This window comes from Ptychodera flava, chromosome 1, assembly GCF_041260155.1.
Source record: "Ptychodera flava strain L36383 chromosome 1, AS_Pfla_20210202, whole genome shotgun sequence".
NCBI classification, from domain to species: Eukaryota; Metazoa; Hemichordata; class Enteropneusta; family Ptychoderidae; genus Ptychodera; species Ptychodera flava.
Window position 1 is genome coordinate 50,664,013 of NC_091928.1, and position 72,089 is coordinate 50,736,101.

The 72,089-nt window shown below is 38.4% G+C and overlaps 1 long non-coding RNA gene across 1 annotated transcript; it reads right to left on the reverse strand.

The window, feature by feature from the left end:
* Positions 1 to 18,647: 18,647 nt before the first annotated feature.
* On the reverse strand, positions 18,648 to 26,968 carry LOC139140500 (uncharacterized). Its single transcript, XR_011554005.1, has 3 exons — positions 26,610 to 26,968; positions 25,183 to 25,256; positions 18,648 to 19,433 (listed from the first exon to the last, which is right to left on the reverse strand). It is a non-coding gene; the product is annotated as an uncharacterized lncRNA (long non-coding RNA).
* Between the last annotated feature and the right edge of the window lie 45,121 nt (positions 26,969 to 72,089).

Below are 72,089 nucleotides of genomic sequence, written 5' to 3' on the forward strand. Positions count from 1 at the left end.
GTTCTTCTTGAGGAAGTTGAATTTTTCAAAGTTGAAAGAAAGATGTTACGTGCAGAGAAAACGAACAAAAGGGTGAACTCAGCAGTTAACGTGTAAACAAAATTTATTACGAAAATAAAACTAATTGCTAAGTCAGAGTAGAGTATAAGCTTTAAAAGTGTACAGACTACTTATCTCAGCTGGGACGGCAAAGCTCCAGTCTCAGAGTTGTAACGGTCTGTCGGATGAATAAACAGTCCTGTGGCTTGCAGGCTTGAAGTTGCACAAAGTCCACAGTGTAAATCCAGCGTTGGCAGTGAAGGTCTTGAAAAGTCTTGAGAATGACTTGCTGCTGGAGTTTCGAAACACTTATAGTAACACACAAGAGACACGATCCCCAAAAGTCTGACTGGAAGCTGTGCACGTCCCTTTTATACACATGTGCTTACATAAGGGCATATAAGAACAATCTAGAACTTTTATTGACATGCTAATTACTGTTCTAAAATTATCTCTCTTACACAACTAATTAAATTTCTAGAACATTCCGAACATGACTAATTGAATTCAAGGTTGTGAGGTCATTAAGGGCAGTGACCTTGAGAATGTTCTAGACTAATTGAACTCAGGTCATGATGAGTGTGGGGGGAAATGACCTACATAACACATCCCCTCTTCCAAAAAGAAAATTTTTCAAAGAAAAATGTGTTTTTTTTGCAAATGTAATCTTGAAAAAGATTTAAGTACTAATTTTTTTTTTACTCTAAAGTAAAATTTCTTGAAAGTGAACAACAATGAAGTCTAAATACGAGAGAGACAGTCTGCAATTAAATTGTCTCTGCCTTTGATATGTCTAATATCAAGATTAAACTCCTGTAACATTAAACTCCATCTTAATAATCTCTGATTTTTGCCTTTAAATTTCTGCAGAAAACAAGAGGGTTGTGATCAATATAAACCACTATTGGCTGATTTGAAGAAGTAACATAAACTTCAAAATGCTGTAAAGCTAATATCAAAGATAAACACTCTTTTTTCAATTGTAGAGAATTTCTCTGGGATTCGTTAAATTTGCGTGAAAAATAGCAAACAGGATGATCTACACCATGACTATCCTCTTGCAATAAAACAGCACCAGCAGCCGTATCACTAGCATCTACAGCTAATTTGAATGGCAAAGTGAAATCTGGTGCAAAACACTGGAGCACTTTGCAGTATGGCTTTAAGTGTATCAATGCCTGTTGGCATTGCTCTGACCAAACAAACTTTACTTTCTTTTTAAGTAAGTTAGTCAAAGGCTCAGTAATTGTGGAGAAATTTGGACAGAATTTTCTGTAGTAACCAGCCATACCAAGAAAGCGCATCAGTTGTCGTTTGCAGTTTGGTATGGGAAAACTTGAAATGGCACTGATTTTGGCATCAACAGGTTTTACCTCACCCTGTCCTACAGTATGTCCGAGGTAAGTCACCCTCGCCCAACCAAACTCAGATTTGGCAAGGTTGACAGTCAACATTGCTTTGCTCAGTCTCTCAAAGAACTTCCGCATGAGCTTGATGTGTTCCTCCCGGGTATCACTATACAGGACGACGTCGTCAACATAAGCTGCACATCTGTCTAGCCTGGATATGATGTCGTTGATCATCCGTTGGAACGTTGCCGGAGAGTTCTTCATTCCGAATGGCATCACCTTGTACTTGAACAATCCGTCTGGTGTAACAAAGGCGGATATTTCACGAGCACGATCCGTCAGAGGGACTTGCCAAAATCCCTTCAGTAGGTCAAATTTCGTCACATACTTGGCTTTCCCCACTCGGTCGATGCAGTCATCAATCCTCGGGATTGGGAAAGGTCTGGCTTTGTTAAAGTGTTGACTTTCCTAAATTCAATGCACATACGATAACTGTGATCTGATTAGGGAACAAGTATGCACGGCGAACTCCAGTTACTTTTACTGGGTTCAATAAAGTCATTGTCCAGCAGGTATTTGACTTCTTCCTGGAGATATTTCGCTTTTGTTGGATTCAGTCTGTATGGATGTTGTTTTACAGGCTTACTGTCCCCAACATTAACGTCGTGATAGATGACGTTTGTCCTCGTTGGAACATCTTGAAACAGGTGTTTACATTCATGGAGCAGCTCTTTCACCTGTTGTTGTTGTTCTGGTGGAGGTGTGCCAACTTTGTAGACTCCAGCTTCTCCAGGATTTCTGAGTTCTGAAGCTTGACCGAGCCCAGCTTTGAGTTTAGAGTATTTTCACTCAAGTCAGTTTCAGTATCACTATCTTCATAATGGTTGAAATGACTGCACTGACAGGCTTTGTTTTAGTAGGATTATCCCTATCCAAATATGGTTTAAGCATATTTATGTGACATAGCTGTTTTTTGTTTTCGCCTGTCAGGTGTTTATTATGATGTAATTTAAATCGCTCAATTTTTCATCAATTAGGTATGGCGCAAAGTAACGAGCATGGAGTGGTTTGCCAGGAACCGGAAGTAGAACAAGAACTTTTGACCTGGTTCAAACTTCCGTTTTGAGGTGCTTTTATCATATCTGATTTTCATTGACTGCTGAGATGACTCAAGATTTTCTCTGGCTATTTTACATGCTTTAGAGAGTTTTGTACGAAAATCTGACACATATTGCAAAATATTCAGACAATCATCATTGTCTGATAGGAATTTCTCTTTAACGAGTTTAAGTGGGCCACTGACTGTATGTCCAAATACAAGCTCAAATGGGCTAAAACCAAGAGACTCTTGAATTGACTCTCTGACAGCAAAGAGCAGAAAATGAATTCCTTCATCCCACTGCTTCTGTGTGTCAAAACAGTAGGTCCTAACCATGTTTTTCAAAGTTTGATGAAATCGCTCAAGAGCACCCTGACTTTTTGGATGATAGGCGGATGACCTATACCGTTTAATGCCTAGCTGATCCATTACTTGTTGAAAAATACCAGACATAAAGTTGGAGCCTTGATCGGACTGGACACATTTAGGGAGGCCGAATAAAGTGAAAAATTTGACTAAAGCTCTCACTATAGTCTTTGCCTTTATATTTCTCAGTGGTATGGCTTCTGGGAATCGAGTAGATGTACACATTATTGTCAACATGTACTCATTTCCTAATCTTGTTTTTGGTAGGGGCCCAACACAGTCTATTAGTATCCTACTAAATGGTTCTTGAAATGCAGGAATTGGCTGTAAAGGGGCCTTTGGAATGGTCTGATTTGGCTTTCCTACCATTTGACATGTGTGACAAGTTTTACAGAAATGTGCTACATCCTGCCTGAGATTAGGCCAATAAAAGTGACTGAGAATTTTATGATAAGTTTTCCTGACTCCTAAGTGACCAGCCCAGGGGTTTCATGGGCCAGGCGCAATATTTCAGCACGGTAGGGCTTTGGAACCACAATTTGATGTTTTATAGCCCAATCGTCATCAACCAAAACATCTGGAGGTCTCCATTTACGCATGAAAATACCAGATTTTATATAATTGGAAACAGAGCTATCTGAAGTTTTACCTTCATCATCTACCCTGTCAAACAAAGACAAAATATCTGGGTCTTGTGTTGTTCTGCAATGAGATTTGATCTAGAAATGTCCGACTTTTGTCAGCAGAAGTTTTACTGGAAGTTTCAAATCCATGAGGGATAACGGAATGATCCGTGTCAAACACCTGACAGAGAAAGGTGTCATTTAAGTCAACATCTGTGACATTATTTTTGAGAGTATTTTGATTCTCAGAAGTTTTCTTTGACATGGCTCGAGTAATAGCACATGAAGGGAAAAGGACGGGAATTTCTTCCTCTATTGGCTCTGGATTCTGATCTAAACTAGGATTATCAGTCACAAGTGGATTAGTAATGACCTTGTCCCCAGCAAGGTCGTTTCCAAGAAGAAGGTGAATCCCTTCAAAAGGCAAAAAAGGCCTAATACCTAAAGTCACAGGTCCAGAAACAAAGTCCAAAGACAAATATACATTATGGAGAGGAACAGGAATGTAGTCATTACAATCTACCCCTTTAATAAGAACTTTAGAACCTGAAAATGACTTTTCAGAAAACGGCAGGGTATCTGCAAACAAAAGAGACTTGGAAGCCCCGGTATTTTTTAAAATTTTGACAGGGGTAGCAGAAAGAAATCACTAGAAAGTGATATAAACCATCATGAATAAATGGTTCGAAAATACCCATAATGCTATCTTGAGAAGAATTGACCTTGACCTCATTAATTTGGGATAAGAGGGGTTTAACCTCAGAAAATGTGTTGCACACATTATTAGACTCTAATGGAGTTGATGAAGAAATAAAGCCGGTGGGCTTAGATCCACTTTGACCACTTTGACCTTCACGTTTTCTTTTCAATTTGAAACAATCTGACATTAAATGGCCGTCTTTCTCACAATAATTACAAGAAAGTGTACCAAACTGTTTGTCAAAGGAGATTGAGACTTGGGATCTGATGATGTGGGAGTGTTACTTGAACTTTGTGAACTGTTGTCGTTTGATTTCCTACTCTCCTTTGAAAAATTCTGGATGAAAAGGACGAGTTAAATTTACCTGCATTGTTTCTGTATGAAAAGGACTGGGATGGTTTGCTGAGAAAGGAAGATTTGTGGGTCAACGAATAATCATCGGCCAAACGTGCAGCAATCTCCAATGTATCTGCCTTTTGTTCATTGATAAACGTCTTGATGTCACTCCGGATGCACCTTTTAAATTCCTCAATCAAAACAAGTTGTCGTAATTTTTCATAATTCTGACTGAACTTTTCAGAAGAACACCAACGATCAAACAGTTGTTCTTTTGTCCGAGCGAATTCAACATAAGTTTGATCCTTCACCTTCTCACAATCCCTAAATTTCTGATGGTAAGCTTTAGGCACCAATTCATGGCCCTTGAGAATTAATTCCTTCACAGAATCATAATCTGAAGCCTGCTCTACTGACAACTGAATGTAAATTTCTCTGGCTTTACCCACCAAAGCACTCTGCAAAAGCATAGACCAGGACTCCTTAGGCCAATTCAGACTCTGAGCAATTTTCTCAAAATGAAGGAAATATTTATCAACATCCTTTTCTTGGAAAGGGGGAACTAACCTGAAATGCTTAGTGATGTCAAACTTGTCTGAAGGGAAGAATTTTCCTGACTGTCCAAGCTCTAAACGTTTTATTTCTACCTGTAGTCGCTGTTCTTCTAATCGCAATTCTTTTTCTCTCTGTCTTTCTTCCATTTCTAATCTTTCCTGCCTTTCTTTTTCTTTCTGTCTTTCTTCCATTTCTAACTGCATTTGTATTTTTTCTTTTTCTAATGCCTGTCTCTCTTTTTCCATTTGTAATTCTTTTTCTTTCATTTGTAATTCTCTCTCTTTCTGTCTTTCTTCCATTTGTAATTCTAGTTTCTTAATCTCCAAATTTGTCTGCAATTCTAATTCTAATTTTCTGAGTTCAGAGGAAGACTCAGGCTCATAATCATGCAAGACGGATCCCTCAAATTTGCCTACACTGACTAAATATTTGACAATATTGAACTGAATTTCCTTCTTGCGCATAGATCTCTTGACTTCTACTTTAAGGAAATCGGCCAGTGCAATGAGGTTGTCTTTTCTGAGGGAATTAAATGTGTCCTGATCAAGGTCATCCATAAATTCGTCTGGCTTGAATTCCGTCATGATTGAATTTCGCTGAGTTCACAGTATACAGTAGTTTTGAAAAGGCTGTCAAAATGTTGTCAAACGGCTCAAAATATTCGTATCCCGGACGAGCCCCCAATTTTGTTACGTGCAGAGAAAACGAACAAAAGGGTGAACTCAGCAGTTAACGTTTAAACAAAATTTATTACGAAAATAAAACTAATTGCTAAGTCAGGGATAGAGTACAAGCTTTAAAAGTGTACATACTACTTATCTCAGCTGGGACAGCAAAGCTCCAGTCTCAGAGTTGTAACGGTCTGTCGGATGAATGAACAGTCCTGTGGCTTGCAGGCTTGAAGTTGCACAAAGTCCACAGTGTAAATCCAGCGTTGGCAGTGAAGGTCTTGAAAAGTCTTGAGAATGACTTACTGCTGGAGTTTCGAAACACTTATAGTAACACACAAGAGACACGATCCCAAAAGTCTGACTGGAAGCTGTGCACGTCCCTTTTATACACATGTGCTTACATAAGGGCATATAAGAACAATCTAGAACTTTTATTGACATGCTAATTACTGTTCTAAAATTATCTCTCTTACACAACTAATTAAATTTCTAGAACATTCCAAACATGACTAATTGAATTCAAGGTTGTGAGGTCATTAAGGGCAGTGACCTTGAGAATGTTCTAGACTAATTGAACTCAGGTCATGATGAGTGTGGGGGAAATGACCTACATAACAATGATGCTGGTGCGTTTTTACAGATCTTGTATTGAAAGTGTCTTGAGTTCTTCATTTGTATGCTGGTTTGGAAATCATACTGAACATTGCAAGAACAAACTTGGCAGAATAGTTATCATTTGTAGTAAAATTATCGGAGCACAACAAACCAGACGTAAAATCTTAGTACATTGTACTAAAAACAAGTTTTAAACAAAGCCAGTTCTATTGTCAGAAACCATCACCTCCCACTTAACCAGGACTTTTATATTATACCATTTCGTCGATGTTATAGGGTCCCAAGAACTAGAACAAACAGATCAAAACATTCGTTAATTCCCACTGCAATTTCAGTACTGAACAAAAAGAGAAACGACTAGCCACCTTTGTTTTTAATGTGCTGTATCGACCAATGTTTTTCGTTTCGGCTTTTAAAGTGATTCTGCTTTTTGGGTTTTCAGCCCATTTGTTTTTAATATATTTCTCTATAATTTTTCAATATCTCAGTTTTGTGTATGTGATGTTTCTAGTGATATCTTTAATATTGTTATATACGGTTGTTTTTCGTTGCCTTTTTTTTCTTCTACATCTTTTTAAGTTTTTAACCTGACCGCTGTCGTACAAACAATTACCCACATTTCTTGAATAATAAACAGCTATTGTATTGTATTGTATTGTATTGTATTGTATTGTATTGTATTGTATTGTATTGTATCGTATCGTATCGTATTGTATTGTATTGTATTGTATTGTATTGCATTGCATTGCATTGCATTGCATTGCATTGCATTGCATTGTATTGTATTGAATTGTATTGTATTATATTGTATTTTATTGTATTGTATTGTATTGTATTGTGTGTTTTGTGTTGTATTGTATGAATGTATTGAATTGTATTGTATTGTATTGTATTGTATTGCATTGCATTGTATTGCATTGCATTGTATTGTACTGTATTGTATTGAATTGTATTGTGTTGTATTGTATTGTATTGTATTGTATTGTATTGTATTGTATTGTGTTGTATTGCTCTTTGGATTTACAACTTTTGAACTTTTGAATATTTAATATATATGAGTGTTGTTTATTTGACTACGTCTGACCTCCAGGTGGACAATGTTTCAACTTTTGCATGGTTGATTTTTAATGATTTACTCATGTTACCGTTTATGTGTTAATTGCACCTGACAGTGTTGGCAACACCTCGATTTAGACAATATGTCTTGTTCGTCTAATGCCAATGCTTCAAAGCAATTCACTGTATAGATGTTTCAAATTAGTACATTAAACTTTAGTAATTACTAGTGATTACCCGCCCATTTGTTGTTCCCATGATTCAGTGGTAGCCATCTTTTTCTGTGTTTTGATTGAACCAAGACAGTAAGACAAGTTCCGTCGATATATATATGACCTAAATACGCCCACGAGGTAGTTTACATTGTTTGTATTGCATGAGTTTTTAAGAGACGTTTATTGAATAACAAACCAGTTCAAAGCATTTATTGATGTGATACGGAATCGTTTTCCAGAGTGTGCAGTGTACGCGGACAATTTCACTATCACTGCAAGCAGACTGTAGAAATCTCATTGGATGCTATCGGATAGAGATTGAAAGAGAATGCGCTAATTTGCAATGATTGAGCCTCTAAAGTTGAGACGTTATGAATAGTAATATACTGTACGTTCAGTATCACGTGTTAAGATTAGTAGTACGTTTGTGATTTATTTACAAGATCTTTCGGTGTTTGTTTATGTAAAGCAGAGAAATAAAAAGATATGCCACATTAATCATGTCTGTTTACTCCTAAGTGTTGATTATTAGTTGGTGCCTCTACAATCAGATTGAGTCATTTTGTGTACAGTGTGCGCAGTGTTTTCTTGTCGTGATCTTGCTGACCGATGATATCATTTCAAAGGCGTAGCGGAGTTCATCGTAAAAGCTGTACTCGTTGGTGTTAGCTAGAACTAATTTTGTTTCAGATTAAAATCAACCATGATGCTTTCCACAGGATACATCGTTTCATGCAATCACTCTCGGTATATGTGCAATAACAAAATAAACACTGTCATTGAACCTTGAGCACTGGACCCCCCGTAGACTCCATTTGGCTCAACTGTTCATACCTGTTACCAGTCTACATGTTCTTTGAAATAGATATAAGTTGATCAGAGGCCCTGCAGACACTTGAGCTGTTGGAGAATGGCAAATAGCGTAGCTTTCCCGATGGCAAAATGCTTGATATACAACAATATATACACATATACTATTCTGTTCATATGTCAAATACGTTTAGTATACATGTACGTATACTAAAATGCAAAACTACAGTGTACACTAAGTGTGCAAAGATCTGCATTACGGTATACTCATGATATGCATAGAATTACGCTATGCATATCAACGTATTTGAATGTTCCATATACAAAGATATACGTTGCGTATGCAATTAATTTTGTGTTTTATATACGTCAATAAACGTAAATATGCTTGGCGCATATCAAACATTTAGTCCAGTGTTAAGAAAGCAAACATGTGATTATTGTAATTATAAAGACAATCCAGCGTAATTTATGAAATAATGGTTAGGCCTTGTTACAACCGAAAACATAGTACCTAACCGATAATGTATCGAACCCAATAACGTATTAAAATTTTACTGATAACATACGAAAACCAACCAATAACGTAGTAACGAACCGATAATTTAATACCTTTTTAACCGATAATGTAGTAAAAATTTACCAGTAACATAGTAATTTTTCCTTACCGATAAAGTATCAACAAATTTACCAATAACATATCAAATCAACCGATAACGTATTGGATCAAGTGATTCATGGAATAAACTTCATTGGAACATCTATCTTCGATCAATCGATCGTTCCATTGATCAATCGATAGATACACTGATTGATCAATTGATGGATTGATCTATCAATCGATTGACCTTGCTATCGACTGTATGATTGAATGAATTGATTTGATTGATTGACTGACCTATTAATAGAATGATTGATAATCTACGATCGCATGAGCAAACCCCTTAGCACAAACCCTGTTGCTAGACATTCATAACACTGTTTAGGTCAAGAAATCACCCAATTTGCTACAATCCTGTTTCTATTGGGCAACAAATATTAATCTGATATATATCTAATTACACTTAGAAACATTAGGCAGTGTCAAGTAGCTAATTTGCATATTTTATGAAGTGTTATAATAAGACATATACCTCCGATATAACTGCACCAAATTTGATGAATTCTGCTGCAGATATTGATCTGACTGATATCTGACTGTGGTGTAAAGCACTTACTAGTGTCAAAGTTAATTTATGAATCATTTGCATATTTAATGAACTTTGTAATTAGGAATATAACTCTGAAATTACGGCACCTAAATCATGAAATCTGGTACAGATATTGATATGATAAATATCTAATTGTACTGATAAGAGTTTGGCAGTGTCAAGTTAACAAATAGCTCATTTGCATATTTTATGAAGTTTAGTAATTAGTCATACAACTCCGAATAGCTGGACCAAATGTGATGAAATCTGTTGCAGATACTGATTCGACAGATAGCTAACTCTAGTGTAAAGTATTTAGTTGTGTGGAGTCATGTAAGGGTTCATTTGCATATTTAATGAACTTTGTAATTAGTGATATTACTTCAAAATAACAGCATTACATTATATGAAACTTGCTACAGATATCGATCTGATAAATAATTAATTGCTCTGAGAAGCATTTGGCGTATCAAGTTAATAATTAGCTCATTTACATATTAAATACAGGTTTGTTATTAGTGATTTAACCCTGAAAGTAGTGTGCGAAAATTGATGGAACCTGCTACATATAGTGATATAACAGATATCTGATTGTCATTATTACACGCCTCACGCGGGTGTCGATTTTATTAGTATGAATTTGGTTTATTGACAGGAATATTCAGAAAAACATAATACAATAAATCTTCGTCAGAGATAGTTACTCTGGCAGTGGACCGTATACACGTCTAGTCATACAGAAGTCTTTCTTCCACTCCGAGTCATGTGCTCAATTGAACTGCTGTCAGAATATACAATATCTGTCTTTCTTCTTGTGTTTTTGTTAGTGATTATCCTGAGGTCTGTAAATGTTGCGTAAGATCTCCTTGCTCGTTGATTTGTCACTTAAATATGAGATAGGTCGAAGGTACATTGTTTTACACAACTTCGTAACAGTCAAAAAGTATAAAGTAATTCATGTCATACTGTATTATATCATGCGTGCGTTAGTGTCTGATAAATGTCAATACATGTCGAGTCATCAGCCAATTTCAATTCTTGATAACTAAGTTTGTAATTTTGTCAAACTCAAAGTCATTCCTTACATCCAGGGGTCAAATTAATAGGTCAAATTGTTCTGTTGAGTAAATGCTAAAATTTTCTAGTCTGTTTACTGACTATTAATGAACCTGCTGTGAAACAGGTAGGCACAATCAGTTCATATCTGGTTATACTTTATGCCGGCCGTCTGCCGGATCTACCACGTAATTAACACTTTCAGATGAACCTCAACGAAACCACCGTACCCTCATGTCCAATTTAAAGTGAAGTTCTATGTATTCATCTAGCTGTCAAAAATTATGTAAATTTATCAGGCGTTTCCTCTGGAGTTAACATTATCAAGGAATGCCCAAATAAACGCTTCGCACTACTATGTTACTAAATAGGAACTGAGTTCCTTTGGTCATGAATATATCCATTGCACTGCCAGCAAACGAGATGCAAGGCTAGCCAGGCAACATTGTGAAGGCACTGGCTTTGGCCGGGGTGGAACCTGCAAGGGAGAATCACCCGGTTCCTGCTGATTTTAAAACGGGGATGCATTACCCGAATCCATTCTGTTACAAGGTGAATGTCTGATTTGGAAAGCAGTGTAAAAACTGCCTGATGACAATTAATAACGTACTTAAATTTACCAAATGATAAAGTAATGATACGCTCAGACAGTTATAAAGTACCTAAGTCAATATTTATGCGAAACTGGTCGGCTGTGCTTAAGTAAACACTGTATTTACAATATTACTGTCGCCGGCTGGCCAGCGTGTATGACGGTGTTAACTGCAGCACGGCCGGCTAGCGTGTATCGGAGAGCAAGCAACTGCGAAGTAATTCGCTTTATAACACACCACATGCTCATTCCATGTCGAGATTCGCCAGAATACGTCACGTGACGAGAAAATAGATACGTCTAGTCCCCATTGGATCGACAAAAGTGACGTCAGAGGGTATTTTTTGAAAAGCTATATCCCTAGGGAAATAGTTCTGACCAAATTTGGAAAAGTGCCAGGTCACGTGACCATAGCGTCGTCTGCAGCTTTGCAACAATGGCGGATGACTAGAACGTGATGTGCGTCCGGGATAGGTGACGACACATTCTCTGAAACAGATTTTCCAACGTTTTCCAACATTCCAACAGCGTAGGAACTTGAACAGCTCTTCGACGGAAAAGATTAAAGTGCAACTAAGGATGTCGCTAGGTATGCTTAGAATATTTTTTGAAAGATAGTGGTACCACGTACAACTGAAACCGCTGTGGAAACATCGCCCGGTAAACTTGTCACAATGGATTGTTGCCGTGCAAAATATCAAAACACATTAAAAACTATATAACAATACAACATGAGCATGTGGTGTGTTATAAAACACCTATAGCCTGGTCTTTATTCGGGCTATAGCGCTCGTCTATTACCCCTCGTGGCCGTGTGTTACCAGAAACACATCGCTATACCCCTCGGCCTACGGCCTCGGGGAATAGCGAAGTGTTTCTGGTAACGCACGGCCCCTCGGGGTAATAGACGGGTGCTATAGCCCTCATGACCAGGCGATAGGTGTTTAATATCACACAGAAGCAGACGATGTGCGAAAGATGTAATACGGAGAGTTGTATGGATTTGTTGATGATTTTTTCGCGGCCATTTGATTGCAACAGAATTGTATGCATTCATGAGAATCGTTCATTCTTGTGTCGTTTTTCCCTTTTGTGGCACGCGTGGAATATACCACATCTGTGGGGTGGGCCGGGGGAATTTGGGGGAGGGTCACTTTTTAGAATACAGTTTAAGGGGAGGGTCACTTTTTATAAACCTATCGGGGGGGGGGTCACTTTTGACGGAAGCTGATTTTATTGCCAGAACTTTGATTGTCCATGTGACATTTCCTGAATAGGAAATCACAAACAAAAGACGTACTAATTATCCACAAATTTCACAAGCAAAGAAGATGCAGTGGTATTCTACATTTAACACCTTGAACAGTTAAAACTGATAAAAGACAGAGAAAAAAACATATGCAACAATTGAAAAAGTGTATTTCAATTATCAAATGCACATAACAGCAAAGATATTGTCAGTTTTAGATTGGAAAAAATTGTGCATAGTTCTCTCATAGACTACCATGTACTGTAAATCAACTTTTTAGTGAAATTCCAAAATCAAATTTCTTGCACAACCATGGACTTATAACCACTCTAGTTTAATCAAAAACATTAATATAAATAATCAACGCACATCCATGCACAGGTCTACCTATTTTTGTATTGGAAAAATATTATTCATAGTTTCATCATGACCGTCATGCACAGTGAATCAACATTTTGGTGAAATTCCAAAATCAAATTTCTTGCACAACCATGGACTTATAACCACTCTAGTTCAATCAAAAACAGTATTATAAATAACCAAGTGAGCATTCATGCACAGATCAACCTATTTTTGTATTGGAAAAATATTATTCACAGTTTCATCATAGACTGCCATGCATAGTGAATCAACATTTCAGAGAAATTCAAAATCAAATTTCTTACACAACCATAGACTTGTAACCACTCTAGTCGAATGAAGCACATTAATATCAATAATCTAGAGTAAACAAAGGCAAAGATTTACCTATTTTTGTATTGGAAAAAAAAATATTCAGTTTCATCATTGACACCATGGACCGTGAACCAACTTTTTAGATGAAATTAAGAAATCAATTTCTTGTAAACAAATGCACATTTTACTTCCCAATTAAAGCAAAGTACAATTAAATACATTATCAAACATATATACTATACCGATATAGCATGTTTTGTGGGGGGAAATTTTCAATAATTTGCCTGATAGACTCCATGTATTATGATTTTGCATTTTTGGATGACATACTAAATCAGCCACATCTTGCCTTCTAATAGTTGCACAAAATATCCCTTATGAAAATTTTAGCCTTCCCGACAAGATTTTCGGGAGCTCTCAAAAAAGGACCCGCAATGGTCCAGGAGCTTTCCAGGACCATATTTCCGGGAAAGCGTGACATTGCTAACAAAATTAGGTTTGCTGGATCCCTCCCGGAAAGATTAATGTCGCTCTGCAGGACAGGTTAGTTGTCGCTCTGCTGGACGGTTATAGCTGCTGCTCTGCCGGCTGGTTAGGTGTCGCTCTACCGGGCAGGTTAGTTGCCGCTCTGCTGGGTAGATTAGCTGCTGCTCTGCCCGGCAGGCTAACTATGCTCTGCAAGGCAGGCTAGCTGCTGCTCTACCATACAAAAATCAACCTACCTTCTGCACTCTGACTAACATTTACTCCAACAACCTGAATCTTATCACTGCTGCTGAAAATCAGCCATCACCCAGCCATCACCTTACAACTTTACACCACTCTCCTGCCAAAAAAAAAGAATGCAAGGGCTAAAAATTTGGTAGGAATAAAATTAATCAACCATATTTTTAAAGCCAATCAACATGACCGATATAATACTTAACGTTCAAAAAAATTCAAGTCAAGTGTCCGTAAAGTCCTAACTTCATATTGTCACAACGACGGGCTATTTTGAAAGACTTGTACTTGTCTGTTACAGCTTTGGTTATTGCTTGCCTTGTCATCTTGAAGTTGTCCTATATGTAAGCTGGAAAAAAATATAAAAAAAAGTTCAAGTCAGATATAAAGTTTATAAAGCTTATGACAAAATTATGTAATGTTAAGAGCTACATACATGTTATGCAAGTTAGAATCCTCGTTGTGGTTGAAAATTTTGACTCGTTCAACAGCCATCAAACATTGAAGACTGTGAAATTTGCATGTATTCATAGAATAAAGAAAATTTTCCCTCAACTTGTAAATGACAAAATGTGATTTATAGCAGTAGTCTAGTATCAATCTGTTCATCTTGCAATTTGCTTCAAACTAGAAAGTAGTTGAATCATTGGCATAAAACAAAATTTAATTTGCAGATGATTTATCCCCTGCAGTAATTCCGTTAAAATTATAGAGTTCACTATGTAAAACTCGCTTGGTTTGAGTAAACTTCATTGCATATCTACATGAACTTTCTAAAGCCAAATTGAAACATAGTTAGGAAAAAGGTAGGTCTTTGTACTGAGCTTATATCTAAGTTGCTTATCAAAAGGTTGCAGCATTAAATGCAATAGAATATTGTATGCATATTTTTTGATGTAAGAACTTCAATGAAATATTGTAATGAAATATTGTAAATTAATCATTGATTCCCCTTACAATATGCCAGCAAAATATCTACAGGTTACATATAAACAAATGTCAAAATACGTTAATAAAAATTTTAAAATAAACTTCAATTTTAAGGACACAGACGTTCAGAATGATCTTATAAGCAGACAGATGTATATCGATGCATGATTGATGTCATAGAGAAATAAGTTTTGGAATACACGTAGCAGATACCAGACTCGGTCAAGAGTTTGAGAACTTAATTCGTATCCAACGATTCCTACTTGTATTGTTCTTTCTTTGTTTTATATCGTACATTGAGGGAAATTTGTGTACATGAGCAAAAGTTTTACCTTTGCCAATGCACGAGAGAAGTTCTCCATTTTTGTGTACACTCTACCACGGTCCCTCGATCGTTGTACACTCTACGTTCAACCTCACGAGTTATACCAATTTATTATAATTCATACAATTGAAGAGTATTACTCGAAAATTGCGCCGAACAAAAACAGTATAAAACTTCGTCTTCACGTCGCAGAGAAGGCAGATCGAAAATTTACTTACCGAATTTTAAACGATCGTCTAGATCCACGGAGATTTTATGGTGATCATTGTTCAAAACGACTAGCCGATCGATCTCCACAAGTTGATCATGACGACGATGACTTTTTACGCGTCGTAAACATTGCCTATAGTTTTACATACATAGTTAGCGTGTATGAAATCGTCAACAGTCCGGGTTATGTCCATATAGAGGATAGTAGGTTAAAGCCAATGGCGTACCGTATATGTAATGAGGTTAAGGCAAGAACCAATCACATACAGTATATGTAATGAGGTTAAAGGTTAAGTGGGTTCACTTTGAAATGTTATGCTGAGATCGCGATATGACCTGACAGATCCACCGTGACCGATCGAGTGAGAATGTTGGCTACCCGGAGGTGTCGAGTCAATTTGCAACGTTCTACCGTGTTAAAAATTGTAAGGATTTCTTCAGGAATAGTTTTCTGAGTTTCTTTATGCTAGACCATGTTCGACAAAGAGTTATTGGACGTTTTTCGTACTCTTTACCAGCTTCTGGTTAACTTCTCGGCGATTGATTCTGCACGCGTTTTTCTGAGCGAAGGGTCAATCGAACCGGGAAATGCATGGTGATAGAAAAAATCGTGCTCCATCGTGCTCCGATCATTGACAAGAACAGTTGACCCATCGTTGCAAAGCTTGAAACATTCTCCATGCTACAGATGGAAAGGTTAAATTAAATTTGACCAAAATAGGCGATATTTGGCGACAAATAACTTGCTGTAAATTTACAAGGGTCAAATCCTGATTTCTAGGAGCGGTACCTAGCCAGGAAAACCATCCAAAGAAGTAATATTCGATATAATAACCACCAGTGTCAGTCGCCATCTCGACCGTACTGAACATTGTGCATAACGTCGACATCTAAAAACTACCTTGTGCTAAAAATAAAGGGTGAAATCTGGCCGAAAGTTCCGAACTCATTACAATCTGCGAGCCAAGGATTGCAGGGTTAATTATTCATGACGTTGGCGGCGGCAGGTTCGCTGATTGGTCAATCGTAATATCCTCTCTATGGACATAACCCGGACTGGTCAAGATGATGTCAAGCAGCAAATTTAAGCGAAATTTTGTCAGCGACGATTTACTCAGTAATTCAAAGGTCGTAACTGTCCAAAATGTGCCGCTGAGATTTGACCTGTGATTGTTTTACCAATCTGACCAAACATAACTAAGTCTTCACATGATCTATGATGACATCATGCGTGATACTATTACTTCCGGTACAAAGTCCCACGATCGCTGCATTGTAACTAGCATGAAGTACAGCGGACTTCAAAAGCGTTTTAAAAGTACACTGACGGAAAATGCATTGAAAAAACCTACAGCGTTCGATCGACTATCCAAGCAACAGTACATTGAGAGCTCTGTGGCCATGACTAAGTCGCGACACGATGTCAGAATATAGCAGGAATATAGTGGCATTCCCATATGCCGCCGTGCTAACTGTGTACCGTACAAAACCTAAGGTACGGTACTACTAGAACTATAGTGACCCAAGTTTTAATGCATATTGTATTCTTTGCGACTGATTGAGATACGAAAACCAACGCATCAGTTCAACTGTGTAAACTTGTGTTCGCGTGTGTTTCTCTGGAGAGTTGAGGTTACACGTTTTACGTGCACGTACACGCATCCATGGGCTGAGAAGGAAAATGGATTTACAAATTTTTTTCCCTTGTCTTAAAAACTTCAAAAGTCGGCGATTTAGCAACTGCACTGATCAAATTAAAACGATGTGTTTTTGGAAATAATGTCGATGAGATAATTTGTAAGGTCAAATATTGTCACAGACGTTATGTAAATCCTATATTAAAAGCAAGCAATGAAATGTTATTGTTATCATTACTATTTCTTTCCGTGGACTACGGCCAATTTCCGAGAGACTTTCGTTGCTGCCATGAATTTAATTTTCAATTTTCTTACGGATTAATATTTCATTGGCTCAAAAAGTAACCTTATAGGCAGGGAAAACATTTTCATAAGAATCTCTTGTGGCTGCCTATATAGTGTACTCATGAAACAGCATTGTTAATCATCAGAATTCCCGTTTTAGCAGTTTGTAGCTCGATCGCCTCAATCACATCATAGCATTACTGTCTATTTTCACACAGTAAATGAACTGTTAGCACTGCAAACCCACGCTCACGTTCATATGTACTCGCTGTGGCTTCTGTATACCATCTGCAAACTTCATTTATTTTCATTTTATTTTTTTATATTTGTTATAGACAATACCACAGCAAATATTAAGCTTACTGATCGCCTCTGTGCAACTATGAATACATGTTTGTACAAGTCGATCTGTCCTCTGTTACCTCCATGGTCTGATAGTCAAAATACATCAAGTGCGGAGATGCTGCTCCACTCCTATCATTTTGTGTCGCTCTACGGGCAAGATTTGTTGTTAGATATATCTGATCAGCCACAATTATTAGGCCACTAATGTCCCTGCAGAGATGCTGCACCAGTGCACCATCTGCCGGACAGATTTGTAATAAAGTGATCTGCCCAGCTAGCGAGGCAGATTCTGCGGGCCAGAAATATGCCCTGGAACTCTGCAGCTTTAGTCCCAGAACATTCCTGTCGCTCTCCTGCAGCTCTCCTGTCGCTCTCCTGCCAGGACCTCATTTTTGTAAGTGATGGTGATGCTCCCTCAAGTGTATGAGATACCATATCTCTTCAAAAATTCTTGCGTGATAAATTGCCACTGTCCCTCCAAAAACACCAGACCTCCCCTCTGTAATTTTTCGCTAACATAACAATTGAACCAATTGTTATGTAAATTACCTGATACTGTTTCAGTTATTCCTGTGGAGAATACTGCAGTGGTTGGGGGAGGGTCAAGTTTTAGAATATCGAACAAGGGGGAGGGTCACATTATAGAAAGGAGGATGGGCCGGGTCTCATTTTACGGTACAGGTGTGCACGAAATTCCTTCTGCCAACCCCTTGTATTACTGAAGGCTCCCTTACGGTATCAGTGTGTACATGACAAAATTCTCCCCGGGAGGTTCATTAACATTGTGTTGATCAACTCGTTCTCACCTTTGGCTGTAATCTGGCAAATGGCGTTTTCGGCAACCCTATAGTTATCACCATAGTAATCCTGGAAAGACCGAATTCTTTGCCGAAACTTAAACCAGATAATGCAAAAAGCTACATGAACTATCAGACTTATGTTCTAACAAGAGGCACACATGAGAAACTTCCTGACCTTTCATCCGTCAATACAACCCTTACCGAAATGATACCCATTTACATTGTGTTTCCTACTGGTAACAAACATGTGTCATATGCATGTTACCTACAGGTTTCAAAACATGTGTCTGACCATATTGATTTTAACTTTTCGTTATGTATTGACAACATGGACAATACATGTTGGAAACATGTATGGCTTGAAATCCAGGCAGTTGCACCCGAATCTGCGCTCCTCAATGAAACATGTTTGTCACATGGACATAACACCCCTTTGACATGTTGGCAATCAAGAATCTATCCTCTTACATGAAGGTCCCTCCCAGGGGTACAAGAGATTGTGGAATATCTTTCCGGAGAGCCCAGAATTAGATTTTCTGGATCTCTTCTAGAAAGATTAACAGGTTAGCTGCCACTCTGCCTGGCAATTAGCTGCCTCTCTGCTAGTAGATTTCCTACTGATGTGCTTTATAAAATCAACCTACCTTCTGCACTCTGAATTATAGTCACCCCAACAACTTGAAACTTTTTTATCAGTGCTGCTGAGAAACTGCCATCACCTTACCACTTCAGAACACTCTGCTGCGCAGACAAAAATAATGCGAGAGCTAAAACATTTGGTAGGAATAAAATGTAATCCACCAGACTTTAAAAGCCAATCAACATAATCTACATCAAACTGTTAAGTTGAAAAAATGTTCAAGTGTCCATAAAGTCCAGAACTTGATATTGTCATGGCCATGAGCTCTTTTTAAAGACCTGTGATTGTCTGTTATGGTTTTAGTTATTGCTTGACCTGTTATCTTGAGGTTGTCCTGTGCATATGCTGGAAAACATAAAAAACATCAAGTTAGATATAAAGCTTATAACAAAAATATGTAATGTTAAGAGCAAGTGTGTTAGAATCCTTGCTAAAAGCTGACAATTTTGTCTCTTCCACAGCCATCAAACATTGAAGAATGAAATTCGCATGTACTCAGGAAATGTACCCTCAATTTGCGAATGACCCGATGTGATTTGTTGTACAAGTATCAATCTGTTCATATTGAAAATAGCTTCAAACTAGTATATCAATAGACAGTGGAATCAATGGCATGAAACAAATATATTTTTTTCAGATGATTTATCCCGCAGGAAAAAATGTTGATTCCCTCTTTATTAAGTCAATGAATTTTTAAAATTATTCATGTACGGAATAAGACAGAAACGTTGCCACAAAATTGATCTGTACTTTATCTTAAAGTATATATACCAAAACATTTTATCCAAGTATGTTATTATTTAATTTAAACTTCATCAGTCATTTTTTTTAATTGGTTTATTTACCCGATTTGAAAAAAAAGTCAATTACATGACACATGAACTCGAGAGGGAGAAAATAACAAAGTAGAGGGTAAATGGGGAGTCGGGAAATAGCTTACAGCTAGTCTAGCCCAAACCCCGTCATGGTAGCTTGTCTGAAAAAACAGTTAGCAAAGGGGGCTCATGATAACAATAACAAATAGTTCTTTAAGTAAATAAAAGAAAAGTGCTCAGAAATAATTACAATATCGTAGAAGATCACTAAATTACTACATGGCAAAAGTGAGATCTGTTACTGATTGATCAAATATTGTCTAAAGTGTGTTTGAAGTTATGTAGAGAGTTTGTGGACTTTATATGGAAAGGTATGTCATTCCAAACTCTTGCTCCAGAAAAAGAAACAGCAAACTGGCCTGAATTTGACATTGCATAATATGGACGTAGGTTTTGAAGTTGACAATTTCTAGTATTATAGTCATGACAACTGACACTGAAGTAATCTGATGATGTATGTGGTGAATGCTTGTGAATCAAGCTGTAAACGAAGGTACCTAGAAGGAATTTATGGAGTTTAAAAACATCGAGAATATTAAGTTGAGTGAAACAAGGAGCTGAGTGGTCTGTAGCTGATTTGAACATCATCGTGCGAACAATCATTTTCTGGGCTGCTAAGATACAGTTTAAGCGTGTAGAGTACGTACTTCCCCAGACTTCTAGGCCGTAGCTGATGTTAGGAAGTATAAATGCATTGTACAAAAGTAACAAATGTTTAAAGGTAAAATGGATCTGAGTCTGTACAAAATTACACATTTCTTCCGAATAATCGTATTTATCTTATCAATATGTTCAGACCAAGAGAGATGCTTATCCAACAAAATACCCAAAAAAGGGGCAACATCAACCTCTCTGATTTGCTCGTCACGGATGTACACAGAACCCGACACATTCATTTCTTACGTCGGCCTCTAAATATATTTGTCTTACTCCTATTTATTGTCAATTTGTTGGAATCACACCACAATTGCATATCGTTTAAGTAAGATGATACAGCAGTAAGGTCAATACAATCTGAACCAGAGTAAGTATGGAAAAGATTGGAATCATCAGCAAATAAATTTACGGAAATCAAAAAAAGGACAAGCATTTGGAAGATCATTTATATATATTAAAAAAAAGTCGGACCCAACACTGATCCTTGGGGTACACCATGATGAATGCTAAATTTCTCTGACACATTGTCATTTAATTGAACAAATTGAGAACGGTTTGATAAATAACTTTGTATCCAGTGTAGACAGGGCCCCTAAACCCATAATGATCAAGTTTTGACAACAAAATGTCATGGTTTATGGTGTCGAAAACTTTACTCAAGTCGATAAATACCCCTAAAGTAGAATTTCCTTTGTCAATTTCATGCAACAAATAATTTACTAAGTTAATCAAAGATAACTTTGTGCTGTGCTTCTTTCTAAAACCATACTGATGTTTGTACAGTATGTTAAACTTATTAAGGTATGAGGTGAGCTGCTTGTTAACTACTTTTTCGATGACTTTACTGAACAATGATAGAATAGACACTGGTCTGTAATTCCCAACAAGTTCTCGTTCTCCCTTTTTAAAGATGGGCATAACTTTGGCAATTTTCAAAGCGGTGGGGAACACACCTGTTGAAAAGGAATTATTTATAATATAGGCCATAGGTTTTGAAATGACAATGGCTGCATCAATGAGAAGTTTCAGGGGCAAATTGTCCCATCTACTTGCTTTTTTGCCATCTAAATTTACTAAAAATTGGTGAACCTTATACTCTGTTACTGGTTGGAGAAAAAATGAGTGTGTTATTGGCTGACTAAGGATTTCCTATAATCGGTTGCAAAATGTGGATTATTTTTGCCAAATTTTCACCAACATTTACAAAAAAGTCGTTAAAACCCCGTACAATATCAGCCGGGTTAGTCAAAATGTGTTCAACACCATTTGCCTCAACCTGTAGGCGGTCTGGTATTTTATCAGGGCTGGTTTTCTTACCAAGCAATTCATTAACAACACTCCACATATTGTTACCATTATTTACGCTGAATAAATTAGCATAGTAGTTCTTTTTTGCATTCCTTAGAACGGTTGTGAGAATATTTCTGTACGATTTAAAACGAGAAACTGCCCTGGGATCATTGTGACTGGAGATAACTTGGGCGTACAATTTACGCTTGGTGTTAATAGATTTCTTTACAGCCTTAGTGATCCAAGGATTATTTTTCATTTTTGTTTTAACAGTTCTGACTTTCAAGGGAGCATGGCGATCGCATACCTGAGTAAAAAGATTGTTAAACAAATCAAAAGAAATGTCGACACTGCTATCACCGGCGATAAAAACGCTATCCCAGTCAACATTACGTAGGTCAAAAACAAAACTGTCACGATTATAACGCCTGAAACTCTCTTATAAAATGACTTTACAATTGGTGAATGAATGTTTAAATTATCAAAAATACAGAATACTGGGAGATGGTCTGAGATATCTACAATAATTGTACCAGCATTTATCTGACAAGAGCTAATATTTGTATAGATGTGGTCAATTGTTGACCTAGATGTACTTGTAAACCGAGTAGGTAATGAAATTAACTGCTCAAGGTGAAAACATTGCATTCTAGATATGAAGCTTCTAACATTGTGGTCTGATTTTGTAACATCGAGATTAAAATCGCCCATAAGGATACAATATTTTTGTTAATTTAACGGTAGAAAGAACATCAGAAAGGGTGTTTTCAAATTCCTCAATATTAGAACCTGGTTTGCGATACAAAACACCAACAATAATACGATTTTTAGTACCACAGATTTCGAGCCATAATGATTCCGAATGCATTACATGTAATTCAACAATTTATAATCGAGGGAGGAGTGCACATACGCACCTACTCCATCGCCCCGACCTGTGTTTCTACACTTAAGTTCAAGAGAATAATTTGGCATATGAAATAAACTTGGATTATCAATTCTTCAAGTTTCCGACACACTGATAACATCGAACGTACCAGAAATACAGTGATTATACAACAGACGTACATCATCTATGCTATTACCAAGAGATCGAGCATTTACATGCGATACAGAAAAGGAGCGGCCGAATGTAGAGCTGAATTTATCATTTAAGGCGGAGGGTCTTAAAGCATAATTATTAATTGCGATTATATCATCTACATCATTTTCGTCACGGTCAAAGATCATTAAAAATAGAAAAGCTTACTGTTATGAACTGGACTGGTTTCGAATGTGGAAGATACAGGGGTACAGAAGGAAAAAGAAGGCAATTCATAAATAATGTTCACTACACAATTTTCTGCAAGTCGATTTCATTATTGATGACAACAGGAGGCGATCCTTCTTGCTTCCGCACATATATTCGTTCGTTAAATGTCCACAGGAATCTGTACTTCAGTGACTTTCGTATTTCGTTAGCTTTCCCCATCAGGTTGCGTTTCAACGGCGCTAAATTCTCATTGATATAAATAAAGTTACTGTTCTTGTATCCGAGCGCGTCTGTTTTAGTTGAGTGATCTTTTTTCTGTCCCGATAGACCGTGTCACGTTTCTTTCTGCCGCTAAATTTGACAATGATTGTTCTGTTTGTCTTCGAAGGATTCCCTATTCTGTGTGTCACTTCAATGTCGTCAGCTTTTATGTCCGCATTGACTATCTTTATCATTTTTACTGCTATTTCGTCCGTCTTTTCGTTTGCCATCTTCGGAATACCATGTATCTCAATATTTTCTCGTCGACTATACTGGTTCTGTTCTTCCTGCTCTCTTTCTACCTGGGTTAGTCTCTTCAGCAGCATGCTGTTTTCTGCTTTCAGTTCTTTGTTCTCACGTTCGATAACATCTATTCGGGTACGCATTTCTTCAAACATGGAATTGAATTATTCCAGCGACTTGGTGACATTATCTTGAGATGCCTCGGCTTCATGCAAGGTTTCTGAGAGCTTTGGTAAACATTTGACTTGCGAGGCGATTTTCTGGAGCTGCTCCTCTACACTCGAATCATCAACTGGTGACGAGACCTCCTTTTGCGTTGCTCTGCATTTCCTGAATAATGGCGATTCGTCTGGTGTGGAGGTCGCATTTTTGTTGAACCCACCACTATCACTATATTTACCACGTCTGTTTAACACTGAATACAACACTGGAAAGTATGTGATGGAAGCTGAACTTCACAATTGAATGCAATGGTGGTGAGCGAAGAAACCAAAGGCCATGGAAAGTTCATAGGCAGAGCTTCCACCGTAAACTGAAATTGATCGGGTTTTCTACCAACGTAGAAAAGAACGAGAAAAAAGTCACCTAATCGGCACCTATTTGCAAAGTTTCAGTTTAAAATGAAAACGGAAACTGGGTGAATGACAGCATTTTTCTTCCAGTCGTCGTGATAAACAGTTTTATGGCGCCCCCACCTTTAGCAATTATATATGATTTGCAAAGGTTCAAGTGAAGTAAATGTTTATTGGTATAATTCAATTAAAATTGTACAAAGTCTACTACGTAACGTCCACTCATTTGGTTTGAGTACACTTCAATGCATATCTACATGAACATTCTCAAGTCAAATTGGAATGCTGCATGGGAAAAAGGTAGGTCTTTGTATTAAAGGGGAGTTCACCAAAGAAGATTTTTAACATTTGTTTTTGGTCACTTATTCAAGAATTGCCATTTTTGCCATTTATAACTTGATAATTTTTACAAAAATGGATAAAAATAGTGGCAGAAGTTGCATTTTTGGGCTTCATAAACTAAATTTATTTTGAATGATGGTAAAAATAGACCAAGCTTGGCGCTTTCATCACATGATATGGCAGGGTACATCTTCTGATTGGTATGGCATTGTCCACTCTCTCACATTCATGCTAGGCTGTGAGCATTTGCATAACATACACAATAGTTAAGCAAATACATAAAGCCTGGTGTGAACATGAATGACAATGCCATACCCATCAGAAGATGGTCCCTGCCATATGACCTGATGAAAGCACCAATCTTGGCACCTTTTCCCCTGATGAAGCCCTATAATGCAACTTTTGCCACAGATTTTATCTTATTTGTAAAAACGGCACCAGTTATAAATGGCGAAAATTACTTTTTCGGAATAATTTACCTTAAAGCTAGAACATATGTAAATATCACCCTTGGCAAACTTCCTCTTTAAGCCAAGCTCGAATTGCAGAGACTCACTGAGAGTACTATTCATTTAGGAATCTTAAGGTTGAATTTTACTTACCATTTAATGTTTCGAGGTTATGGGTAAGTCTTTGATATCCAGCTCGTAGTTGTTTTCTTTTGTGAAACAAAACTCTGTTGAGAAAAAAAAGTGAAAGACAATATCATAATTATAAACACATTATGATTAGTAATAATGCCATTTGATGTTTATATTCTGCTCCCCACAGAATCCTTAAAAGTACAGTGCATTGTTTGAAAACATGTCCTTCACAAGTGTAATAACTATTGTTACTGTTGATAAATGAAATCTGTCCAGTTATACATTAGTATACTGAAATAATTTGCTTGCTCTATTTAGTTTACAAAAAAAGCTATCATGTATCTGTGCTCTCGCTGTCCCTCATTACGTTCATAAATTAAGAACAAATATGAAAATTTACGGAAAAAAGTAAATGCATGATCGGCCATTTACAGTTTTGTGGCCTGATTTTCTGTTAAGATAATGAATTCTCGGGAAACACTCTGTCATATCTCATCTTTCAAAAACTACTCTGCCCCTATCATCAGCCTTTGATCGACACATGGTGATAGCACAGCCCCTCTACTGTAGTGATAGCCAGCTTTGGAATTTGACTTGTGCCTACATGAGCAGTGAAGTCACCCCAAGTGAATAATTATCGAATTTCAAAGCAATCGGCTTTACGGTTTCAGAGGAGAAGGCAATTGTTGACTGACGACAGATGGACAGACGACAACCGAGAAAGTAGCCTATTTGATAAGCTCTGAGTCCTTGACAGTAGAGCAAAAATATATGAGAAAATTGCAAAAAAATACAGATTAGTAAATTTCACCACAATTCTAATAAATCTAACAGGGGTCAACCCAAGGATCATGCATATAAATTTTCAAAACAAAATGATTTTTTGACCACAAACCCTAAAATTGCCCCCAAATTACAACCATAAAAATTAACCACAATTCGGCTATTTTTGGCTTGGCTGTTTGACTGAATTGAATTTTGCCAATGCATTTATAACAATACAGATATACAAATGATTTAGCTACACTAGCCCCGCGTAAAGGTCTGTGTGTTCTCGGTGTTATACGGCCTCCACCAAAGCCTTGCAACGGTCTATGGAAATCACTGGGGCTCTGCGGTCCGGATCCGGACTACAACGAAAAAACGGTCTTTTTTTGACGAAATTCTGCTCTATCGAGGCAAAATCCTTTCCCTGCCTACCTTTACCTCCTAACCGACCCAAGAAAAGGTGCGATTAATTTCTCCTAACGTCCAAAACCGTTCGTTTTCTGAAACATAACGTACTCGACAGGTTGTTTACGACTTTACCCATGGAGGTCGCCATTTTGAATCTCGCTAGCGCTGCAAGACCCCAGTTATCTCAATAGACCGTTGCAGGGCTGTGGTGGAGGCCGTAAAACGCCAGGAACACACAGACCTGTACGCAGGGCTACAGCTACACTTACCTTGAGTAATGTAGATGGCATCAAGGATGGTTTTTGTCACCATTCTGCTACCATTACATCGCAAAATTTGAATTCGTGTCAACCACCGGTGGCACACATCTGTAGACTGTACAGTGACGCCGTCTCGAGATTCGAATCGCCCAGTCTTCGTGGACATGCAGAGGAATCCGCTACAATGGTATTTTACAGACTCAACTCATTTTCTGACGTCTGAATCGTTCTCACAAAACACCAAAGTCATGATTTCTTGTGTAAAAATGACAGCGATTTCACAGCAACGGAGACAGCTAACGTGGAAAATGAACCAGTTCAAACCGACGTTCAAACTGATCAAGCCTCGTTCTGGTTCATAACGGAAGTCAAGCGTCGACCCCGTCTCACTTGCGATCAGAAGATTCGATTCGCTGGAATTTTTCGGCAACTAATTGAAATTTCTGTGCACAAAATTTATACGACAATTACGGTTACTATTCTTTGTTTAGAACAAAAACAAGCGTTTTTAAGGCGTTCGTTTAATGACCTCTGACATCACATGACTAACCTTTGACACGGAGTCAGCTGTGTACCTTCATTGATTGCACAGAGCCACCGTGACAGAGCCTAGAGTACTATGAGCGTAGAGTAAGTACAAACCTAACTTATTTCGTGCGTCCATCCTTAAAATATTTCGTGAAAGTTACTCAAGATGCTTTTAAAGTCTACCGGAAACTAATACTTCGTTAAGCTTTAGTTTTGCAGCGAAGTAAGCGCCATGGAGGTTGCTATAACCATGGAGGTACCTCTGCTACCTCCATGCTATAACGTAGAATGACCGTGAATTTAGCAAAGGTTTTATCTCGACTAAATATTTTTTTCCATTACTGAAACTCAATGTGTTTGTGTCATGGGGCTGACAATTAACCACATGGTTTTTCGACTTCGACAGTAACTGCTTTCAATTCACTCGATGCTGAAAACGAAAACAAAATACATGAAGATCTTATTGGTCCAGTGCTCGTGATTATGTGTCGTCAATTTAAACAATGAATGTTTACAAACAAAGATGACATTGGTTTTTTTTTAACAAATATGTCAAAGTTAGCACAGTTGAGCATGGATGTAAAAAATAGATTTACATCCATAAGTTGAGCAACTGCATACATTAATCGCTTCTTTATTTAGCTCCGCGGTTTTTTTGTAAAAAAATCTTCTCTAAAACCCCATGTCCGATTGCTTTGAAATTTGATATGCAGTTCACTTGGGTGACCTCACAGTTAGGTTTGTTCAAATCAAGGTGACATTTTTATATCTGTACTTTAGGGCAATTTTTGTCATTTTTGCTCAAAAATATTAAAATCTTCAAAACCTACAAGTCACATAGCTTTGATATTTGATAGATAGGTCAATAAGGAGCTTTTCCAGATATGTTCATATTGTGCAGAAATACATAAATTTCTATTTTCAAGATAATTTTTGTCAATTTTGGTCAAACTATTGTTTTCGCCAAAACAACTTGCCTTATAGCTTTGATAGCTTTGATATTTGGTATACAGGTTCATAGGGATAATAAAAATGTTATGCTTTCAAACGATGATGACATCTACAATATTGTAATTTTGGGCATTTTTTACAATTTTTTGTTCAAAAAATGAGTTTCTCAAAACTTAGGAGTCTGATAGCTATGACATTTGGCATGTTGGTCACTTTACAGATAAGATGTGATGTATTTTATAAAACTGCCCTTCAGGAAAAAAAACAAAGTCAGAAATACGAATATATTACAGATGTTAATCTCATGTAAACAGTGCATGACCTGGAATCTGCTCTCAGACTTACCTGCTTCAAACATGAATGCAAAACAAATAACATGTTTGATATATGTATAAACAGCACCAACAGAAGTGTCCTTGGCATAAACACTTCAGTAGCTATTTGTAAACACCTTTTGTGCATATTGATTTCCAACTATCATGCACTGTGTATGAATCTGGCATGCTAGAAACAAGTTTTCACTTTGTCATTTCGGTAAGGGATAAGACAAGGATTCAAGCTCGTTATGGAGAAATTACCAAATTTGTCCACAACAAGTGGAGAGATAATGTGGCATCATACAAACCTTTCCTCCATTCAAGTTCTTCACAGACTTCCTGAAAGACACAGTGAAAGCAGCTTGCGATCCTGATATTCCAAGACCAGACAACACACCTTGGAACAAGTAGGTCATAATCCGCTCAACAAACGAAGACTAGAGCGCGTGTACGTGCAACAAAATGATCAAAGGACGAAAAACAATGTCTCTCCCACGAAGCTACAGAACATGACCTGAAAGATTGCAAAGCATTTGCAAAGCACCAGCTGCTGACGGAATTGAACTATGTAAGAAGAAAAGCTTGTGCTTTAAATGCACTGAGAAACATCTCGCCAAGGACTACACATCGACCATCGAATGTGCTATATGCAAGATCAAGAACACATCACCCAGTGACAGATCTAAGCAGAAAGGAACTGAAGCCAAACCAGAAGATAAAGAAAAGGAAACCCAAGGAGCTATAACAAAATGCACCAGACTCACGATATGTCCAGCCGAACGTTCGTAAGGGAAGATAGTCCTCACAAAGGTGTGTACACAAGACCGGCCAGCATACTACATAGAAACTTACGTAATCCTAGACGACCAGTCCAATGCCTGTATGGGTAACAGCCATCTCTTCGACTCACTGAAGATACATGTCCCACACCTTGAATACGAACTGTCGACATTCAGCGGCAAAAGAGAACTCATAAAGGGACAACATAGCAACCACGTCATCATAGAATCAATCGATGGAAAGAAGAAATTCTCTGTTCCTCTCCTGCTAGAAAACAACAACATACCGAGCGAAAAGAACAAAATACCCGGCACCAGACATTTGCAAGGCCTTCAAACATCTGAAGCCCATCATCGATTACTTTCCAGAACCGAACAAAGACGTTGGCAGAAATTGCCGAGAACCATTGAAAGTAATTAAACAAGGAACGGACCTGAAAACTCGCCTTGGATTCAATGCACCGACTTAGGGTGGACAATTGAAGGCGAACTGTGCCTAGAGACAGCAAGAGGTGTAATCCGCACTTCAGGACACCGTAATACTTCAACCCTTAACGGCTACGACGAATCAACGCTCGAATGTAATCATCACATCCGCATCAAGGACATAATAGGCCCAAAACCCGTCAACTTTGGCACTACCTTCTTCAACGTAAATGGGGAAGGCAATCTAGAACTTTCTCTCCCCTTCAGGCAAGACCAGAAGAAGTTACTGAACAACCGACAATCAGCTCCGAACAGATTCTGCAATCTACAGAATCAGCTTCAGCATAAACCGCAAATGATGGAAGAATACTCTCAGTTTATGAAGAAAATAATGGAACGCAACCACGCAAGTCCTGTTCTAGAAGATAAAAATAGATGCTGACAACACATGGTACCTACCACACTTCGGTGTCTATCATCCCAAGAAACAACAGATCAGAGTAGTATTTGACTCCAGTGCAAGGTGCAACGGAGTCTCCGCGAACAACGCATTGCTTCAGGGACCTGACCAAATGAACAGCTTGCTCGTTACTCTGCTGCGATTTCGATGCGAGCAACAGCAGTGATGAGCAACATAGAACAAATATTTCACAGCTTCCATGTCAATAAAGAAAACAGATACTATATGAGCTTCTTTTGGTTCAAAGACAATGACCCCACGGAACCAGTAATTCAGTACAGAATGAACGTACACCTGTTTGGCAATATCTCCTCACCAGCCATGCATTGCTCCCTTCGGACTTGGAAAGATCGCTGAAGACGGCGTATCTATATATGAATAAGACGTAAAATAGTTCATAGACTTAGAACTTTTACGTCGACGACGGACGAACCTCAGCACCAGACGCACAGAAAGCTATCAGTCTCGTCAATAGAACAAGAGACTTACTGGCGAACAGAAACATCAACTTTCACAGATCGTTTCTAATGATGAAGAAGTCATGACCGCACTCCTAAACGAAGTACGAGCCAAAGATCTAGAGAGTTTGGATTTCAATGAAGACACCTAACAGATACAGAGATCGTTAGGGTTCAAGTTGTCTCTAGAGGCGTATGGATTCAAATTGAAAATAGACTTAAAGGAGAAACCATTGTCATGGCGGGGAGTACTGGCGATCGTAAACTGAATCTATACGATCCACTCAGTATACTTGCACCAGTAAGGAAAACTTATACTACGAGGCCTCATGACAGAGACTAAAGGACGCAACTCATCAAACCTTGGATGGGACGAAACATTACCAGAGAAATACTTGCCAGATGGACACGCTGGTGCAACGACCTGAATTACATCACAAAAGGTACAGTTACAGTGATGGTACACTCCACCCACCTTCGGACCCATAAAAAACTGAGTCTCACATTGTCTCTGACGCCAGCAATGAAACCATAGGTGTCGTAGTGTGCTTGCAGTTGATCAACCGTGAAGACAACGTGAATGTATCATTCATACTTGGCAAAGCAAGATAAACCCGACTCATGCAGTCTCCATGCCTCGCCTAGAACTGTGTGTAGCCGCCCTAGCCTCAGAACTCGCAAAGAAGATTTCATCAGAAATCGGCCTGAACTTTGACAACGTCATATATCATACATGCAGCAAAATCTACCTTGGACATATAACAGCAGCTTGCAATGTATCCACGTATACGTAGAAAACAGAGTAGAAAAGATCCACAACATCTCATCACCTCACCAGTGTCGACACGTGTCTACAAAAGACAATACAGCTGACATCGCATCACGCAGGATACCATCCCAAAAACTCTACTATCTGGCTATCAGGACCAGCATTCCTGTGGCAGCGAGACGAGCAAGACAACCATGAAAAAACAGAACATCACTGCACAGTAAGTGACGAAGACCCTGAGGTCCGCAAACAATTTACTGTCCTTAACACATCAATGAATGAAGTAGAACAAGACGAGTTAGGTGCTCGCTGTTTCAACGATACTCATCATGGAGATCCTTGAAGAGAAGTATTGCCAACTTAATAGGCAAAATCGGACAAAGAAAAGCACCCGAAAAGACGGACAAAAAGGAGAAAGAGAAGTTTCCGGAACAAGTGAAAATTGAAATGATGGCGCAAGCAGAAATCATCATCCTGCGCTCAGTACAGAAAAAGGCATTTCATAAAGAATATATGAGATACTATCTGCAGCAAAGTAGGGAGACATTGACAACAATAAACTACACACCCCATCAGTCGGATGAACCCATTCATCGATGAAAAAGGACTCGTCCGCGTTGGGGAAGACTTCGCCAATCTGACCTTGACCTCTTTGGCCAGCACCCGATCATCCTCCCACAGGACAACCACATTTCACAACTTATCAATGATCATGTACATCGACAATTACAACATCAAGGCAGCCAACTCACGCTATCGAACCTCAGAGCTAATGGCTATTGGATCATTGGTGTATATGACACGGTAAGAAGTGTATTATACAAATGTAATATATGTAGAAGAATGAGAGCAAAACAACTCACTCAACTTGTGGCCAGCTAACCTTCGGACAGAACAGAGAAAAACCCACCATTCACCAACATCAGTATGGACGTATTCAGCCCCTTGGCTATAGCTTCCCACAAACCAGAGCTGGTACGTCTGAAGCCAAGAGATTGGCAGTGATCTTTGTCTGTCTCTGTAGACACAACAGCTGTGAACATAGAAGTAATAGACTCCATTGACACTTCAGCCTTCATCAACGCCGCATGTCGATTCATTGCAATACGCGGCAACATCAAGAAATTCAGATATGACCAGGGCACGAACTGTATCTGCACAAAGAACGAACTTCAGGCAGCAGCCAAAGAATCGGATCAAGACCGCATCAAGAAATTCCTTACAACAAGAGACTGTGAGTGGATTTTCAACCCATCTCATGAATCCCACTTCAGCGGTATATGGGAACGACAAATAGGTACCATCAGACACGTTCTTGACTCCATGCACTATCAACTAGGCATACAACAATACATATGTGACTTGCTGACAATTCTCATTGTAGAAGCAAGCGCCATCGTCAGCTCCAGACCTATAACAACAGTATAGTCAGATGCAAATGATCCCCAAGCTCTCACCCCAAACATGCTACTCACCATGAAGACTCAATCGCCGACCCCGACACCAGGCTCATACGTCCAACAAGACCTCTACATTAGAAAACTTTGGCGATGCGTACAGCATCTAGCTGGTCAATTATGGATACGATGCAGAAAACAATATCTACAAAACCGTCAGCAATGACCAAAATTGAACAAATCTACAATCAATGTCAAAGAAGGAGACGTTGTTCTTTTGAGAGAGAAAACGACGCAAGAAACAGCAGGCCCCTCACTCGCTTAGTAGAAGTTTACACCAGCAAAAACAACAAAGTACGCAAAGTGGACGTCATGATCTACAAAGATGGTGAACATCGAATCTAACTTTGACCTATTAGCGAATTAGTTTTGATTGAAAGCACAACTTGAACTCTGTGATTGAATTCGATGAACACTATATACGGACTCTCAGTATGAACCCTTACGTATAAACTCCTACCTTTTAGAATTTACTTAGATCTAAAATATGAGTAGGCATTTATTCTATTTGAAACTTATGATTTGTAAAATAATAAGCTTACCGCGCATTTTTAGACGGGGAGTACGTTGGCTTGCTCCTTCATGACCCGAACAAGATATTCAGAAGATCGTCCTCTATCTTTCTTAAGACTCTCTGCAAAAAGTTCAAGAAACTTCTTGGTAAATTAATTAAAATGATACAGATTTAATTACAGCTACGCAGATACATTTGCTTCCACTGTCTTAAAGCAAGTACACATGCCTCATCGATCTGACAAACTTTCCAGCCAAAAGTAGGACTGTAGGCGCAACGCACTGTTGAAAATAGCCTTTACACTTCCGGTTTAGCAACGGTTTGTCAGCGGTTCGTCACCGGTTCAATGGCTGATCCGACTGGACCGGAAGAGAACCGTCGGTTGTTTACTTAGCGATACGTTACTTAACCGTCAGCTTATCCGCTTCGTAGGCCGACGTATACGACATGGCTTAAATGTCCTTTAACCGGCATGGTTAAGCCCAACTTATACATCGGTTAGGGCCACGTCGGTAACGTTGAATCAAATACTCGTAACCCGTTCACAACCTCAAAATTCTGCCGAAACTTTGTATTTGTAAAACCACAGTACTTGCTAGCATAACGTCATTTACCAGTTGTGTAACATAAGCTAGGTATCCGTATCTGCGCGTGTGATTTTTTCTGGGATTTACAGGACATAGTTCATGATTGCTTTATCAATGAGGTATGCTACCTCCATGCTACCTCCACGCTGCATTAATGTAGAGAGTGGCAGCGAGACCTGACTTCTACTGTAGCCTATATTCGCTAATAGAGTGAGCTTATCTAGGCATGGATGTCTATTTTTTACATCCATGATGTAGGCCAGTTTGTGGAGGGACAGTGTGTAGGCCTACGTTTCGAGTATCCTTCAACCAACGGAATGGCTATATGCCGTGAAACACACACGTTTCATAAATTACAACATTTAATGTTTGTCAGTCAGGCAGTCTGTAAAAGAAATCTTACACTGCATACCAAACGTCGGTTTCGAAACTATCGGGAATCGAGCGCAGTCTTATATAGAGCGCTCAATCTGGGGGGAAGCTTTATGACCACAAATGTAGTCGACTTATCACTTCAGACTAACAGGATCAATGTGAAAAAGCAAAAAAGCAAGCAACGCTACCAGGAGGCAACCGGTAACCAGTTTATTTCATATGAGTGATTATTTACTTCGATCATAGACGTGTTTTAGAGGGTCTATGCTTCGATGCGAAGACAAGTATCAGTGACAAGCGTAATATACAGTATGGCCACATGGTTCGTTGTCCACACGTGCAGCCTCATCAGCTTGATCTGTCGAAGGTGATTAAATGTGTGTCTGATTAGCCTTAGCTATCAAGTGCTGGCACGCACAAAACACAAAACTTTCAGATGATCACACCACAGATCCAATTTTAAATGCTGGGAAAATGCCAGGTACGCAACAAATGTGCATGAGTTAGGTATATAAACTGGTCCGCAGCACAAAATCTCAAGAACCATATTGCAGGGACTGACGCAAAATTTATCTCTTTACTAATTCTGTCAACAAAAAACACATTGATTACACAACAAATAAGGATGAGCGCAACACATCTCTAAACCGAAGCAATCCGGTTATTTCGTATCAAAGCATTTTTCGCTCGGATGTAAAATTTTCGAAAAACTGACGCCAAATTTCTCTCCCTACTTGTGCTGTCAATATTAAAACACATTGATTGCACAGCAAACAAGATAAAACGACACACCGTACCGAAGCAACCCATTTAAGTTCTCTAAATGCAACTTTATTTCGTAATTCACAACGCTTTGTAAAATTGTGTTCAGTCTTTTGTAAACGTGGAGTTTTTTACAAATCCCTGTTTCAGATTTGCGACTATTCATCAAAGTTTGGGTTGACGTTATGATTGGGAAATGAATCGGATAAGCATGAAGACATGCGTTTACGGTAGTTCTCTTTTTGGAGGAGGTGATTGCCCTGTAATGGCCATTTACTCGGTTTCAGATAAACATAGGAGGTGGAGCATGCAGACATATTTGCAATCGGAACTGCCGATTCTTTATTTTGTTTTGGTAGTCCTATAGAATATAGTTGCATTTTGCCAAGGTCGGTGCCATTAACTTTACCGAAAGCGACATAGCCATTCAGTCGCCCGAGATATAGTCTTAAACTGCAGAACTTGCAATTGTTTCTTTCGACTTGCTGATTCCTGCTTCTTCAAGGGCACGTGTGACAACGTAATTGTGGGATGAGCTACTACAAGATCATGTTGAAATTTTGCAACGATGGCGACGTCATGACTCAAATTATTAAAATAACCGCAAATGCCTTTGCTCAAAACCCTATGGCTTGCCTACGAACCTGACCTAGTCCGACAAAGCTGCACGAAAACAACGTTTTCAACGCCAGCTTTTTCATTTACCCGTGATAACCAAGCCTTGCCATTCCGGGAACGTTTACTCGGTTGATCTTCGGCATTGTTCGGCAATGGTCGGTTACCCATAGCTACAGGGTATCATTCATAGTCGGATAGACACGATTCAACCGTCGGGGAAATCGGATGGATATCGTGACATCGTCATCGTCGCTTGCATCAATGACGGCATCGGAAGATATTTCAATTCACAAAGGTGAAACAGCCCAAACTGCGGTCAAATTAATAAGTAGCCATAACTGTCAATTTTACTTGTGGTCAGCTAATCATAAGCTTGCCGCACCGGACGTTGTCAGTTTCTTTTCGCGCTGGCTTTGCTCCGAGTCATCTATTTTGCATTGGTCGATCTCTCATTCACATTTTGGAAATGGCATTGTCACTGTGTCAATCGTTCAAGTAGAGCAAGCTTTGAAAATGCAAACACTGACTGCAAAATTAAAATATGATCATGGAGGTAACTGCGCGATACGATATTGCATTGTTCAGTACAAAGAGACACTGACGTGCGGATAAAGAAACAACGACGGACGTGAAAACTTGAGTAAGTGAAGATTTTTTGGCTATCGGATATGTTGTCGAGTTGATTAATCAGATATCGGCACATGAAAACGGTATCGGGCTCGATACGCTAACAAACCCTTTGAGTGAACACTACATACGTACTGCCGGAATCAGTAGGAGGGCTTCGTATCTTGGCTAATCTAAAACAGGCAAAACATTTACACTGTAAAGAAGTACCGGGCCGTTTGTTAAAACACGTATTACCACCCGACAAAATCGCTACATTTACGAATCTCTGAGTAGTTTCCCAGTCTACCCATCATGGAAAGGAACTGGCGAGTGAACAAAAGAGAATAATCGATCTGGAACAAGCCTTTGTTTATCAGCTAATCCCAATTAACGAGGATCATTTTCATGAAATTTGAAATAATTGTGATATTAGCCGTCTCCGCAATGCGATTTTCACCTCGTAGAAATTTGGATAGGAATCCTAACTGATAAGGGCACAAAAGTAGTTTTAAGGGGTACACCCACCTTCCTTGAGTGATTTTGGTCATTTTTTGTTTTATGATAAATTTTGAATCCGTGTAATATATAGCCTTTGAGTGGACGATAAGTTTGAAACCATAACATACTCGGAAATGTGTTAGATTTTAACAAAAATGAACATTGTGGGCCAGTTCGCGTGCCAATCGTTTATCTTATGTCTTAAGGTAGATAAATACCAAATTGGTCATTTATCTGTCAAATTTCAAAATTGTCAGAGAATACGCCTTGAAATCAAGCCCATCATTGAGCTGTGTCGCTCATTCATAATAAGTAATGGTTTCCGTGTAATACACGATTTTTAAAATTCAAAACATATGCACGTGGCTATCCCGGTCAAATCGGGGAGCTTTTGTAAACATTGTGGACACATTTGCATTCCTATTTGCATAATTCCCCTTGAATGACACAGCGTTGCGTAATTTACATAGTGACGTTGTTGGGCTTCTGCAAAACCCATGATCACTCCCACCTGTCAACAATAAACCGTAACAATAATGTTTGTTGAAGCACCGTCCCTCCACCCAGGAGGGACGGTGGTTGAAGCCTAGTCCAATAAGTCAGTTTTCGACATACGGAAGTGTTTCCGCTCAAAACGCATTTCGGCCAAAAACTACCTGTTTATGGGTATGTTTCACGTCTAAGCTTATCCATACCGGATAAGAGACAACTGTTCTCCATCCAACTTAATATTACGACCTCAAAACCCCAAACGTCCAATTATGTTAACATTTTACACGTGAGTCGACATGCAACAAAGTTCCACACTCAAAATTCTTCGATCCTGCTCTGAATGAAATTAGGGTATGAAAAACTACCAAAAACCACGACTTTTCTGGTATATAATGTCGGTCAATACAATGTCCGACATTCAAAAACTGTTCCCAGAATCCCAACCTATGATGCAGAACGCCAAATTTCTATGTCCGTTTCTGATTATATTCCGCATATCTGCTCAAGTCCGACATCCAAAATTGTACCTACTCCGGACTAATTTGAGCCGAAAAAAACGAACATCTTTTTCTGATAAAGTGATTGTGTTTTACACATCGGTCAACCATGGTCAAACTCGGTAAAGTTCGCGTTGTAAGCTTATGCACCTTCCTCATAGCATCTGAACGTAATCACAGTGAATAAAGATTACGTTCACGTACCTCACCAAGGGTTTCAGTGTCGTTTTATTTTGGAAATGGTTGCGATGTCATACAATTTGACAGTCGATCGGGCGATATCCCCCACGAACTCTCTTGAACTCCCCGGATTGTACGCGAAAAAATATGCCGACCGCTCCTCGGACCCTATCGGCAAACGTTGCCAGGGTATTCGTCGATTGTTTTACATTACGTTCGAATGACCTTGCTTTGGTTTGGAATCTCCACCCTCTGACCGGAGCTCAGAGCAATTCAAAAACCTGTTTGTTGAAGGCACGATAAAGTTGCTGCGCTACTTGCCAAAATACGGAAACATCGTCGGTACCCTCCAAACTTCGTATGATAACCCTAATTATACAAGTAAGTTTAGGCTATACCTCGAAAATACCGATAGTTGTGGTTGGAGGATGAACTAGCCGCTTTGCGGTGCTTGACGGTTCTAGTCATTTATTAGATTACTTCTCACAACTTGTGAACAATAAACATTAGTCCGATGTATCTGGGGGAACGTAGGCAAGCTTATATTATGAATTAGGACACGTCCGATCTCAGTAATGACTCATCGTCATTTTTTTTTTGCCTGGTAAAGCCATTAGCTCTGGCGACGTGCCGAAACGAAGGCTCCAAAAATCGGTAGTTTTCCGTGATTTATTTTATTTATTTATTTTATTTTTCTCGGAACTTTTCTTTGAACAATTGTCATTCCCGATCGACATTATCACTAGGTAATAAAATATGCCTGCGTTTAGGTTAATGCACGTTTAATTATCAAATACCGTCGCGTCGAAGTAACAAAACAGGTTTTTTGCGTTTTTTCTCGAATTGACGTGGTCTCTATGCAAAGTATAGTCTGACATTCAAACTGACCCCGTCTCAATCAAACTAGGCCTACTCCGAAAATCCAAAAATTACGTCTTTTCTGATAACACTTTACATGTTCGTCTGCACCTAATGAAGTCCGACATTCAAAATCGATCCCGCTCCGAACTAATTGCGACTGACGATAAAAATGTCAGATGACTTTTATGTCTGCATATGCCCAGTGAAGTCTGGCAATCAAAACTGTTCCCGCTTTATACTGTACGGTTTAAAGCATGCAATGAACATTACGTTCCTGTACGTCACCAAAAGTTTTCTGCCTTTTTTGTGAGAATGGTTGCGACGTCTTTTTGTTTCGACAGTTGAGCGAGCAACATGCCTCTCAGTAGAAATTAGAAATAATATGCCAATAGTTCGAACTTTTAAAGCGACAAAATATCGCACCGGTGTCTGCTCTGCCCGGTTTGGAAAAGCTTATCGTTATGTAAATTCTATGCGGGTAAAGAGGGAACGTGATACGGGTAACGCACGTAAAGTTTTGCTATATTACATTAGAATGATGCTGTGATTTACAATGTAAACACAATGTTGACCTAGCATTTGTTTTTCAATCTGTACCGGCGCTCTTATAGAGCAGACCACGGTCCCTCTATCACGACAGTTATATAGAGAAGACATAATTTGTCATTGGCGGACTGCTAATGAAATGAGTCGAAGTCCAGGGTCGAAGTAAATCTCGATTGAAAAGTATGCGATATTTCACAGCACAAATTCATGTCAGTATAGCTTGAAAACGATTGAGATGGAATAAGGTAATTATACACTTATGCAATAAATTTAAAGAAACCAAAATAGAAAATAATAGAATTATTTCCATGGACTTGAAAAACTTAAACAACCACGAAAGTGCTTTTTTCGAATCACCAACTGCTTTTTCCTGTTTATAAACTCAATCACGCGGACAAACAGCGTGCTGCTGGGTTGTCTATCATCGTTATTATAGTAGTTCAACGGCCAGTCGCCACCGAAGAACGACGAATGCTCGATTCAACATATCAGAAAACGCGATATTCAACTGTTTGACTGAAGTTCACGTATTTCTTTACTTGTACAAGACTCGAACCTCACGATTTTAGAATGACGCATTCAGTTATAAGCAGTGTGCGAAATTAACGTCGGTCCGACGGTCCGAGACCGACAGATTTCCCGTCGGGCCGAAGGTTTTTGGCAACATGTCGGTCCTTATGACCGACTGAAATTTGGAATAAATGATGAAAATTTGTCCGTCAAGACCTGTAACAGATGCAGATGATGACTGACTCTGAATCATGCGATTCAGACTTGAATGTCATGCACCTATCAATGTTTTTCACCGTGGGAGTGCGGGGCACAGGGGATATTGATCTCACTTCGTGTCCTGGTAGTGGGGAATTTGATCTCTATGGTACACCAGACCGGGGGTGTGGGAGATGACAATGTCGCAACATAGTAATTTTTTGTCTTGCGACTTTTTACATTTACAAAAAGTCTAACCCCTCCGATCGACGCGCATAGCACGGTGCAACTGATTACATTCAGATCAGTATGAATTACGTCCGTGCATGCAGATTCTAGCAATGATGGAATGGATTGATTTTGGTGCAACAATGTGACACAATATTATAATAATACTCGTCTAGAGAGTGTAACACTGGTAATGTTAGCATATCTGTGTCATATGATAACAACACCCAGTACTACTTCACTAGTTCCAACTTTAAGTGTTCGGAATTTACATGTACACAAATGTACATAATACAGCCCTTCGTTTTATCAAACTGACTCTATTTTCTTTGCTTTGATTTTTCATTGAAGCATTAAAAACATAAACGGTTCACAGAAGAGTTTAAGACAAAAACCTACTACGAGAACAGTGCTGTTGACTAAACATATTTGGTTTTGAACATGGAGGTATTTGTTTACCTCAAGTTTTGAACAAGGACTAGATGTTACACGACAGCCCAATTGCACTACCTGCAGTCGACAGTCAAGTTCATGTTTCGCTGCGTTTGTTTGTGGACCGCTAGAACATCTTGCTCGCTCGTTGGTCTTTAACCAAAGTTCACAAGGCCGACTCTTACCACGACATATCGTGATAACAAGTGTGCATTTTATAAAACAGAGCGACCTTATTCATTAACAGTTTTGTCGAGTTGCACTGTCTGTCGTGTATACTCTCAGAGGCCGAGAGTAGGGCTTCAAATTGTTTCGATGTATACCGTTTTACGACAGGCAGGCAAAACTCAGCGTCATCATTAGTCTGGTTCCCTGACCCATTTCCCCGGTAGAGGGCGTGGGGAAATATAGGGTCAGGTACCGGCTAATGTAAACATGGACGCTATTGGGTTAAAATAAAACAAGCTGTGATTGGATGAAAGTAACACTTGTAACTTTTTCTCATGTTTCTTGGTTTCGCACTTTCAGGCTCACTTGACACCAACTTCTTGTTTGTACAACAAAGCCGTGGAGGTAGAAAGAAAGACTTTTTACCTCCATGATTTAGCCACTGTGATTTAGCACACCTCTGATACTTTTAGAACGTCGACATGATGCCTGGCATTTTTCACGAAATTCGGACACCATTCTATCCATCGAAATCAATCGTCGTTCACAGTTCCAACAAAGTTTGCTTTCAATTAGCTGTGATATCGCAGCAGTACTTGTGGCGTGTATCGAACGTGCTCTGGTCATCGGGGTCATGCCACAGTCGGCGATGACCTCAATGACCCTAGCGCGTTCGATACACGCCACAAGTACTGCTGCGATATCATATCACAGCCAGCCTTCAATCACCTCTATTTCCCCGTACTTCTGGATTAATCCTTTCAGTTTATGTTTCCTGTCTCGTGTGCCAATGTTTTTGGTTCGGATACCAGTGTTCGAACATAATTCTGATCCAGTCGAATTTTGACCGGCGTTTTCATAGAAGCAGCCATATTTGTTGTAGCATGTTCTGTCAGGTGACTAACCTCCGCCATCTTGAACAAAATTCTGTTCAAGATGGCTACCCTGTACCTGACCCTATATTTCCCCACGCCCTCTACCGGGGAAATGGGTCAGGGAACCAGACTACGTCATCATGGACTGTAGGCCTAAATGTCGCAAAAATTACGTCTTTTAAGATTTTACGGTATCATTAACTGATTGTGTCGATGGTTTTCAGCAGTATCGAGGTCTGTCAAACTTTTCAGAGTCATTTTAATAACTTTACGTCACTGTTCTTATTAATATGCAAAAATTAATATTTGTCCGCATTTTTAGAAATTGAAATTGCGCATGCAAAATCGACGAAAACAAATCTTAGTAGGCGACTGCTAGTGTAACAATGAATAATAAAAGGCATATTCAGGACTCAGAGTACAACCTGCAAAAACGGCCATGTGTGCAACATTGATAAAATTTGTCCGCATTTCAAGCTGTGTGTCCGATGTCGCGCGCGTACAGCTATATTTAGGAACAAACGTGTAACCGTGAACAGCGCTATTGTACACAGCAATGTAGAGAACACCATTCCCCATAGAAAGTTACGATAGAAAAAAATTTCTCGCTATCATCAGCCACATGTAGCCAGTGCATGAGCCTGTATTCCCCGGCCCCTGGGTGTTTGACATCATTTTATAGTCCGAGAGTAGGGGATTTGACATGGCTAGGAAAAATGTCAAATTCTCCTGTTAGTCCCGTTGTCTCCCCCCCGGTGATGGAAAACATTGATAAATGTGTGCGCATGACCTTGAGGAAGATGAGGGCTGTGATCTTTTTCAGATTCCTGATCATGTAGATGAATATTTCATGATCATTCATTTACACTATTCTGCAATCTATGTGAAAAATAGTCCTTTGGAGTGAATACTTACTGACTCTATTGATAAAAGGATATGAAAAATTAAATATTACAACATTCAAAAGCATAGTATCGGTGGAGAAGTTGACTTTAATGGTCGTTAACAACTGCATTTATTGAGGACCGGCAGTTTTCTGTAAGGACCTGAAGCTTTGGCTTGGTGCAGGTCCTTATGACCTGAAGCTATTTTCTCTTAATTTTTTACATGCCTTTCACAAAAGTAATATTTCTGTTCAAGGGCGACACGCTTCGTCCATCGATAGTAGTCGATCGCGACCTTTCACAGGTAGCTTGTAACTGCGACCTTGTTGATTTTTTACATGATTCCCATATTCAATATGTTTTAATTTGTGATTTACGGCATAGAAATACCTGATGACGAATTTGTCGATGTCGGGACCTCAAAATAATACTCTAATAATGGGTGACCATCCTTTGAAGCAGTCTCTTCTACCGCCATGCACATATTAAAGATGTCTCTTGTAAAATTTCGTGATTGTCCTCTCTATTTTATATCGGTGGCGTTATTTTCCTATTTACTTCGACGATTTCAAATTTTAATCGTATTTTGTGATACAATCATATAGCGTTCAACAGTAATATTGGGTCAGTACACACTGAGTACGCTGGGTTTTTAACCCCCAATTTGGCAATAAAGTGAATAAGTTTGTCCAGTGACGCACATGCATAAATTTCAGCCTTGAGACAGGAAAGTGAACATCCGCGTGGTCCGACAAACGAAACTAGCTATGAAATGGCCACGACGTCGATGGCTCCTGAAATCTTTATCACATGATAGATGTTCTAACAACTACTAAACCGCGATTTGTTATCATAAACAGTAGAGTGGGCTCCCTCTACTGTCTATAGTTGAATTGCGTTAATTTGGGCATCTTTAGAGGGGACGGTGAGAGGGTAATAGAACCAAACTCATGATCTGTGACACAATTTTGTTTACTTTACTATTTTACCATGGGTTTGGTTTGTGTTGATCTGGTTGGTTAGCCGTCCCAGGGCCTGGGAACAGTAGCTGCAGGCTTGTCAAACACTAACTGGTGTCAACAGATTAGTCAATTAGGGGCTACTTATCTAACCGGTACACTGTGCCAAAAGTGACGAATCCATTGAGAATTCTTCTGTATATTGTTCTGGATACTTCAAGAATCCACCAGAATACTACAATATACATTATGTATGCCAGTGGATTCTGGTGGTCAATGGATTCTGTCGGACACGGAACAGAATCCATTGCTTAATCCATTGCAGGATTCTGCTGGATTCACGTGTTATCCATTATATATGTATTTCAGGATACTACTGGATTCTCTAATTTATAGAGAATCAAGGGACCAGTACTTTTGGCTTGATTGATTACATAATAATGGGAGGGACAGTTGCCGCATATATCCATACTTATTATTCACCAATTTTTACATAATTATCCAACACTGGCTTCGGGGGAACTGGGGTGTGGGGGTGGGTCCTCAAATAACAGTAATGCTTTGTAGCTTTTGACTCATGTATTTCTACTCATACAGGCATCACATACACCTATATATATATATATATATATATATATATATATATATATATATATATATATATATATATATATATATGTGTGTGTGTGTGTGTGTGTGTGTGTGTGTGTGTGTGTGTATACGCAATGAGTACTCTTTTTACAAGTGAAGACACCAATGTAATGATGCTTTCTACAGCAAATAGAGTACAGATTGCATCTGAAAACTATATTGCAATTAGATACACAAATCCAAGATCACTGTAAATGATTCTTCTTTATTCCAAAGGAATGTGTAAATGTTAGTAAAATAAATAAAAGGCAATATAAAGCATTATGTAAACTACACTGATTAAAAATACAGACAAAAAACATTCAGAACAATTTTCCTGAGACACATTCAAAGTTATCTTCAATACTGTAAAAAAAGAATTCCATAGCCTTGATAACTCTAATATCAATTAATGCAGTCACTTTTAAATATGCCTGAGCCTAACAGGGAGAAATATGGTTCATCAGAACAATTTGATATCTTACCATTATCATCCCTATTGACCTGTATACAAAATTTTGAAGCAATCTGTTGACCTGTTTCAGAGAAATTATTTTAAACAAAAACAGGAAAATAACCCAAAATACAACAAGCAACTAAACATCTGCTTAATTGAACCCATATGACAATTTTAAATTATAATAGAATTCATTGTTTCACGGCCTGATCTGTGAAAATAAAACCCAGTGAATCATTGTGTCCCAAACAGCAAAATAGTGAAATTAAATCCAGGTGAAAATTAATGCTCTCTACAGTATGCTGTAAATTTTGGCATATGTTAAAAGATATACATGTGTAGTATTCCTAAGTTTTGTACATTTTATTTGTGTCAATTGAGATGTGTCAGCTAATGACTGTGTAATTCACCAAATTACAAGATCAACTATGTGTACCTTTAAATATAGGAATAAAAAATCATTTCAAGAGTTTCTTGATTGAATATGAAGCACTCAAGCTATCTACACAGCAAAAAAGGCAGACACATGCCTGTAACAGAGGATAATCATTACCTGTAACAGGCCCAGAGAAATAACCTTTTTTGCAAGACCAGTAAAAACCTGTCAGATTTTAGGGTTGTGTAAATTCTGATTCATTGTGGTACAGGATTTATACAATGCTGTCAATTCTGACTGTATCAAGACCTATAATTGCAGCACTGAACCACCGGTGTGCGTACAGTGGTGTGTCAGCTACAGGGCCTGAAAATTTGGATGGATTTCAGGGTGTAAATTTGTTGTAAAAATTGGCAAATTTTGATGATAGAAGCAGAAAGAAATGTTATTGTTTGAACACTGAAAAAATTCAGACCCTGTTAGAGATCAGTGTTCACAGCACTGTGTACAGGTGCTGTAATTGGTAGAAATACAGCCATGTGTTTACAGTACTTGATACAGACATGTGCATCAGCCCCTGATAGAACTCCTTCTGTATTTGCTGACACAGACCTGTAACACAGTTTGTATCAGGGCCTGTGCAGGAACTGTCACAGGGGTGAATTTTTTTTGTAGTGTATGTTTAATTAACTCTTACTTATCACATACATGTATGTGCACTGTTAAATCGTAGCTTTTGTTCAGTTAATCAAATCTCAAAACTAGGAAAAATTGCTCTGAAAAACACAATATTGCATATCTCAGAACAAACTGATTACTGCTTCAATTATATTATCCTATGAGACCTGCATTTAAATTTTCAAAGCAATCTGACAAGCAATTTCAGAGAAATTTTGGACAAGAAATAGAAAAATACCATCAGTAACACGGTGTGGCTCACATTTGTTTCAGCATGTTTAAACACTGTAACTGCACCTTGATAAATTCTTGAGGGCACAAATCCAGATACGTCAAAGTGACAAATTTCAGCAGTACTTCAAAGATGTACTTGTGAAGTATTTGTAAGTTATGCCTTGGTTATACTAAACTTTTCTTGGTGTCAACTGACCTGTGCCAGCTAATGACTTTATATTTCACTGAACTTACAACACCAGCTCTGTGTACTACTTTTCAAGTAAAGCAATTAAAATTGAGAACAAATCAGTTGTTGACCAACAGAGGGATGATGGATAATTACTCAGAAAAGCTATGCATCACTGTTCTGTCTCACACAATTGTCACTGAACTGTTTTTATTAGGTGGTCTCTCACTGGCTCTGCCATACTTCCTCTGCAGTATGTAGTGTCTTGAATTAGAGTCATTAAGCATTCGCTGATTGAGTGTGTCTATCCTATCAAATCGTTTAGTTTGTCAGATTGCCAAAAAGGCCTGGAGGCAGTTATCCTTCTATCTTTTGGAACCTCCTCATCAGACATCAGGTCTGCAGTTACATCATTCAAGAACCCCTTCTCATCTGCATTGATCACTGCACTTCTCCTCTTTAAAATCTGTAGGTAGAAATGATAAATGATGGTTATTTAAAATAATGCAAAGCGTGAAATAAATTATGATGGTATAATACTTATAGGTCACTGTCATAATTAACAATATGGTACATTTGATATTTTAAGATCAACTCTGGTATCATGACTTACTTCTGATTTGAACATCATTATGTTGCCTTCCATTCCACCTATGCTTAGGAACATAAGGAAATTCATGTATCATTTTAACATTGGCATCCTTGACCAAAGACCTTTGAGCACATCAGAATGGAACTGTCAATTTACATAACCCTCAACTAAAGTAAGTTTTGCTTTGTTAAATTTTATTTGAACCCATTAGTACATTTGTACAATTATTGTGACAAAATTGTTGACTCTGTATATCTAATAGTGCTAACTATGCAAAGACCCCAACCCATACTACAAATATCCCATGATTCATTCTGATTTGTACCAACAGAGATTCCCTAGTCAAGCCAGGCATAGCTCACATGTGTAGAGAAAACTGTAGACTACTAAAACTCATTGTCAATTACCATTTCAAATGATTTTTCAATATCATGCATTATTTAGAGTACATATAACACGATGGGAACTAATTTGGGATAATTGGATGGTGAAGTAATGTCGATTTCATCTACAAATGTAACCTCATCTACTTTTCTTTTTACGTTACGCACTTGTTTTTATGAGTATTTTGTAATATTGCAACATTCAACTATAGGGCACCTAACATCTTTGAGAAATTTGAAAAATATGAAAATCCAATTATCCCAAATTAGTTCCAATCGTGTTATATACATTTTATATAATTTTCAAGAAATTATATAGACAGCCATACAGAAAAGTTTGAAGTATAATAGAGATACTTGAAGCATGGACTGACTGTTGTTGAATACTGTTCAATAACTGTCAGTCCAGCCACTAAGTAAATACTAGTTCAAAACTATATCCTTGTTCCCAGCGGGTGCAACACTGAAGCTGTTTTGACTATGCAAAATGTTTTTATCAAAAAATGTATATTAAGTTACATTTTGTGAAATAAGGCAAGAGTTTCTTGCACACAGTTGGTTGTTCCAAAAACAGTTTCGTATAATGTTAATAAAAGATAAAACTATGGTTTTTTAGCACATTGTGTAATCTGGAACATGTTATCAGAGCATAAGCTTGTTTCATCTTTCAATATTAAATTTGCAACAAACTCTTTGACATGAGTTTGTCTTGTGATATTGTTTCAAAGTTGTGTTCCCAGGCAAGGTTCATAAAATACACTTCATGGATTCCTTCAACAATATTTTTGGCCAGTTAAAAGCTGTTAAAAGTGTTAAAAGCTCATCCTGAGTTTGACTATGCTATTATTGTATGTTATGTTATGTTATGTACATTTGTGTTTTGAACTCAATCTAAGAGCCCCTTAAGTTGTTTCAACACTACAGATAAAGTATGGCATAAACTTCGCCTCAGATCGCCTCTGTATCGTTTCCAACATTGCTGTCGCCTCAGTTTGTTTATTTTTTATATCGTTTCATTACCGCCTCTGTATCAGCCTAAACATCGCCGCTGCATCGTATCAAGTCAATTTCATGGTCCCAATTGGACACGGCATATTATTCACTCAAAAATGCAACAGCAAAGTTGCCGCCTTCGAAATTTCGCCGCCTGGCATTGCCGATGTTTTTGAGAGTAAAGGTATACAAAATGAAAGATCAAATACATGTGTCCGACCCCATATGTGCGACATTATCCATTCATGAAATGTTGCTTCAACACACAAAAATGGGAACAAAGTTGAAACATATTGTGATTATAATGCGCTTCTTTTACGAATTGCTTTTATTTGATATGAAGTTTGTATACCGTTTTATTTGCGAACATTTTGTAACAAGATAGCACTCTACCAGGGACAGACTTTAACGGTTGCAAGTGAAAGTCGCGTTTGGGCAACTGCAACTGAAACACGAGTACCGGTTGCCCGATGAGACAAGTGTCAAAAAATGACGTGGGACAACTTTTCCATTGACTAGAAACCCAGAAATGTGTGGTACTGTGTGGCGGATGACCATTTTAAATGCTGAAATTAGTATTAACACAATTGGAACTATTTTGTGATTATAAGATCTTGAGCATTTTGTTGTAATCTATTTAAAAATCACGAATCTAACAGTGTTTTTGTGTGGAGATGAGGGCAAATTTTATAAATTATTGATAATTGCACAATCATCAAATACATCTATGACAAATTATACATTTTGGTCTAGCTTTTCGCACTCTCAGGAAAGGAGAACCCATTAAATGTAACTGATTTGTCAATTTTGTTTATGTTTAAGTGAAAATACAAATTTCCTTTCCAAGGCTGATTTGTAGGCATTTGCTTTTCTCACCGAACGATGCATGATAAAATTTTAAATTTTCGATGGTAAAATGGCCTTCTACCTCTACCCAAATCAGTTCTGCTGTAGTGTATGTTTTTTTGGAGATCTCTCTTTGAAATGATGTGGTAGATGTTAAGAAAATGACTTGTACATTTATTTATTTCATATACAAAGAAATGAGACCTGGTAAATTTGATAAAACTACCCTTTTCTTGTGCTTGTGCTAATTAATGCTGAAAAATTTTAAAAAATCACTGAATTATTTCAGCCCTGCTATTAAAAATGAACTCTTTTTGGTAGATGCAAAGAAATGTAATCAATATCATCTGTCTGTTGAAACCTTAAAATATAACGGCAAAAACCAACAGTTTTTGTCTGGAATCTTTAGGGACTGTGCAGAGATGTCTTTGCAGCTTTCCGAGGAGACTCTAAATCTTTTAGAGACCACACTGACATGACCTTGAAACTTTCAGGGACCACCCAGATGAGTCCTTAAAACTTTCAGGGACCACCCAGATGAGTCCTTGAAACTTTCAGGGACCACCCAGATGTGACCCTGAATCGTTCAAGGACTATCCTGGAGTGACCTCGAAACTTTCAGGGACCTCCCGGATGAGTCCTTGAAACTTTCAGGGACCACCCAGATGAGTCCTTGGAACTTTAAGGAGCCACCCAGATGTGACCCTGAATCGTTCAAGGACTATCCTGGTGTGACCTCGAAACTTTCAGGGACTTCCCGGATGAGTCCTTGAAACTTTCAGGGACCACCCAGATGAGTCCTTGAAACTTTCAGGGACCACCCAGGTGTGACCCTGAATCGTTCAAGGACTATCCTAGTGTGACCTCGAAACTTTCAGGGACCACCCGGATGAGTCCTTGAAACTTTCAGGGACGACCGAGATGAGACCCTTAACCTTTCAAGGACTATCCTGATGTGACCTTCGCTCGTCAGCTTGTGCATTCACAAGCATTACTTGGTAAAGCTGACAGGCAGACGAATCACTGAAAAGATTTGGTCCAACTTCCTGCACATACAGCGTCAATATTCATGACGGTCGAAGCTAAGATTATGTAATGGCTTAACACAGCGTCCTCATCGCTCCCATGTGTGACTGGTCGGCCGGCTCCAAAACACGTCTTTGCATATTTATCACGCGACGAGATCTACAAGGCATGTTCTTCCTGGCATAAATGTGATAAACTGGGCAGTGGCTGAACCTTCAGTCGACTTAGACGAGCAAGCCTTGACGATTAATGGTAATTTACTAGCTGGTTGAAGTATGCTGTTACTAGCCGACGCGCCGATGGTCTGAACAGTAAACAATTAATTATTCGCAAACAATCATTCATAATGGCACATTCCATTTTAACCTACAGGGGCATCTAGGATTGTGCGATTGAGTAAGGTCCCGGGTAAGGTACATGTTGCTCTTTTATGCTGTAAAGTTTCCCCACTATTTAAAAATCTATGGTTGTATCTTACAGACTTCATGATTAATTTGGAGATATAGTCGATGATACTTTGCTCATTAAGCGAGACACTGAATCGTACACAAACTAATATGGTCCCTGCTAATTTACATAGTAAAGTCACGGGTCACATTGTTGTGAGGCTCTGCATTGTTTCAAGTCGAGTGTGTAAACAGCGTGATGTCGAATGGATTTTGACTACTGCACTAATTCCTTCGTCGGGAAATGTTGCCGATTCTGAATGTAGGACGTCCATTACCTTAATTATTTAATGACAGGACTACATGGAAAGCAACGGAATACTGGATATCTCCGACGAATTTGATGTCTGTTACCACGGTCCTTTGTGGAGTGACACTACGGCTGTTCCCGATCTCGACAATGATGTCAGCAACTGTGATTGTAGCGTGAACACGACTAAGACTATGAGTCCTTGAAACTTTCAGAGACCAACCTGAGGTGTCCCCGAATTTTTCAAGGACTATCCTAATGTGACTTTGAATCTTTCAAATACCGCCATTGCAAGACGAGTCTTTGAAACATTCAAGGACCACCCTGATGTGTCCCTGGATCTTTATAGACCACTCTGATGTGACCTTGAAACTTCCAGGGACCACCCGGATGAGTCCTTGAAACTTTCAGGGACAACCCAGATGAGTCCTTGAAACTTTCGGGGACCACCCTGATGTGTCCCTTAATCTTTTTAAGGGACCACTCAGATATGACCGTAAACATTTTTAAGGACTGGCCTAAAGAGGCACTTTGAAATAGTAAAGAACCAATCAGATATGATCCCGAAACCTTCAAATGCATCCAGGTCCTCTAAACAATACAGCAATCATCAAGTTTTGACCTCTAATCTTGACATTTTCAAGAATGTGTATCAATGAGATGAATTATCCTTAAAAAATTGTCAAAAAGGATAAATTTACAATTTTTGAAAAGCAGATGGCTTTAAATACTACAATTTTTTAAATACTACTTTAACATTTAATTCAATAATTACAGATTTGATGTTTTCACTAGAAAAATTGACAATTACTAAATGCTTTGAGTAAACCCTCTCTTAGCGAGCACATTCTGTGACTTTTACTGTTCGTCTTATAATCACAAAATAGTTCCAATTGTGTTTATTTTTAAGCTTAAATACATGTACGTCCTTGAAAGCGCACAAGAAAAACTGGCCGTACAAAGTAAGGAGAATTGCTAAAATAATAACTGCAGTGTATCATATACTAGGTTAACACATATAGTGATGCCGCCATGAATTCTCCTAACGCTTTACACAGTGACCTTTAAACCCGATTGACGTGAATAATTATGATGTAGAGGAAGTCCGTGACCTTTAGTCACAACACATTGATAACAATCTGATAGCGGGAACTTCCAAGTGTTTCAATAATTGCTACGCAATTCATACTATAGAGTTACACTCCGCAACCAGTTATCCATCAAAAATAAAATTAATTTTAGGCAAACTATCGCACCGTGCGCATACGGTATAAATCTGAGTAGGCCTACATATGTCACGCCGCGCCAATCACTCTAAATCACGTACCCACATCGTCCAAGACGTTCGAATTCATGATTATTAACCGATCATTTACCTTCAACTAGATGAAATCTTGTCTATATTCTCAATTTTCGATGACTTTTGACGAAATGACATCGACTTTTCATGCCCGATATCTCATATCCGATGTCTTTGAGTTCCGTGAATGAGGCGATGCGCTAGTGAAACGATACGGAAACGATACCAAACAACCGAGTGAGCGATGTTGGATTTGGGGTTGGGCGATGCGGAAACGATACGGAAACGATAATGAGGCTAAAAAAGCGAAGCTTTGGGCGATACTTTATCTGTATGTTTCTCTAAAATAATTTGCAGGGTTTACACATTTCATTGTGATCTCAAATTTGACATTGAATAAGATGCATAACTATCGATTACATCTGTATCTTCAAGGAAGGTTAACAAGCGACCTAGCGGCCGATATAGCTCCGCTGTGTTTATGTAGAGAATAACTATTTTTGACACATGTTGGTGAAGAAGGTGAAATCTTTGATAGCTCATTTCAATGGCCAGAAAAAAGAGGCTGAAATTATCTGCAAAAATATACAATTGAAGATTTCATCATAATTTGAATTTTTACATCGGATCATTCCAAAGAACACGTCCACTAAAGCTATCTGACGAGTAGTTTTTAGAGAATAAAATTTTCTGACCAAAAATGGCAATAATTGTCCCCAAAATAAAAATTGCAGATTTCACCATAATTTCAGTATATCACATATTACAATAATCCCTTGGAACCTGTATACCAAATATCAAAGCTATCCACTTGCAGTTTTTGAGAAACAAATTTTTTTAACAGAAATGGCAAAAATTGCCCCAAAATATACAAAATTGCAGATTTCATCATAATGTCAAAATATCAAATTTAGTTAATCTGTAGGAACCTGCATATCGAATTTCAAAGCTATCAGACCAGTACTTTTTGAGAAACACATTTTTCGACCAAAAATGGCAAAAATTACCCATAAATAACAAAATTGCAGATTTCATCATAATTTCAATAAATATCATTAAGTTCATCGGTAGGAACCTGTATACCAAATTGCAAAGCTATCAGATGAGTAGTTTTGGAAATACACATTTTTTGACCAAAAATGGCAAAAATTGCCCCCAAAACAGAAAATTACACATTTCATCAGAAATTCATATATATTACTTAGTTCATCTATACAAACCTGTATACCAAATTTCAAAGCTATCAGACCAGTACTTTTTGAAAAATACATTTTTTGACCCAAAATGGCAAAATTGACTTAAAAATGCAAATTTGCATATTTCTGCACAATTTGAACAAATCTGAAATAGATCATCCCTAGGGACCTATGTACCAAATATCAAAGCTATCTGACTGGTAGTTTTGAAGAAGAAGATTTTTACAGATTTTTTTTACCAAAAACGACAAAAATTGCCTTGAAAATACAAATATGCAAATTTCACCATGATTTGAACAAATCTGACTATAGATACCCTATGTAAACTGTACATCAAATTTCAAAGCAATCGGACGATCGGTTTCATAGAACATGACTTTTTTACCAAAAACAGGAAAAATTGCCGCAAAAATACAATTATGCAAATTTCACCACAATTTGAACAACCTTGACTGGGGTTACTAGTCTAGTCGGAAGGTAGGGTTCCCATGCACCCCATGGATGTATTTTTTTAACCTACATTTTTGTAATCCTTAGGGTCTATATTTAATGAATTTTGATGTTCCCAAAATCAAATCGTGTCCCATGGGGTTCATTTGGCGCCATCTTTGCCGCCATCTTGGCCGCCATCTTGGATTTCAACAATGGGGTAGGGGTCACGTATCTACCGCTCGACGGAAACAGAAACAATAAAATACTATAAACGTTACATTTTTAGAAAGCCAAGATCATGGCCTTTTCATTGATATATAACTTAATGGGGATTAATTAATATTCGACCGTCGATGAGACTTTATATCGGTCATTGGCCGTAAATCGTAAAATTTGCGAAATTTCACACCCAATAATTAAGTTCCCGTTCCTCCAAACAATTTTTCATAAGGTATTTATATATTTTTGGAAGAACTCAGTGCAATAAACAAGAAAAACAACATTAAAGTATGTGTCTTGAGATTTAGTGGGTGCATGAGCTTGTTTTCTTATTACGCGGTATGCCACATATCCGTGTGTAACATAAGGGGTAGGGGTAATGTTTCCCTTTCTGTTTCGAATCATGAATGATAAAACCATAAAAATGTTACATTTTTTGAAAGTACTGCATCAGACCTTTCTAAAAATATATAGATTTATGGGGAAAAATGTTTCCCTTTCTGCCTCGAACCATGAATTACGAAACCATATAAATGTTACACTGCTTTAAAGCTCTGAAATGGCCTTTCCAAACATGTATAGTTTTATTGGGAAAAGTCCATATTTTAAAGTTACAAAGCTTATGTCTTTCAGTTTGTGTCAATTTTAAGTCATTTTTAAGAACGAAATTACAACATATGGGGTAGGGATAATGTTTCCCGTTCTGCCTCGAATTATGAATTATGAAACCATATAAATGTTATGCTGTTTGAAAGCTCTGAAATGGGCCTTTCCAAACATGTATAGTCTTATTGGGAAAAGTCCATATTTTAAAGTTACAAAGCTTATGCCTTTCAGTTTGTGTCAATTTAAGTGATTTTTTAAACAAAATTATAATATAAGGGGTAGGGGTAATGTTTCCCTTTCTGCCTTGAACCATGAATTATGAAACCATATAAATGTTATACTGTTTGAAAGCTCTGAAATGGGCCTTTCCAAAAGTGTATAGTTCCATTGGGGAAAGTTGCATTTTTGAAAGTTACAAGCTTAAACCTTTCGGTTTGTGTCGATTTTAAGTGATTTTTTAAGAACGAAATTACAACATATGGGGTAGGGGTAATGTTTCCCTTTCTGCCTCGAACCATGAATTACGAAACCATATAAATGTTACACTGTTTGAAAGCTCTGAAATGGGCCTTTCTAAACATGTATAGTTTTATTGGGAAAAGTCCATATTTTAAAGTTACAAAGCTTAAACCTTTCAGTTTATGTCAATTTGAAGACATTTTTAAGAACGAAATTACAACATATGGGGTAGGGGTAATGTTTCCCTTTCTGCCTCGAATTATGAATTATGAAACCATATAAATGTTATACTGTTTGAAAGCTCTGAAATGGGCCTTTCCAAACATGTATAGTCTTATTGGGGAAAGTCCATATTTAAAGTTACAAAGCTTATGCCTTTCAGTTTGTGTCAATTTTAAGTGATTTTTTAAACAAAATTATAATATAAGGGGTAGGGGTAATGTTCCCGTTCTGCCTTGAACCATGAATTATGAAACCATATAAATGTTATACTGTTTGAAAGCTCTGAAATGGGCCTTTCCAAACATGTATAGTTTCATTGGGGAAAGTTGCATATTTGAAAGTTACAAAGCTTAAGCCGTTCAGTTTGTGTCAATTTTAAGTGATTTTTTGAACAATATGCACAAAACAGTTAGTCTGTTGGCCAGGTATCGAAATCATCCCCTCTAAGGCATTTTACCCACTATGATTTTCTGTTAGCTATTATTCTCAGCTGTCATAATCTGCTTATTTTCCATTTAACTGATGGTGTGTGAGAGTGTAACGACTTGTTTGTGAAGGGCTGTCACGCCCTCAGTAGTAAAATAGGAATGGGTTAGGGGTAACATATTTACCGCTAGTCGGAAACAAAAACAACAAGTACCATAAACAATACATTCTTAGAAAGCCCAGATAATCCCCTTACCATTGGTATACAACTAAATGGGGATAAATCGATATTCAAACATCGATTAGATTTTATATCGAACATGAAATGTAAATTGTAAAATTTGCTTAATTTCAAACCCAATAATTAAGTTCATGTTCCTCCAAACAATTTTTACAAGGTATTTATATATCATTTGAAAGAACTTAATGCAATAGAGAAGTAAAAACATTAAAAGAGTGTATCTTCTTGAGACTTAGGGGTGCGTCGATTGTTTACCTAATATATGGTATGCCGTACATCCCTCTATAATATACATTTAAGGGATAGGGTATGGGTAATGTTTCCTCTCCTACCAAACGCAGCGAATAAGGAAGCCACATAAATATCATATCTCTGAAACACTAACGCAGTTGTTTTTCCAACAAGATATGGCTTGATGGGGTAAACTCAAAATTATGCAGTGACAATGCCTAAACTCAAAAGTTTGTGTTACTTTACTGACATTTACTTGTTAAAAGGAACATAGAAAATACTCTATAGGCATTAAATAGCACTAAAAAGCTAAAATGGTGGTTAATAAAAGACGTTTTACTCATTTCAATAACTCAAATTAGGGAAAGAAATGTTAACAGCTATAATATGTCAAAAATTATATATTCCAAACCCACAAACACTAAATTGGATGTCATAGTCGTCATGCAAAGTTGATATGACAGCAGCAACACTCAATCCCTTTAATTGTATCGCGAGAGATATATAAGCAATAAAGCACCACTTTGAAAGGATACCACACGGTTTCCACACGGTTTCGACCGGTAAACAACATATACGCACGAACTTCAGTCGTGTGTATAAGGAGTGAAATGGTCAAAACCGAGCTCGAGTGGTGTACCCAACTTATAGGGGTTGTTTATCGCTATATTATATCAGTATATTGAAACTTCATTACAGTATATCGTAAATACATGCACAGTCACGTGACCGTCTGGGCAAATCAGAGCTCACTATTAATAGTGTTACTTTTAATACCACACGGGAACACGAGAGAATCTTTTATCGCTGAAAACCAATCACCATTAATCCACAATATAGCTTTTCCATAATAAGATAAGATGGATCGACAACACTTTACCTTCCTTACCAGAAAACAAGAGATCATAACCAATTTTTCGAAATTATTTTACAACGCAGAACACTATATACTCCCAATGAGGATTACATTTTCGACTGGGTGCTAAAATTCAATAGCAAAATAATTCTGGAACTAAAACCCGAAAAGCCAAATGTCACAGAACGCATTCAAATTACGCAACTAAATAGTAAACAGAAGGCGAACAAACACTCTCTACACCAAGCAATAAGAAGGCGAGACAAACCTCAGAAAATGACGAAAAAGGCTTATATTTCCATTGACACCTAAATGTTTAAAATGCTTTGTGAGTGAATCTATCATTAGTTTCTTATCATGGATGACATTTAACCAATGTTAGACCCTGACGTCTTTGAAGCAAAGACCCTACAAACGGACGTTTTAGGGTCAATGCTTGAAGATACCATTCCCACCAGCATGATCGAATCAGAGAGACTAGATTGATCTAACTTTCGAGCTAGATCAGCCACCAGCAGCTGAGAAAAAATAAGTCAACATAATCATCAGAGTCAAGCGAGCTAGACAACGGCTTCACACATTATACTCCACAGAGAGGACATTCTTACACAATTCACAAAAAGCGTTCAAAATCTTCGTTAAAGGCATTGTTCGCGATCCCAGGGACGGGCATGGCTGGTTGCGTGGCAAATGCAAAATGTTAGTCATGCTGAATCAAGGTGTAATCAAGTAATAGCTTATTTATAGATTGGGAAAATCCTAATCCTGATAGTAATGATGGAATATAAACTTTGTGAAAAGTTGAGAAAATTTGCCACTTCTTTGATTTGTATGTTTTACATTCCATGTTGTACTAGCCTGTACTATACATGAACAGTCAATACATCCGGCAAGTATTCTGTGCTGTTCTTTTATAGTTAGGTCCCCGCTATCCGAGATAAGTCTTTCTATAGTGTCAACCATTCTCTTCGATTACTGTAATCTACTCCAGTAAATTCCCATTTAACTCATTTGTATGATTACAGGGAAGCCTAAGCCTATCTCTTACAATCTAAGATTTGAGATATTTGACAACAATATATATGCAATTTTCATATTTTTCATAGGCCTAAATAACACACAGAAGAAAGTCATACTCAATGTTTTGTCCAATTGAAAGTGAAATAACCGAAACAAGTAGAGGTGGCCATCTGTAAGCCAAACGAGAATTAATATTAGCAAAGATGGATATTAATTAAGCCTTTCCCATTTCCGATCCCAGTTACTCATACAACGGGGTATAAGCGAAAGCCAAGAGTATCGAATGTGTTGAAACCTAAGTGGCCCGTATTCAGTACCACGTAGCCTACAGGTACACCTTAAAGAATACTTACCAGGCCAAAATACCGAGTGTTGAATTCCTTCAAAAGTGGCAACACCTGGAAAGACACTGCGGCAACCAATTTATCACCCTGATCTCTAACTATTTACCTCTACACCCAATAAAGCACCGGGACTCAAGACAGTTGTACATCACAAACTTAAGAGAGCGATCGAAGACACTCGCTACACAGAACGCAGGATGGAAGGCTGCAAAGACGATTCTTCAAATAGGCAAAAAAGAGGCTAAAACAACACAAACATTCACAGCAACGACGACAGGTCGGGTTTCTTCCTATACTATGATACAAAACCAAACCAAAGGGTCTTTCAAAGGCCACCGCACTTCCCTTAAGCCCGGCTCGAAATGGACAGGGATCATGATTAGTGCCAAGTTTGGTTGGCGTTTTGGGGCATGGCTCTGCATAATGAGTCTGTTGGTAACGGTTGCGATCGTTCGCATTATCTGCGGATCTGTTTGCTCTCAGATCACGCTCAGGCTCAGACTAATATAGATACGTACAGCCTTCGTTTCAAGGTTCGTTTCAGTCATGCCATGGCAAATACTCGAAATAAAAAGAAAGGAAAACTATCAACTTAATCAAACAAGAGTTTGCATGAATGAATTTACCGAAGTTTCAGGCCATATCAACGTTCGTTATGTGAATGATTCAGCTGCTGACCGCCATGTACATATTGGCGCCATCTAAAGTAGAATAATTATCAAAAAAGTAAAAGCTTATATCTGGGCTTTCTAAGAATGTATTGTTTATGGTGCTTTTTTGTTTTTGTTTCCGACTAGCGGTAAATATGTTACCCCTAACCCATTCCTATTTTACTACTGAGGGCGTGACAGCCCTTCACAAACAAGTCGTTACACTCTCACACACCACCAGTTAAATGGAAAATAAGCAGATTATGACAGCTGAGAATACTAGCTAACAGAAAATCATAGTGGGTAAAATGCCTTAGAGGGGATGATTTCGATACCTGGCCAACGGACTAACTGTTTTGTGCATATTGTTCAAAAAATCACTTAAAATTGACACAAACTGAACGGCTTAAGCTTTGTAACTTTCAAATATGCAACTTTCTCCAATAAAACTATACATGTTTGGAAAGGCCCATTTCAGAGCTTTCAAACAGTATAACATTTATATGGTTTCATAATTCATGGTTCAAGGCAGAACGGGAAACATTACCCCTACCCCTTATATTATAATTTTGTTTAAAAATCACTTAAAATTGACACAAACTGAAAGGCATAAGCTTTGTAACTTTAAAATATGGACTTTTCCCAATAAGACTATACATGTTTGGAAATGCCCATTTCAGAGCTTTCAAACGGTATAACATTTATATGGTTTCATAATTCATGGTTCAAGGCAGAACGGGAACATTACCCCTACCCCTTATATTAAAATTTTGTTTAAAAAAATGACTTAAAATTGACACAAACTGAAAGGTTTAAGCTTTGTAACTTTAAAATATGGACTTTTCCCAATAAAACTATACATGTTTGGAAAGGCCCATTTCAGAGCTTTCAAACAGTATAACATTTATATGGTTTCATAATTCATGGTTCGAGGCAGAAAGGGAAACATTACCCCTACCCCATATGTTGTAATTTCGTCCTTAAAAAATCACTTAAAATTTACACAAACTGAAAGGCATAAGCTTTGTAACTTTAAAATATGAACTTTTCCCAATAAAACTATACATGTTTGGAAAGGCCCATTTCAGAGCTTTCAAACAGTGTTACATTTATATGGTTTCGTAATTCATGGTTCGTGGCAGAAAGGGAAACATTACCCTACCCCATATGTTGTAATTTCATTCTTAAAAAATCACTTAAAATCGACACAAACTGAAAGGTTTAAGCTTGTAACTTGTAAATATGCAATTTTCCCCATGAATCTATATATTTTTAGAAAGGTCTGATGCAGCACTTTCAAAAAATGTAACATTTTTATGGTTTTATCATTCATGATTCGAAACAGAAAGGGAAACATTACCCCTACCCCTTATGTTACACACGGATATGTGGCATACCGCGTAATAGAAAACAAGCTCATGCACCCACTAAATCTCAAGACACATACTTTTAATGTTGTTTTTCTTGTTTATTGCACTGAGTTCTTCCAAAAAATATATAAGTACCTTATGAAAAATTGTTTGGAGGAACGGGAACTTAATTATTGGGTGTGAAATTTCGCAAATTTTACGATTTACGGCCAATGACCGATATAAAGTCTAATCGACGTTCGAATATTAATTAATCCCTATTAAGTTATATATCAATGAAAAGGCCATGATCTTGGCTTTCTAAAAATGTAACGTTTATAGTATTTTATTGTTTCTGTTTCCGTCGAGCGGTAGATACGTGACCCCTACCCCATCGTTGAAATCCAAGATGGCGGCCAAGATGGCGGCAAAGATGGCGCCAAATGAACCCCATGGGACACGATTTGATTTTGGGAACATCAAAATTCATTAAATATAGACCCTAAGGATTACAAAAATGTAGGTTAAAAAAATACATCCATGGGGTGCATGGGAACCCTACCTTCCGACCCGACTATACCTCCAGGAACCTCTATGCTAAGTTTCAAATAATCTGAAGTTTCAGAGAAGAAGATTTCTTGACCAAAAACAGGAAAATTGCCCCAAAAATACAATTATGCAAATTTCACCACAATTTGAACAACTTGAGTAAGGTCACTCCTATGAAGCTCCATACCAAATTTCAAAGAAATCTGACTTGCGGTTTCAGAGAAGAAGACCATTGTTGACGGACGGACGGACGGACGACGGACAATCAGTCTATCGGATAAGCTCCGCGTCTCTGACAGCGTAGCTAAAAGGCAGATTTTGTCGCTTAAAGCTGTTAGGTGCTCTGCAAATGTATAACAAATATCAAAGCTCAACTAAGTAAAATTGATTTTACTTGTGTCATGATGGTTCTACCATGTACTATAATTCACCAACACTGGTGCTTTGGTTACCTTGTCCTTCAAAGTTCACTGGTTTAGACTAAAAAATTATCAGTGCAGACTTTGTAGTACAAAACTCTCTTATTCTCCTGTTGTTGGCATGCCTTTTTGTGTAACTCTGTCTTTCCTTGGGACACTACCCTTCCCTACTTTTTCAGTGCCTAATAAACATCTCCAAGGGGCTGCATCTTGCAAGGATATAAATAAAATAATTAAAGGTATGGAAATCGATCCCAGGGCCTAGGAGTGGCACATGTAAAATAATGTGTATCTTTGCGTCAGAGGCGGAATAAACTATGAGTGTATCTATTTATCCAGGAAATCTTAATCCCGACTGCTATGTTTGTACGTACATAGAGCCAGTCGACGTTAGGGACACAAAAAACAACGAGGAGCAAACAGGCAGTGGTTTTGAACAAAATCAATGTACCGGTACTTCACCGATGTCTGTAACTCCATACATGAAAATATTCGTAGCTTGACGCACTTTGAACATAGCTCGTAACAAGGGACAGTGGAAAGCCCATGGAACTACGTGTACAATTATAACAGCCACTCATGTAGTTGGTGCACAGTGCAGGTTTTTCCGATCAACAACTTTTACGGATGGTGGACTGACCTTTCCTACCGCAATTGTTATCTCCCTCGATTCAGCACAAAATTTTCGTATGGACTATTGATGCGGTGTTTACAGTTGTTACATGATGGTAAATCCTAGTCGTATTTATGACTGCTGCGTAAACAGTCACTGAATAATTTACGAGCACTGGATATTTTTACCATTTTAAATCAACGCGTATGATGGTGACAACACAAACACATAGAATCTGGCGTATATTGTTACTGAATTACTTTGACCAAAAAAATTCACCCAAATGGTGATCATACAGAACTCTGCAGGTTTCTGGACTAAACGACCCCAAACCGACCGGATCTCAGTCAACTGTGCCGGGCTCGACGTCTACTCTATCAGCGTCAACTCAAACTTTCACTCCAGACAACTTTACCCTACAAACTGGGAATATACTAAATTTACCTTGAAAAAATTCAAACTGTGTATCGTATTGAAAAAATTTTACCGGGGCCTCGGAACAAATTAAAAAAACCAACAAATCCAAACAGAAACAGTGGAATGATCATTAGTGTGCAAGGTCGCTGTATTATATGTCAGGGTAAAAAAATTATAGCTTTGAAATTTCTGGACGGTACAAAAGGCGGGGCAGAATTAGACAAGATTACGACCAATGTGTTACCGCCGATGGTACATAACGTACTGTTGATAGCAGGTAGTTCGGTGTCCAGTGAGAACACTATTCCCGATATACTACGGCTGTTGATTTGAGCTGCCTCCGATCGAAAATTTTCAACACAAAGACATGATGTCAATAATATTGCGAGATTATAAGTACCCGCTGTCTTCTCGCCAAATCGCTGCGATCAAGATCATTATGATAGAAGCAATTGACCGCTGAACACCTGCTTGCTGATCTTATATCGCGGCCACTGGACCATTTCTGACGATTTTTACTAACAAAGAATCAGTTCACGCTCATCGTGGGAACACATGGAAAAGCCGTTCAAAAAATTTTCATCACATGAAAGATTACCGTAATCCCCGTTTCAAAGATGTAGGAAATGTATAATGTGTTGTTGTTCATCTTGAAAAATCTCGAACTGCAGCCTCTAAATACAAAATGCTTTTTCTTCTGAACAACTTCCTGACAACTTTACAATCACACTCCGGTCATCACATGACGGTTGTAACCGTACATGTGCTGCCGCCAATGGAGAATCAAAAGACTTCAAATCAAAAGTCAAAAAGTATAGAAAACATATCAATATCCAAGCATTGTAAAACAAAGTAATTTTGATAAGGTCAATTTATTGTATATTATAAAAATCTCCAGGCCACTCGGAACAGCGTAAGATTTTGATCTTACTCGTTCGAATACTACACTCACAGGGTAGGGTAAAATGGGAACTCAGATAGTTATATACTGCTTCCGCCAAGCCAGTCCGCTTAGCTAAAAAAGGTGAAATGACCATAATTATTATTGCTAGTCTCTGTAAATTTTGCCGACTATTCGTTAGTAGTTGTGGAATTTCTTGAGTTAGTGGATGACGTAAGTTTCGAGACACCTGAGTGCAAACGCAATGTCGATATCGGGATAGCAAAATCAGTCACAGACAATCGAGGAAGAGCATAAGAGTCTATAAATCTGCGAATTAAATGAATCCTAAGTTACTATGAAAGTAGAAAAGGTAATGTTGTGCCCTGGTTGGGAAAGAAAAGTTGATTAAAATTTCAAAAAAAACCCCGTCAGATAGTAAAAAACAAGCCCAGAAAAACGTATAGAGAAGAACGACATCACGGCGATCTTCAGACCTTTCATCATGTTTCAGTCTGAACGGTCAACATTTGGTGCTATAATCTATGTCAAGTGTCCCTTTTTGGTCAAATCTGACAGAGATGAAGCAATCGCGATTTAGTTTCATCGCCCCGACCCGACAGAAAATAATGCAGCTCATGGGCACCTGTATAATCGTGGCGTGAACGTATCCAATGGCCGTCCACTGCATGGGCCAATGACCGTGCATCGCCAGCAAACAACGGTTTTGGACGTCACGAGAGCATTTTTTCGCAGTCTGTGAGCGGTTGAGTGATTTGGGTGGGCTGCATAGATCGGAATCGAGTTGATTTCGGCCAAAAACAGTTAGGAAAGTAGTTTTTCGTGCTCCGTCCAAATTGGATCCGCATGTTGCCGGTTTTATTCACGGCAATCAACAGAGCTGTGGTGGGAGGCCGTATAATGCCGGGACACCACGGCATCGTACGCAGGGCTAAGCCACAACATACTTCCAAAAGAGATCTATCGTAAAATATCGTACTGCACGTCAACATACACATCGCCCATTCATAGGCCTACAGGTACACATACCAACAAACAAACAAACAGAAAGAGGCAATCTGCTTGCAACCATGAAGTAGTCCGTTTGTGTCTGAACTCATCTGAGACTCGTGTTCGGTAGCCGTTGGTCAAGTATTTTGCTCAGTAGTAAGAATCATTTATTCATTGTTGACATCGTAATCGATCCGATATACACAACAAATGTTTGATCGTTTTGCACCTTTGCGCGTCCCCTCGTGATTGGCAGCTGTTTGAATGCTTTCATCTATTGTTTGTTGGACGCTTCAAACACAGGATCGAAGCAGTTTTGGCATCAAAATTCAACTTAAAATGGAAAAAATGAGAGAATTTAGCCAACAAGGTGATGCCACAAGTATTCACAAACGTAATATGTTGGAACAGAGCTTTAATTTACACCATGGTTCTTGAAAGCTCCAGATTTTCGGGAGCATTCGTTGACGCTGCTACCATGTGCCACTCATGTTGGATTATGAATGCTCAGGGAGATGGGGTATTTATAGCTCCCCCTGCCTTTAAAAATCTTACTGTGAAAAATCAAAATATCTGAAACACAGATGATGAATCATCATATTTCATGTGACAATAATGACAATGAATAATCATATTAATCTGACTATCAATTGGTATTCACATTTGAATCAGACAATAGCATTCCCATGGCCTACAAAGGCTTGACATCATCGGATTCCCACTGCACTAAGCATGGATGAAAGATTGACTCTTTTTACATCCATGGTTATACAATAATACAAAATGTTCATGTTGAAAATAAGACCACATTTCATTTGATACAGAAATTGCATTAATTTAGAAAGTTGGAAATCATTAATGAAGTGATGCAAAATAAAATGACATACCATGTTTAGGTAAGATCAGAATTATTCTCATGTTTACTTTAAGGCAGATGAGTTGCAACTTTTGAAATTATTTTTATGATTTTTATATTTAGATTAAAATCAGTTCATAGCAAATTTCTACATACTCAGAGATGTTTACTCTAGTGTAATTATCCACAGAGTTGGACTGCATAAGGAGATTCTTGTAAGACAAATAATAAATGGGTGCCGCACCCAAATATGGTCACCTACATGCAACTACATGATAAACAGCGTAAATGGTGGATGTACACATTTAAATCTTTGCAAATACAACATGGTGCAACCCACTGAAAGGAAGGGAAGGGGTTCAATCCACTTAGAGGAAATATTCTTGTTTTCACCTATTATGGCAAGATTTTGAAAATTGCGGGAAATTTAAAATTAACAAAGATGTGCTCAATTTCTTGTCTATTCTGCCACAAGCAAATGCTGTTGAGGCACAGTTAATGACTATATCGTTCAATTTGTAGATTGCAATGAATATCTGAAAAAATTGAAGGTACTTTGAGGTTGGACAAATTTCACAGTGTTGCAGCTCACAGCCCTTTAAAGCCCCACTAGCAGTATCTTTAAGCATTATTTTATGCCTTAACTTTCAAGTTGAAATAAGTTTGTGAGAATGTATAAGGTGGTGCGTAAGAAGCTGGGTAGAAAGGACTGATGTAGGGTAGAGCTGTGTGCATGTGACATGGCTAATGAATGTAAACAAGACAAAATAGACTGTGCATAATGGCGATAGGCTAGTTGCGACTTGGATTTTTAATGCCAGTAGTTGATGCACCCCTGTTTTAGACAAAGATGATGGGGCATGCCCTCAAATTGAAGCGTCTGCAACGTCTACCACCCATACAAAGGTTGAACACTACAAGGCAAGCATCCACGTAGGGCCAGCTATGATCGTTTTGAACAACAATATTTTAGGTCGGACATATCTGATTTTCCAGAGAAACAGCGCTATGTAAAACCCTTAGGTCAGAACCAATGATCATTAATTTCAAAATACATACAAGTTAACAGTATGTTTAAGAGTTGATATATACTTTATTTAAAGCTCCATAAGCTGTATCTTTTGGCTATTTTTTCAGAACTTTTGTTTTGTGGTTTTCCTACACTTTCTGCATTGAATCCCTAATTCGTAATTTAAAGCCAAGTATTTAGCATATCAACACAACCTAAATGAGTATAATCTACGAAATTACGGTATTGTTGAAAATTGCATTCAAGCCTGGACTAGAATTCATTTGTAAACAATAAACAATGATCACTACACACATACAAGCTGTGTTGACAAAAAGAATACTTGAAATTTCAGTATGACAAACTTTTTAGGATCAGACACAGTAGTTGATATACAGAAGCAGAACACTGAAAAACTTGCAACAAGTTACAGCTTATGTCCCTTTAAATCCCACGTTGACAGAATATAGTAATTTTCCACAGAAAATTCAAGGGTTTACATGTGTGTTGATGTCCCCCGAATTTCTAAAATGGTCCCCTTGGGACAGGAGTAGGGGTTTACAGTGACCCCCTGTTTTGACATCCCAGATTGAACACTGACAGAGGTGAATGTTTTCACCTGTGACGTTGCATTTCTGTTCCTTAGGAATGTTACCAAAATCAAAATGACCGCCGTCCAGCTGATGCAAAACTCAGCAGCGGTCGAGGGGTCGACCTTTCGCTTGTGCGAAAAGAGTTGCCCTCTTCCGTCCAAATTGCTAAAATGGGTTGTCGAGTTTCGTCCCGATTGAACGGAGAATAAACTTGCTGCTTGTCGAACCGTTGAGCTTCTGGTAGTAGCTCTAAAACGTAACTAAGTTCATGACATCGACACGATTGGACGACTCTCCAGTTGTACTAGATTAAAACGTACAGCGTAGTCGTCGAGATGGTCCAGGATTTCAAGGGTAGACTGTAGACATTCCTAAACACGGGCGGGACATGTCAGTAAACGCTAAAAGATGAACGACTAGAGATTTTGATCATTGTTGGCGGTACGTGCAAGCGACGCCACGCCAACACCACACTGGGTCTTCTGATTGACCTTTGACCAATATGGCTTACGGCTCCTTAGGTTTTCAAATATTCACGAAACGAACTGCGAAGAATTTGATGATAACTATCATTTTTTACTCAATCTTGAAGAAAATGTTATTTTTTTTTCGCTTCGTTAGACAAATATTGCTAACTTAGCCCCATCTTCGTCTTACACCAGATAAATGTACAAACTCAAGGGCAGCAGGCTAGAGGGTCAAGCTTTGCCGTGATATCAGACTGTGGCTTGTATTGTATTTACGCAATATTATTCTCATGAATATTCTGTGTTACGCACACAGACGTGCCAAACCCGTGCACAGAACAGGAACATCGAAAAAAGCTGTTCCGAGGCGATTTTTGAGGGAAGAGGAAATTTTAATTTTGCTCAGGCAGGGAACATGTTTAAGTGGCAGGGGAGCAAATTTTATTGTTTGTTTTGTAGGGCAGGGTAGATATCGGTTGATTGTCCTGGGGACAGGGCTTGGCGAAAAACGAGGAGAGAGAAAGCTACTTTTAAAACGGGGACAGGGAAGTTGAGCCATGGTGTTTCTGGGGATTGGGACACAGGGCTAGTACTTATAACTTTTCATGTCTGCAGGGAAAAGGATGACAACATTTTGAGGGGATTTTTTTCCAGGGCAGGGGAAATTGGCAAGTTTTTTTTTCGCCACAGGGCAGCTTCAAAAATTCATAGTAGGGAGGGGAAACGGGCAAAATAAGTGGGGAGTGGGTTTGAGTGCGGCAGGGTAGGTCGAAAAAGTTTTAGTGGGAGGGCAAATTATGAATTAATTACCCTCTCGACTGAAAATTAGTCAGTTCACATTGCTTGCCCAGCACACTATATACCTTATCATTAGTAAGGACCCCTTTAAAAGTGAATTGTTCGTTGGCTGCACCTGGCTGAACCGGATATTTGGCGAGGTCTTTTTCAAAATAGTAAAAAATAGCAGCAATTAGGCCTAATTAAAACTTTGGGTAAGGCCTGTAATCGTGTGTCAGTCATACTACGAGGTACCAAAACGACTGAAGACAGTATTTCCGAACCAAAAAAAACGGGGGTGCCAAAGAAAGTCGATAACTAAATTTTGAAAGTTGAATAAAATATTCACGGTCGTTGCTCACTGTTGATTAATTCGTGGAAAGTATCGTGTTCCCGACTTTGATTCAACATACCCTCTCTTTCTTTCTTTCTTTTTTTGTCGATCGATAAAAGTATTTTAATCTTTAATATTCCATCATTTGTAACCGATGTCATATCCAAACCTACTGTATTTAGTTTCTGACGAAATACAAGACGTGTCCAATGCGCCACGTGGTGCAATATGTTTTGAGACATTGAAGAAATATTGTAGTTCGGCCGCGCTCAACCAGGTTGCTCCAGAAGTAGGATGTCACAACAAGGTCTAGGCGAAAAGATAACGAATCAGTTGTATAAAACACGGTTTTTAGTTGGATATCGTATCTGTTTCAATTTCTGAATAAGCTTTGGAATCAGCCTGGTATAATAACTATCAACCTGTAGGCACCCCCCCCCCCCCCCCATGACGGGAAAAGCGAAATATAAGCACTTTTTTATGCAATTCATCATCATCGGGTCACGGTCGCGATTTCACATGCGGAACTGAGCTCGGTGTTCACCACAACTTGATGTGGGATTTGATGGAGCTTGGAGGTACCGGTGTATGAGTTAGGTAGTCAGAATAACAATAAATCACAAAAGATTTATGCATCAAAATGTACAGGTTAATGTGACTGAACTATCTTATGATTTGTTTGCTGATTGACGTTTGGGGCAAGGCGGCGAAAGTCCAAGGCCAAAAGAAGAAGTACACAGTCGAATCACATATTTTGTAAGAAATAACCACCGGTTTCCATAGGTACTGTGCTCAATCCGGCCCTGACTTATGCTCCCGTCCTGTTTCCAAGAATAAGTTTTCGAGCTGCGTTGCTAAGCAATGTCGCTAAACAGCCTTGACTCACCTCCGAGCCGATTTTTGATGTCGTTGATGCCCCTGGTGAATGTTAATGAGAGTGTATTGGCAATATTCGAAAACACACCGGTACAAAATGTAATGCAGCTCTCCTATAGTTTATATGTGTCAATTAATCAATTTTCGTCGCAAGTCACATCAATTTAACATTAAGTTGAACTCATAAGAGAGTGTCGTCTGCTGACTGCACATATTTGTCATATAAATGAGCGACATTTGCGATGGCAACCCTAACAAATCGAAACGAGAGCATTTTGCTAAATATTATGATCTTAGTTGTCCGCGGATTATAAGATTATAAAGTTGTTATAAAACGTGCCTGTCTATAGAAGTCTTTGAAAGTCTTGATCGCTTACGTCGTACAATGATTCATAATAAACTGGACAAGTAGAATTCGGACGTCCGTCAATTCTAAATCTCTCAGCAGGATTTTTTTACTTAATCAGGCAGTCTGGTATAGACCATCTTGTAAAACGCTCCATCTCTATATACTCGCTAACTCTTTGCAATTGGAATGCTATGCCTGGGAAAACAATACGAAAACTCCAGACATGTTCGCCATACGGTATATTTTCTATACACTTCGGGGAAGAACAAAATATAAAAAGCTTCATACTTCATAATTGATTTTATTGGCAATATAAACAGATGAAAGCCGATGTACATCAGCTCTCCTCAACTTTATTACATTTTGACTGTATTTTGGATAGTGTGCGGTTGTTGGTGTACTCTTTACATGTAGCTACCGCGAGACACATCTGACTGCGTTTCCGCTGTATATCGTAAATGTTCTTGTTCTGTGCAAGTTTACGAGCATTTCCCTCTCGCCAGTCGTTAATAACCCGTTCCAAACGCCAATCATGTGATTTTACCCACCCAGCAAACAAACAAAATCTGCCACACATCCAGTTAAAATATTGTTTCACTGCCCTTAAAATATCCACTGTCATTAAAAAATAAAACGATTCCCCTGCCCCTTTTCGATGAACAGCTCCGTTGACTACCTGTACCTGAAAATTTAGCGTTCTTTCAACTGTCACTATGGGTCTGGTCAGTTTCTTCGGCCTGGGGGATCCCAGGCCATGGAATTTTACCCGAATAACCGCCGTCACCCCACAAAATGGAGTGGCCATGAAATTAACAAATCACACAAATTGCGTAACTTCTCACCCGTAGGATGGGACCGTTAGAGACTAGTGACAACTGCTTCTGAGAATTAGTCTTTGACTGTTGAGAAGATTTTGCGGTCATGTAACGTCTCTTGTCTTACCAATCAGATATTGTTCATTTATATGTTTATCATCAAGGGGAGGCGTTAGAATCTAGTTTCGCCTTACAGAAGTTTAGCTATGTTTTGTTGATCCTTTGACAAAAATGCTATCGGCGCGTGCCATGGGACCGCAAAGTCATGCAAACACGTGCTTTGATGCAAATACTGTATTGCTGATGCGTCAGTTTTCGGTGCGGAGCTAAATCGTGGCGATCAACAGTGCTCAGTGAACGATGGCTTGAAGCAGGGGACCTGGGCGATCTTCACCGCTCCTAAAATTAAAGGCTGTTTTTTTTCAGTGGAAACCGACTGTTTTGGAGAATGCCCGAAATGTCACCACCATTATCGTTTCACCTCTTTGACACTGATAGTACTCGCACCATACACCATAGGCGAAAGAAATCAGTCCCCTGGGGTAGGGAGGGGTTTTTTGTGCAACGGTTTACCTTATTTTATTTTATTATTTTGACTGTGATATTTCAAATAAAGTTCAACTCCAAACCGTCTGACTGCTCTCTTGATCATCGAAATCTTTATTTGAAATACCACAGTCAAAATTAATAAAATTACTTTTATTAATTTTACCACAGTTAAAATTAATAAAATTACTTTTATTAATTTTGACTGTGGTATTTCAAATAAAGATTTCGACTCCACACCGTCTGACTGTTTTATATATTACCCGACAAGTCCTTATTCCTCTCCAACGTGTGTATACACCATTGTAATTGCTCCGAAAACATTGCCAACTTGCTAATCCGTTGTCGGTATCAGCGGATTAAGTGATTGAGTCAACACCACAGCCGCCCCACACATTTGGGACGGATGTGGTGTTGACTTAATAAGCCAATCCGCTGATACGCTGATACAAGTTGCAATGTTTGCGCAGCAATTAGAGTGGTATGTGCACTGGTTGAAGAGGAGATAAGGACGTTGGAAACACAGTCAGACAGTTTGGATTCGAAAGCTTTATTTGAAATATCACAGTCAAAATTAATAAAATCAAATAAGGTAAACCGTTGCACAAAAAACCTCCCACCCCGGGGACTTTCATCTGCCCCTGTGCATACACAATGAACCATTAATTACAACACCGTCCCTCCACCTAGGTGGGTGGAGGGACGGTGATTACAACATCGCTTCAACCCGTGAAAACGACAGGTTAAAATCTCATTTCACATGCATATGTGCAAATCCAAAGCCAAGACGGCTTCATTTAGATGCAAATGAACGAAGGGTGCAGTTGCTAATCATAATATCAAACAAAGGAAGCCGACTTCTAAGAATACCTAACATTAAACTATTTCCCCATCGATCTGCGTATCATAATATGAAAAAGTTCTCTGGGAAGGAAATCAATTCTGTAATTTTAGCGTAGCATTGCGGTGTTTTTGTCCAACAGTAAAACCATATACAGAAACAAAGCCTGTGCAAAAATGAGCTTACGCGGACCACGGTCCCTTGGTGGAGGACTGTGCACGGACAAGTACAATGAGACATACACTGATTTTCTTGATTTCGTTAATGCTTTCCTCTGACTAATTTTTCTTTGATTTTTTTCCTTCTGAGTCCACCAGTAGAATTGAAAGCCATCTAGTCGATCGACACCCGTGACACACTTGTCAGATGTTATCTTCGATACCTCTGATGTCCGATGCAACATTCTCTTCGACAAGCTTGCTTGACTTATTCTACCTGCAACTTAAAACTTATAGTGATTTTGTAGCTCATTCTTTACTATTTTGCGTAGTATTTGATAGCCGGTACGTTCTCTCGATACCTCGACACACTTGTCCGACAACCTCTCAAATGAGTTATTTCTCCGGGG